Genomic DNA, 72,089 nt, shown 5'->3' on the forward strand with positions numbered 1-72,089 from the left:
ACCAAAACATCGCAACATTTACTACAAAAACAATGACTACTAAAAGGCAGACTGCCTTGGATAATACAGAACCTTGGATAAGTGAAGCTTGGGTAAGTGAGACTCTACTGTACATGGTTTGTTCCAAAACTAATGAGAATTATTTTTTTGAGCAGCGCAGAAAGGACAGGAAGGAAAGGTGGAGACTGAGGCAGGTAGAGGGGAAACCCAGGCACACAGTTTGACATTCCTCAGTTGAATCTTCACCTTTGTAGAAACCAGAGCATTTTCACCTAGTTCTTCTGTGGTTTAACTCTGGACTTTCTCATGAGTAGACTGCAGCCCCCAGGCCCATTACAGCTGAGTGTGATTTGGCAATCTCCAAGGAGGGAGCATTGTAAAACTGAGTCCACAAGGCCTGGGAGGAATTCTTCTACTTTTATTATATATTGTGTATGTGTATGTATATGTATATGTTTGTCCTGTATTGTTTGTTCCACCAGTAGAACATTGTCACCATCTGCATCCAGAGGTGCCTGGGTCAGTTTGATCAGAAAGATGCTAATGGCTAGACTCTCGATTTTGCTGAGTGTTTGTAATGCACCTATTCTTTTGGCCTGGGAACAGAAGAAACATGCAACAGTCAGTTTGATGAAGCCACACATTGGGAACAATGGCAGTGAGTTACAAAACACAGTAATTACGGAATTTCCTACTTTGCAGAAGACTGCAAGTGCTTTTTTGGTGGACTTGACTTCCACTTTTGTGCATCCTGCCACATACACGTTGTGGTTCTGATCTTCACAGAGAATTCTGGATTGCAGAAGCCTGTGTTGGGGAAAAGAAGCCTTGACATTAAGCCTCACACCAGGAACATGCTTATCGGGATGCTGTGATTTTTAGTTTGCATATGTTTTTATAGATTTTAACTGAATTTTTAAAAATACCAATGATATTTAATTCTATTTTAATGTTTGTATGTTTGTAGATTTGTTGTACATGCCTTGAGTTTGATTTGGTCATAGAAAGAAAGAATTGAGAAGTAAAATAACAATAATAATCAGAACATTTTACTTATAAAGTAGATTATATTTATAGCATTGTAATGTTGGACTACAGTTTCCAGTATCCCACAGCTACCATAGCTATTAGGATTCTGGGAGAAGTCCCAAAAAATAATTGCCCTGTACTCTTACTTATATTAGTTTAACATGTTCAATTTACGACTTCCCTGGAGAAGATTCAAAATTGCCACAAGTAATTTGTGAACAGATATTTGAAAGTTTTCTTGTCTCTTTTTAAAATAACAGTCCTTCTGTATAGAAAGCATGGCTCTGGAAAAGCTAAGTAGGTTTAAATGTGGTCAGTCCTAAGATAGGAGGCTCTTTTCCCCTCTTACTTTCTGAGTGAAAGTAATACATTGTAGATGCTCATAAAATAAATGCCTCACAAATGTTGCCTTTGAAATATTTAGCTCACGGTTCTTCATTCAGCAGTCTTATGTTTACTTGCTCCTTTTCCCCCCATTACCCTGGAATGCTCTCACACGTCACACCATTAATGTCAATTCCTCATTTAAAAGTGCTGTAAATATGTCATTGTTTATATATAAAGGGTATTTTAAAGTTGCATTATGCAGTTATTGTGCCGGGTGACCTCTGCCACACTTTATTTGTGGGTGTCGCCTTTTCATTTGTATTGCAGCCGTGCTTTAGAGTAGTTTCATTTTTTCGACAAAGAGCAATGAATGCACAAAACCTTCAAACATGGAGCAGTAATTAGTCTAGGAAAGATCAAAGTGTGCTCTTCTAAATCCAGCCAATTTGCTGTGGTTGTGCAAAACCAATAGTCTTTCTTTTGCCTTGGTCTCTTATTAATTTTCACTCTCGTTTGTTGCAGTGCAGCTGCTTTCCTGTCAATCCACTGTGCCACTTTTTCAAAAATCCATTTTGAAGTCACAAATGCAATTTCAATAGGCCTTAGGAATAATAACCAGCTTTCTAAAGACTCAGTCTTTTTGAAATGGAAACTCAAAATGAAGAAGTTCTTTGCATTATATATTACTTTTTTAACATGAAAAATATCTTACACTTGAAGAAAAGACAATATGCAGATTTTAAAATCAGTTCAGTTCTTTCTCCTCAATGATCTTCCTGACTAACAACTAAGCTTCTCAGATACATACCATTTCTAACATTCCTGTTTTTTTGGTTCGTCCAAAAAAAAAATCTGTTTTTGAATCTGTTTAATTTCTCCACTACCCATTGACCCTAGCTGACCTGATTAAATCCCAAGGCTTTCATATTTACCTTTAGCTTTCATTGACTGCAGGATTTCTGTCATTGTATTTTATCTTGGATTTCTCATCACTTCCCAAATGCTCCTTCCCCGTCTCTAGACAGAAGTGCTCCTCCTATCAATGGGATTTTAAAAAATCCACTGTGTGGTGATTTCAGCTAGGACTGTGGTTAGAGAGGTCCATGCCTGGTGAGTCTTTGCTAAACCAGATCAGCCTGGACAGAGCACAGGAGCTCCAGATTGAAGGCAAGCTACAGAGGTTTATTATGATTCAGTCCAAAAGGATGCAAGTACAAGCAATTCACAGAAAAATACATTACATCTTATACAGACAGATATTCAGACTTCCTGCTCCTTTCTCTGATTGGCTGAAAGGAGAGGCAGGTTAGGATCCATGCCCGGATTGGCTGGGGGTTCCCTTGATGTCACAACCTGCAAGGAGGAAATTTTTGTGGCAGGAAGACAGACAGCTGGAGGTTGAACAGTTTAAAGAGCCAATCTGGTACAGGACTCCTTGGCAAGGTGCAATCCAGGAGGAAATTGTGATATAGATACGCTAATGAATCCCTGATTAACTCAAGTGCCCAGTTCTGTGTGAAACAAAGGTACAAGACTCAAAAGACAAGGTAGTAATTCCAGGCAATAAAGGGCTTGGTTGCCTATATGGAGAGTTAATGAATTCATACTTACTGAGCCATTCTTCTGTGGGAGCGGCAGACTCTTAGCCTCAAGTTGAATGAACTTCCTGAGCTTATTCTGGCAAAAGAGGCTCATCTGTCTGCATACATACACAGAGGTTTTGATAGTTATATGTCTTGGGAAATAGCTGGAGGTATCCTAGCCATAGTCTCCTTTCCAAGGTGTTATGCAAACTGTGGCATGGAAAGGTATCTACTAGGGGGTGTGCAATTCTGATGAAATTAATTAAATTTATACTTACGAGGCAATATCTGATAGGTGGACATGGCTCGCACCAAAAATTTAAGAATCAATATTTACACCATACATTTTTGTTTTTGTTTTGTAAATTTTGGAAAAGTCAGTTTCATATTTAGTGCAAGGAAGCAAATCAAAGCCGAAGGCTGCCTTAGTGCCTTGCCTTCCCTCTGTAAATTAATGTAGTCTCAGCATTAGGAGTGGTGGAAAAGAAGGAGCAATGTTTTCTGGGAACAGCACAGAACTCTGGGAAATGTAGTTTGAGAAGGGAGGAGCCATATGCCAGAGAATTTAAAAGGCTACATTTAGGGCAGTACACTGCAATCCCTCTGATGCAACTGCTTAGCATAAGACAGATAGCCAGCCAGTTACAATAAATTACGATTTTTGTTCCTGGGTAATAAATTTCATTTCCTAATTGGTTCTCTCATAAAAATATGGCAAAAGTTTATTAAACTGCTAAAACTTTGTCTTTGCATGAGGGACATCGTATTATAGCACATTTTGCTATCTAGTTCACCAATGTAACATCATCATCTGCCCATTTAACAAAGTTTTTGGTGCAAAAACAAAGTTCCTGGAGTAGAACCACTACTTTCAAAGTAAGGACTACACAATTAAACAGGAAATAATCCTTTCAAATTAGGAACATATTTTCTTTTTTATTAAAATATTGTTTATAAAAATTTTGAAAATTCCCCCAAAATCCATGGATAAGTGAAACATTCTGAAATTTGATGGACTGAGTGGTAAATGTGTCCTATCAGTGTAGTGAGTTTTACCCCAATAGCTGCAAAAATGAGGGAGAAAGGAACCCCTGAAGTTTCCTCAGTTACAGGAATTATGTGCAATTACTATAATGAAATAGTAATGAAATTTCATTACTCTCATTATAGTAACACTTTTTTTTTTTACGAATTATACTTTAAAAACATTTTAGAAATGAAACACCAAAGCCCCCCAGTTTTGTAATGACTTTTGAACCATTTTTAATGGATTGCAAATTCCTGGTAGCTACCTTCAAGATATATTTTGATACATACATTTGATAGAGTTTATATACTTTATAATTTTAGGAACTGACAAAGTACATAAAAGCTACAAGTTAAATAAAAATAATCAAGTTGATAAATTTAATTAAAGGTTTACATTTTATAGTTTGCTGTATAGCTGCTGCTAGAGCATTTCTAGAGCCTCTAGCGTTTCAATATTTCACAACTTTAGAGCTGCAGAAAATGTTTAAAAAATAACGAAAAAAATCCCATATTTTGCTTGGAGTCTCTGGTGATCTATAATTTATTTAGGAGGGAGGTGCCATGGCTTGACAACAAGTGGGCTTTTTTAGATGGCTGAGTGGGAGTGAATATTGCCTTTGCTGGTTCCCCTCTTCTGCAGTCTCCTATATCCCATCCAAATCTGATCCAGAAGATTGAGAAATCATCCAGAATAGCACTAGGGGTTGTAGGGCAGATGTGGGGAATCCTGGGCACTGGGGTCAAATTTCTCCAGGAAGGGGAGAATTCATTCCCAAAAAAAATTCCCAAGATAGCCACACTTCATGAATTTTAGAATAGTGGGACTTGATGGCCTACTAAGAACAGGCTGAACTCCTCTTGAAATGATTTGGCAAAAATGGACCACCAAGATTCCAATGTAGCTTGTGCCTCCCCAAAGGCAAAATCATTGGTTTTAGCTCTGGATAGAAAATGGAGGAGGGCTGGCTTGTGATTGTTTTAAATAATTGTTTTAATGTGAAGATAGCTGATTTTAGTGTTTACATATATTATTTATAGTTTATTTTATGTTCCAGCACTGAATGTTTGCCATATATACAGTATGTTGTTTCCACCCTGAGTCCCCTTTGAGGTGAGAAGGGCGGAATATAAATGTTTTAAATCAATCAATCAATTTCCATTTTAATCCTGATCTAAATTTGAAGGGGTTTGTGGGATGGCTCATAATAATGCAACATTTTCCCCAATTTGAGTGAATGTTAATTATGCAGCCTTCAGACAGTCTTTGTATTTACATGCAGCATAATTACATGTGATGAGTTACTCTGTTTAATAACAAGGACATGTCAAATACACATTTCAAAAGCAGAACTTACTGCTTTGCCACTGGGAAAAAATTCTTTTTCTTTAGATTTTTATCATTTTTTATTGTGTAAAGGTGATATACAGAATGTAAAAGAAAATAAAGGAAATACATCAAATACACATAATACAAATACATCTGTCTACCACACTCACCCCCTCCCTTATCTGTGAACCACTACCCATGACTTCTGATACTACTCAATGTGAAATGAATACCTCATTAAAATCTACCCTTATCTTTATATTAATAACTTCACCTTGCTCCTATTTTAAAGTCTACCTTTGTTTTCCTTTCTAGATATTTAAATGCAAGCCTCCATTTTCTAACAAAGTCTTCATTATTTACTCTAATGCCAATGGACAGCTTGGCCATTTGGATATAGTCCAATAATTTGTTCTCCAGTCCTTTTTAAATAGCTCTTTTTCCTCTTCCATGATTTTGCTATTATTAATCTTTCTCTGATGGACCCAGCTAAAAATGGGATATAAATAAACGTAATAATAATAATAATAATAATAATAATAATAATAATAATAATAATAATCCAGAAATTACAATTGATAGTAGTTGTGGTGGTAGTAGTAATAACAATAACAATAACAATAATTTCCCCCCACGTTTACCTGTGGATGGAGGTGGGGAGTAGGCATTGCCTTTTAAGCAGTATAAGATGCAATAGGAGTAAGGTTCTTCTAAAAAGAAACTTTCACAAGTTCCACTGGGGAGTGACTAGTTTAACTTCCCAGTTTTGAAATGCCAACTTCTGAATTTTAATTGTTCCCCCCTCCCCTTACTAATCAAGAGAGTGCATCCAACACTCAAGAATATTTTGGTGACTTTCGTTTTGAGAAACCTCATCTTCTTCCATGTTTTTTTTTTTTTTAAAGTAGGATTTTCTGGCTCACTACTAGATGAGCGGTTCCCAACAATCTGTGTGAATAGCAAGAGAAACAAAAAAAAAGTCTTTTGGGACTCGTTTCAAGGAGGTCTGACACAGGAGGGAGGGGGGAAGATTGAGAGAGCGAGAGAGAGAGAGAGAGAGAGAGAGAGAGAGAGAGAGAGAGGTGACATTTGCAGACTGGAATTGGAACGAGGATAGAATTACCAGTAAATGTTGCCCTGTGGTTTCTGCATTGAAGTGGCTGCATCTGGGCCACCTGTTGATGGCATGATTGGAGCATTAGTTCTTGCTCTGCCTTGGGACTATTGATAACTCTGCTTAACGTCGCCACAGGGGAGCCTTTGTTGGCGGCTGCAGTCACTTTGCCTGAGCAATGGTGTACATTGGCTCCTCCATTCAGGCATTTCCCCCCTGACATTAGCGCATTTGAATGGGCCACCAGTGAAGCCATTCAATGAGAACATGCACCAGGGCTTCTGGGTGGCCCAGGGCTGAGCCGAAAACTCTTGTTAATGGACTGTGAGTCTCAGCCTATTGATGTACATGAACTCTGTGACCAAAGAAAAGTGAGACAAAGATGTCCCTCACAGGAACATGTAGGTCACAATTGGACAAAGGCAGACATTGACCAGCCAAGGCTATTGGAGTCCTTGAATGAAAAGTGGGATACCTATAAATAAGGGAGAACTGCTGCGGGAATTCTTTTGCAGGGGATGCACATTTCCTGTGACATTTACCTGGAGATACTCAGAAATAAATCAGACATTCCTCTAATTGGATTTTTAAAAATCCAGTCCGCATTTCTATCACTATTAGGCATTTATGCATCAGTCAACTGCCACCGAAAAAGATACATACTTTCAAAAGTATGGTAAACATGTCATTATACATTTCCTGCAACATGGTTTCAGAAAGTGCTGATTTAACTTTAAAATAAATAAGGCTGCAATTCTACATATACTTACCTAGGAGTAAACTCCATTTAACTTTTATTAGGTTGTATAATAGAAAGCATCAGTTGCTGCATCAGAACAAAGGTCCAGTATTCTTTTTACAACAGTGTTCAGCCACATTGTTGTGAAAATGGACAGGAGGGCATAAAAATAAAGTATTTCCATTGTTATTTGTGTCCAGCATTGGATGTTTAGAGTTATAGTGCCTCAGAATGTGGAGGTTCTACTAGGTGATTATGACTAATAGCTATTGACAATGGAGACCTGGAACAAAACGTTACATTGCAAATTGTTCCTGTACAGACATCTACCAGCCAGTTGTCCTTTATTTATTTATTTATTTACACCATTTATATCCTGCCTTTCTCAACCCCGAAGGAGACTCAAGGCGGCTTTACACATAGGCAACTATTTGATGCCATCAAAACAAAATACAGTTAAAATAAACAATTAAAATAGAATTATAAAATACAATTAAAACATTTAAAACACTATCATCACAATTAATTACGTGATCCACAGATGTAGTCCAAGCCATTCCAGTAGTCATTGCACATCATTTCATATCTATTTATTGCATGAGTTCTCTAAATGCTTTGTCACAAAGCCATGTTTTTACTCTCTTACAAGAGGGAGGAGGCTGATCTAAGGACACCCTATGCCATCCTGTACAGTATCACAGCTTCTGTAGTTATGGTTGTTTCTCATAGGGCTGTTTTGAGTTGCAAAAGCATAGGAATACTTGCTAAAGGATTCTAGGAACTGGAGGCTGGATGATGAGATTTGCAATATCTTCACCTGATTCAGCTCCAACTTCCAATGACCACTGCGACCCCCATGAATGATGGACTTGAATGGAACTTGGCACACAGACTCCTCATGACCAACAGAACATACTGAAGACATTTGGGGGACATTGCATTGATTTATCAGAGTTATAGTTCACCTGCATCCAGAGAAACTATGACCCCCCACTGACATTGGACCGGGACCAAACTTGGCACAGAGAAGCTCCATGACCAACTGAACTTACTGCAGGGGTTTGTGGAAATTGACCTTGATTCTGGGAATCCAGCTGACAACAGATCTGGATCAAACTTGGCACACAGACCCAATATGGCCCACTGCGCAAACAGGCAGGGGTTTGGGGGTGAATGACTCATGATTTTGGGAATTTGTAGTTCACACACATCCTTATGCATTTTGTAATGGGAGCACTCATAAAAAACAAAAGCAAAGACTGAGTTTTTTCTAAGAAATAATGTAACTAATTACCAAACTGATAATGCCTAACACCCCAAAATAAACAATGACTTTTTCAAGTAACTCAGGCATTGCCGGGTCCCCAAATAAGTTGATTATAAATGACAGTCCACTCCTGTTGTCTGAAATCTCAGGGTTCACCCAGAATACCAAGCTCTGAGTGATTCCAATGAAGACACACAGGGTGGAGGGCAGAAACAGAGAACTCTTTTTTGCTCTGGTTGGCAAAGGAAGGATGCCAGGGGATGCTTCCAGGATCAGACATCACCCACAATTGCAGACGTGGACATTTTCTAGACATCGGAAAGAACAGATATTGTTGTGATTGGTACAAATTAAAATTCACAATCTTATTGGCTCACAGTATATTCATTGTTGAAAATAATAATAATCACTCTGATTGGTACACATTGTGATCCACAGTCTTATTTGTTTAACGTGTGTGATGAGAAACTTAATAAAGTCTTCATCTGAAGAATTCTTGAGTCTGCCTTCTGTATCTGCACCACCCCTTTCTGCCCATTAGAGATCATTGACATAGGAAGTTATTTTTTTTCAGGGGAAGCAATGCTTATAAATGGATATCAGAGCTGGGAAGGGAAAGACCCCTTGATTAAATAATAGTCTGATCTCAGTTCTAAGTTTTTTTTCCTGGTAAGGTAGCCCACATCCAGAGCCGGCCCTAGGTATTTTTCAAGTGTAGGCGAAAAGAATTTTGCCCCCCCCCCAAAAACCCCAATCATTGAAAAATAAAAGCGTTGGATAAGCGAAAATGTTGGATAATAAGGAAGGATTAAGAAAAAGCCTATTAAACATCAAATTACATTATGATTTTACAAATTAAGCACCAAAACATCATGTTTTACAACAAATCAATAGAAAAAGCAGTTCAATACATGGTAATGTTATGTAGGAATTACTGTACAGTAGAGTCTCACTTATCCAACATAAACGGGCCGGCAGAATGTTGGATAAGCGAATACGTTGGATAATAAGGAGGCATTAAGGAAAAGCCTATTAAACATCAAATTAGGTTATGATTCTACAAATGAAGCACCAAAACATCATGTTAGACAACAAATTTGGCAGAAAAAGTAGTTCAATACACAGTAATGCTATGTAATAATTAGTGTATTTATGAATTTAGCACCAAAATATCATGATATATTGAAAACATTGACTACAAAAATGCGTTGGATAATCCAGAACGTTGCATAAGCGAGTGTTGGATAAGTGAGATTCTACTGTATTTGCAAATTTAACCCAGATAGCCCTCAGTATTAAAAAAAACCCTCTAAAATCAGGAAAATAAATAAAGAACAACACTCTGAAAACAAGAAATCCAGACAGAAAACAATCAGGGACAGCTAACACCTCCTAAAAAAAAGATTCTCCCAGGCAAGAAGAAGCCAGGCCTTGAAGCCACAGGGCCATTAAATGCTAATCAAGGTGATTAATTACAACATTCACACCTGCTTCAAAGAAGAGTTCTTTCCCACCCTGGACCTTCTACAGATATATAAACCCCACATACCTAGCTTCCAATTTCCCACAGACCTCACAATCTCTGAAGGCCCCAAAGGTGGGCTCACGTGGTGCGAAGGTGGGTTCGCGCTGGCTGGAAGGCCCAGCGCGGGCACCGGGAGGTCCGAAGGAGAAGGAGGTGGAGAGTGGCGCCCTCCTCCTAGGACGATGGTGCCCCCGGGGCGATGGCGCCACAGGCGAGTGCCTAGTTCGCCTTATGGTTGGACTGCCTCTGCCCACATCCTAACTGATTGCCATACTCTCAATATCTCTACTTGAGTGCTACCCAGCATTATCGAGATGTATTGCTTATGCATTAAATCTCTATTACCCACATCAAAGATTGATGGAATTAATAAAGTATCTTGAAACTGTGTGCATTGGCTTATCAATAGACTGATGCAGTAAAGGATTTCATTCCAAAATTGGATGACCATAGGACAACGAATCCACATATGGATACCTTAAATTGTTGATACTCCTTCCTCCAGTTTTCATACTAGCTTTCTGGGAGTATGATCCTGCTTTCCATATATGTTCTGAATATACATTTTAAAAAGTGATAAAATTAAATCTCTGCTTACGAGAAACAATTCTGTTTCTCCATACTGTGTTTCAATAGTGGCCTCTCGACTACAGTATAATCAAATGCTGTGACACACCCATGATTTATAAACTGAACATCTGTCTGTCTGTCTGTCTGTCTGTTTGTCAGAGTCTTCTGTCTGTCTGTTCATCCACACCACAAAGGCTGTAGCTAGGTGAAGTGGCCTTTTATGATGTCATTGGATTGGCTGTTGCTAGCTGAAAGATTGGCTGTTGACAGATGAAGTGCCCCTTTCTGATGTCACTGAGGAAGAGAGATGACATGTGCATGAGGGAAAGGGAGGAAGGAAGGAAGGAAGGAAGGAAGGAAGGAAGGAAGGAAGGAAGGAAGGAAGGAAGGAAGGAAAAAGAAAGAAAAAGGGAAAGAAAGGAAAGTAGAAGGAAGGAGGGGAAAGAAAGATAAAGGAGGGAAGGAAGGAAGAGAAAGAAGGAATGAAAGCAGAGGGCAGTGGCCCTCTGACACTCAGGCAATGCTGAGTATTTACACTAGTTTTTCTCTACACAGTCAAAGGTTTTGCCATAATATATAAAGCATAGGTTGCGTTTCTTCAGAAATACTTTGTTGCATCTTTAGCACCATTGTGTTTGTATGAGATAGCATGCTAAGATTTGATAGTTACTATAATCCCCAGAATTCCCTTTTGGGAGGGGAGCTAAAATGTATAGTATATTGAACATTTCCATTGCTTGTAATAGTAGAGTTGGAAAGATTTTTTTAAAATTAAAACTTGATTGCATTCTGTATCTATATCTTGAAACAGCTCTATTACTATGTCAACTATTCCTAGTGATTTATTTCTCTCCAAGCACATTTTATGTGGATGTTCTTTTACATTAGATACACAAATACAATAAAGATAATGTAACATCTATAACAAAACAAAACAGATACCGTATAAAGTTAAGTAAAACCAGTTGCAGAGGACAGCAGCAGTACAGACGTCAAAAATTAGAAATATGTTATTAAAACAGAAGATATAAAATCTGGGAAGAAAAAAATTTAACAGACACAAAAAAGGTACCAGGCAATCCTTTTTCCAAAGCCATTCCAAAACTGTGATCCTATCACTAACAAGGCCCTGCCCACAATTATGAAATTGTAGCAAGTGGTTATATTTTACTATCACTAGTTGTTTTGCCCACAACTCGTTTTCAGCACTGCTGTTTCCTCTTTTTTCCACTTTGTATATTTGATTTACTGGACGAAATGACTAGATTTTACAAAAGTTAATGCCTTTAAAATTATTGCACTCAAAGAATAACTTATGTACAGGTATATGCCAAGATGTATAACAATTATATTGTTTTATGAAAGGGTAGGACTGAAATCAGTCTTGGCCTCAAAAGATTTTTACATTTGACATTCAAATGATACATCCGTTGGTGTTCTCTTTTTGAAATGACATAAAAGGCTAGCGATTTGAAACAATAACATGAACGCTTTTCTGGTACCTGCTCCCTGAAGTGAATTGATTCATGTCTCTTCATGGTAAGGCCAGAACTGGGTGAAATGGCCAATACTCAGCAGGCATAGCCATGGACGTTCCACTCCAATCAAAAGAAGTACTTGGGGACAAAATTATGAACATCAGATACACTTTATTCTGAGAGCAATGGAAATTACACTTATAAACATACAGTAAACCTACTGCAGTGGGAGCGCAACCATCAAAACAAATATATACTTTGGCAGGCTTCACAATGATGGGAAAGCATGTGTTTCACAATTTTACTTTGGCTGTTAAACGTCAGGACTGATATCGCAAGCCATCAGCATATAGCCTACAGTGAGCTGTATGCCTTCTCCTGCCGTCTCTAATTATAGTAGTTACTTTGAACCATCAGGAAAGTGTTTGATTTCACAGTTCATTCTTGCAACATACTGGATTTTTGAAACACATTATATTAATTTATTTTTGCACACCATCCCCTCTTCTCCATTTGCTTCTATGCACATGCATCAGCCATTATTGCAGCCTACCACTTTCCCTCCTTAATGTATCCAAGATCAGCCTGTTCAAAGATTTGGGATATATGCATTTATTTGGGACAATGTTAATTCCAACTATAGGTTTTGGGTTGGTAGGAGAATTGATTTTTCTCAAAGACCATAAGAAGCAAACTTGCATTAAATTGGGATATTTGTCCAGCTTGTCCAATATTGTCATACCCTCCAACTTTGCCAACCTGGTAGGAATTATGCAGATTAAGGACTTCATCAGATGCAGGGTTCCCCCCATTTCTACACATTTTAAAAGCATTTTAAAGACAGATTCCCAAGGAACCCATCATACGATGCAGAACTACTTCCATCAGCTGCCTTTCGGACTGTCTTTAAAATGTGTTTAAACTGTGTATGAACTGAGGTTTTTGGAGTCGAGAAACAATAATCTTCAGAGCTCCTAAATGGTGCAGAAACTGCTAAAGGTGTTGATTTTAACGTGAGATGGAACTGTCAGATTCCCTTTTTTTAGATCATTGCAGTGAGGGGGCATTCCTGTGGGCGGTCTTGAAATGTGCCTGGATGCTCCTTTTCTTGCCATTCATCCTCTTGCATGAAACATTTATGTTAATTAAAAAAAATCTTCAGAAATTGTGCAATTTTGATATATTATGAGTTCGCTGTAGCTATATTTCTCCCCTTATTTTAGATTTAGATTTCGGACTTCCGCAGTTCCAAGGTTTCCCCTTTTTAATTTTAGAAAAAGAACGAAGGTAGTATGGATGGAGAATACACTTGCCTGCGTGATTGGTGCTCATTTCCATTTCTAAGCCGAAAGCTGCCGGCATGACTGCATGGAGCGCTGTTACCTTCCTGCCGGAGCGGTACCTATTGATCTACTCGCATTTGCATGTTTTTGAACTGCTAGGTTGGCAGGACAGAGTACATCATGTGTAATGGCGGCAAATTGATTATCTGTTTTTTGAAAATACAATAAGAAGACAATTCCCTCTGCTTTATGGTCCTATTGGGATGAAGCCCTAATCCTCCAATACCATTTCAAAACTGATTTTAGAGGGTCCTAGTGTCTCTCTACATTTACTATTTTATTTGGTTTACTTCATTTGCTGCAAATTGTGTTTGAAATGAAAAAAGGGATTTGCACCCAATTAGCTGGGGAGCAGGTGGGGAGAAGACAGGAAGAGGTGGATTCTCATCTTCCTTGCAGACTTGGAGAAAAGCAAATTGCTACAGTCTCTTCCAGTTTGTGTGTTCTCATTAAAAACTTTTGCCACCTTGTATTCTGATTTGCTTGGCCAAACCTTCCTCAGTATTTATCTGTGAAATGTTGGAAGGTATGCTGTCAGTTCTGACTAGCAGCTATTCAGGGTTTCGGACAGAAACCTCTCCGTACTCTAACTGGAAATTGCAGGTATTCCTGAATGGTCTCCAATCAAAGTACTAATGAGACCAACCCCTGCTTAGGTTTCAAAATAGAAAGAGATCAAAATACAAAGAGACCACTTTCAATAGTGTATATGTTGACCTGTATTGAAAATGTCCAAAACTCTGTTCCTTAGATCGATCCACATATATACAAATGCCTAACAAAATGGAACATTGTTATATGTACAAACTATCTTAATGGAATAAAGATGTAAATGATTAATATGCTTAAAGTACATGCTCTCATTTGTGCAGATATCATTCCAAAATGAGAAGAAATTCAGACCTTATCCAATCATGCTTCAAATATGGACAATTTAATGCCCAATTACAATCTAATTGTTCCACTAGCCAGCTAGGTATATGAAAAAATAACACCTGGGCCTTGCTATTATTTACAGGCATAATACACCACCACCTTTGAAATCCCAAATTAAAAAGAAAAATGGCTTAAAATGACATGACATTAGGATTGAAACTGTGGGCATATTCATCAATCCACTGACATGAGAGCCATCAGCTGACACTGAATGCACTGACTTTCCACTAGATCCCTTTTAGAAAACATTTCTATTAGATCACATATTTTATATTTAAATGGATACCACAAAGTCTAGATGGTAATATTATAAATATTTTCTCCATCAAAAGCTCAGTCCAGGCTTGGGTTTCGCAATAAAAATGTATGGTGTCCAACATTCCAGTCAGCAAGTGACCCAGGAACCAGGTGGTTGGAATGCAAATGCAGCCCCAGGATATCCAGCAAGATGCAGGGAGAAGCAATAGAATGGCTGTCAGTCAGTCCAAACGTTGTTCAGCACGTTAGTATTATGGATAAACAAGGTCAGCAAGAAGTAAAACAGAGTCATAAATTGTAGCCAGTCCATGTTCTGGAAAATATGAAAGCCCAAAAAGTACTCCTAGTTGTCAGGAAGGAGGGTTAAAAACTGCTACAAAATGACTAATAGATTTATAGTTAGCTGTCTCCAGGCATAGGTGTTAAGTTAGTTCAGTGTCTCCTATTTAATAGTCAGTATGAATCACATACTCTCGCTTTCATCACGCAATGAAAGATGGCAATGGGTCTTCTATGGGATCCTTTGCCTCTCAAGATTCTTACTTTAGAGGAGACAAGGACTCTTTTAAAAACACTTCTTTTAATGGAACCCACACTAATGTACAGAAGAATCATGGAAGGGCACTCCATAAAATGGAGTGTAATGGAAAAATCCACCACTTTCTATTACACAAACAGATACACATTTTTAGCCATTTCTATATGCATGCAATGGAGTGGAGTCAATTTGTGCCTGGTTTAGAAATCCTCCCCTTTCTACCTGCAGCGGAGACAAAGTCCCACACTGGAGAGATGAGCAACCACAGAAAGCTGTCCTGCATAGTTTGCTGGGCTCCGTGGGAGTCCTTATTTGAACTGTCTTTGAAGTATGTAAAAACAGAGGAGGAAAACCATCTGATGAAGTCCTCTGTGCTCCTTGAATTATCTCTTCTTTTGCATCTTATTGTTTGCTTGCACTTTTTGGACAAAGTTTGAGTTCCTTTTTGTTTTGCTTGTGCTCCTCCTCTGGACAAGGCTTTAATTTCCTGAAGGAAGCTGTCTTGCCTCTGATGTTGGAGTTTAATCATAATATTCTCTTTCATGTAGTGATATCTTTGCCGGATACATTCCAACTGAACATCTATTATTATGATTATGAATAACCACCACGTTTCTTGAAGAGATTTGGCCCTCTTGACTTTCTCTTCTGCTTCTTTTTTTAATCAGTCTTTTCATTTTAAAGAAATTTCTTCGCTTGAAATCAGATGTGATTGTGTTGGCAGTTATCCTTCTACTATATGATGAATTTGACAACACTATAGTCTTTGTACATCATTGATACAAAATCTCATCACAATAGGTCCCAGGCATTTCTCAGGATTAAGAAACAATTCTAGAGCATGGCCATTTAGAATATTCTTGCTATGACTAGTGCACACAGTCTTTCAGATATCAAACATCACGCTGAAACTCTTAAAGTCTTTCCTTTTCAAAAGAACTCAATATGGTTTGTTGGAGTCAGTTCAAGGCCTTGGAGACAGAACCATGACAGTTAAAGTGGTATAAAAGTGCTATATTCATTCATTTTGAGTGGCTGCAGATGACATCAGCTGACAAAAGCACAGAGGTAACCCAAACCTCACATGTATAGTCCCAATTTAAATACACACAGCACGCCAGAATGCATATTTTCCATTTATATCATTTAGAGAATACAAGTGGGATCAGCAATAAAATGATGCAGTGAATTGTCACAATTTCACAAGAATATTTCTGTTTTGGGAGCTAGCCAGTCAATCAGCCAGTCAAGGTTCTTACAAAGTGGGATGAACAACTTTTGGAAATTGGGAGCCACGTTGGACATTCAGTGAACCTTGGAGGGGGTACACTCTTCCACCATGTTTCCTATAGAAACAATATTAAGGATTACATGTGTTTGCTACGAACATACCTAGAACAAATCAAGTCTAAATTCCCCCTGGAATCTATGATAATTAAACTGAAGTTGTTATACTTGGGACATATCATGAGAAGACATGACTCACTAGAAAATACAGTAATACTCAGTAAGTTTGTAGATGATAGAAAAAGAGGAAGACCACTTTCCAGATGGATAGACTCAATTAAGGAAACCACAACCCCTAATCTGCACAATCTGAGTAGGGCTGATGACAAGGTCTGTAGCCAGAAAAAATATTTGGGGCGGGGGGGGGGGGGGGGTTAAACTTATTTTTAGCAAATCATGAAGACTAGTTCCATAACACAAAATAATTTAAATAGTGTGGTTCATCCTATATTTTTATACAGACTTAATTAAATCATTTTTCTATTTTAGTTACAAAGTTTCCAGTCTTAAAATAACTGAAAATGACTGTTAATTAGTAATTGATACTTACAAAAGAATACCACAACATCTGTTAGAAACCCTTGGAAACTGTGTCAATACACTTTGAGCGAAATCAGACTTCATCGATAAACTTCAGTGGACACTCAAGAGTGCAAGTCCAGTCAGTCTTTCTTGCCCCATTGTGCGTATGTATGTTTTCAAACACTTAAGAGTTGAAAACAACCCACACACACACACACACACACACATTTACTTTAAATTGGCATATCTAAAAATCAAGATCAATGACCTGTACATATTATCAATTTTTTAGAACCTACATAAAATACATTTAATCTGGCACCTAATTATTCCAGAATTACTTGATAGTTAGGAGAAATTAAAGTATAAACTTTTAAAGCATGCACAAATTATCACAGTTGTTTTATACCTGGAAACATCATAAAGTGTATTTGAACTTACATTTTTCTCATAGAGTTTTTTGGGATTACAATCCCCCAAATGGATCAGGCTTGGCATAAGACAAAAGCACAGCTCTAAAAGACACTACCAGGATATGACATGACATACAATAGGAAACAGTATCCTTTATAGAGAAGGAATGGGGTAGAAAGGTTTAATCCCCCCCCCGCCTCCCTACGCCCACTCTACGCTGATTGGTCCCTGGGAGAGTGGCGCGAAACCCCGTCCAATCAGAGGGCTCCCTCTGCTTCAGCTCCTCCGCCAATCAGGGGCGAGGGAGCGGGCTGAGCCGCAAACAATGAATGGCTAAAGGATTATGAATGAGCAATTGAGTCAGTATGCAGAAGGGGAATGCTGAGAGCCCCAATAAACCCTCAAGGCGATTTTCAGATTACTTCTGGGGGTGCAAATATACATATTTGTCTGACAGGCTTGCCAGATTCCCGTGAGTCAAAGGCTGAACAGTTGAGCAAGCTTTGCTTCTGAATGAGTCCAGTTCTTTGAAAAGGAATGTGACAGCTGGAACGATCTTGGGCTTTTGATTGTCCCCATTGTAAGTGAACCAAATGCCAAATAGTCACATCCTCTATCAAATGGGCTAGCTCTGAGATTTGATGAGGAAAGACCAATTCTATTGTCCATGCAAGATTGGTATCTGGTGATCTCCTGGGGTGAGGAAAATCTCTTCTTCCCTTGCTGGTGTTGTAACTATTTGTCCATTTTATTTCCAGGTCAGATTTTGGTCATTCTTTAATATTTCATAATATAGCACATATTTCATAGAAAAAAAGGGAAAGGGGGTCATGCAGGATACATAGGACACACATAGGACCATAGCTCATTTTGTCCCTGCCCACCCCAGAATCCAAGATTTAATACATGAAAAGAAATAAAAAGTCCAGGGAGAGGGGGAGAATCTGTGGCAATGTCTATGAAATGGCCGTGTTTGATCAAAGGTCAGCGGGAGGGGTCTTCGATGGTGAGGACAGTTCACGGAGGGCACACAGAGAGTCCGAGGTGACCCTCTCCATGTCCAGCACGCAGTCCGAAACTCCGATGACCCGATTCTGTAGGGAAATCCGTGCCACGGTGCGAGAGGCTCCACTTTGACAATCAGCTGATTTGCTTCTTTAAACTTTATTATTTTAAGAACGAAAGGTCTTCCCATGGCGGGGAGGTCTTGAAAGTTATTAGTTAGAAAAACAGTCATGCTCAGAGTTGGAATGAGGGAGATATGACCAAAAATGGAGGCCAGGTGTTTAATCCGTGTTTTAAAGGGAAAGAACCTCTCTCCGGTGGCCAGCTTTTCCAGCCGGCTGGAGCGGGGGGGGGGGGGGGGGGAAGCAGAGGAGCTTTTGTGGTTTAAAAAAGGAGAGTGTTTCATGCAGTAGTCAGGAAAGGGATACATAATAATCACCAAGAGAAGAAAAGTTAGAACGAAAAGATACTTTTTATTAAGGGTTTGTTACATTGTTAGGGATAGGAGGGGAAGTAGAGAGGAGGCGAGAGACATATCCTAAGCTGCTGCTGGAACACGTACACATTTCATGGCCAGATTGGTTCCAGCATGGTTCCTTCTGATCTGTGGAACTCTCTGCTGCAGGTCAGATTAGATTAAATGCAGATGGCTGGCCTGGTTCGACCACAAACATGAGGCCTAAAACAAGTTGGACTTCTCCCAATATAATGGCAACATTTAAAGCCTGAGGTCTGAAACAAGCGAGCCCTCAAAAAATAATAATTGCAAGAACTTAAAGTCTAACATGAGGCCAGAACTTAACTCCTAGCATGAGGCATGCAATAGAATGTAAGCCTCAGTATGTGATGACACAGTTAATGAGTAGAATTGCCTGTGCCTTCCTGGGGCTGAGAGAATGTGACTCCCTCCAGACAACAATTCATTAAGAATTATTTTAATTATTTTAATTATTGCCTCTGTGGCCTAGCAATCATGACTTGAGGCTTAAGGAAAGAGTGTGACTCACTCAGGCAACAACTTATTAAGAGTTAATTCTCAAGGGGTGGGTGGGAGAGAGGGCAAACCTCCTCTGCTACAGTATGTGCCTTCCTTGAGGCAACCCAGGAGGGGAACTGCTTACTGCAGCCACCCAAACCTCCAGCCCAGCCCTTATGCTCTGCTGATGGGAAATCCCTAGCAATAAATGTCAAGGGCAGAAACTTCCCAAATTGTGAGGTGTCTCCCTGGGGCAAAGGCATAGCAATGGGAACCCTACTATCTGGAGAAGGGGAGGGAGCAAGGAGGGAAGCGTCTAATCCCCCATTAGGAACCTGCCTCCTACCTCACGCTGAATAATAATAACAATAATAATAATAATAATAATAATAATAATAATAATAATAATAATAATAGTAATAATAATAACTTTATTTTTATACCCCGCCCCATCTCCTCAAAGGGCCTGAAGCAAAATATGATCATTATGGGGCCTGAAGCAAAATATGATCATTATTTATTCATTTTTATCTTGCTTTTTCCCATGGGTGGGATTCAAAGTGGTCTACAAAGATTTAAAAACACACACACACACACACACACATATATACATCAATACATAAAATACATAATCAACTAAAACAGCATAAGCCAATTTAAGGAAATAACCCAATTTAAATACAACAGGGGGGTGGAGCAGCCTTAAATAGCCTGCAGCTCCACCCCTGTCAATCACTTCCACCAAGTTTGGTCTCCTTCATGAGAGCCTTCAAATCCGCCCCATGCCTTAGGCTTTGCTTACCTATTATGGGTGGACCAACTTGGTTGCTTCCACTATATCGGTTATTGCTTCAAGTAATGACAGTGTGAATAAATTGTCAAAATTTGCTTGTTCTGGAAGGAATCGTTTAATTTTTGCTTCTCATAGACTTAGCATGGGGATTTGGTTAACCAGTTAAAATTCATGGGTAAACCAGGTTTTTTTTAACCTGAAACTTTTCGGGGGGGGGGGGGGGTTGAACCCCTAACTCTCCCCCCACCCCACTACAGCCCTGCTGGTGACTTAAGAGATCTTTCATTCATTGGGTAAACTTGACAGCAGTTAACATCAAAGAATGAGATGTTTACATAATACAATCACCCTTCCTAAGAGAAGTACAGAATGTATAGCCGATTAGTTCAGTCAGTAATTATCAATTTTTAGAGCCACTTGCTTATTCTCCCATTATAAAATATCCTGACATTCCAGAATTTTAGGGTGAGCCCAAATTTACTGAAAAAGATCAGAGACTTTGTTCCTGTTCTTGCCAAATGTATTTGTTGTTGTTAAGTGCCTTCAATTTTTTTCTTATTTAATTTATGGCTACCCTAGGGTGAGCTACGATTTTCTAGGGCTTTGCCTTCGGTTTCCTCTTAAGCAATGGTTCTCAGCCTGTGGGTCCCCAGGTTCTTTCACCTACAACTCCCAGAAATCCCAATCAGTTTAACAGCTGTTATGATTTCTGGAAATTGAAGGCCAAAACATCTGGGGACCCACAGGTTGAGAACCACTGCTCTTGAGTCTGAAAATGTGTGGCCATGGAAACCAGTAGGTTTCCATGGTTGAATAGGCATTTGAACCCTGGCCTACAGAGTCCTAGAGCCCTTCCACACAGCCATATAATCCAGAATATCAAGGCAGATAATCTACATTATCTGCTTTGAACTGGATCATCTGAGTCCACACAGCCATATAATTCCGTTCAAAGCAGATAATGTGGATTTTATACAGCTGTGTGGAAGGTTCTGCCATACCCTCCTCCTCCTCCTCCCTCCTACTAAATTTAGTGAATCCAAACTACTCAATTTGGTGCAATTGAAGTACTGGTAAGTTGAGGACAAAGGAGAAAGTGTTAGGAGGAGAAAGAAACTGGGACATTTTAAAGGCAGCAGAGGAGGTAGGAAAGTAGAGGATTAATTTTCATACTGGGACAGTTGTGGGAGTATGCTACAGACACTAGCTGTGACAACTATTCTGCTACTGCCTCCTCTAAATAGGTTTTCCCCTCTGATTCAACAAGGTTCTTTTCATCTTCTCAAGTTTTATGTACTGCTTATAGTTAACAGAGTGAGGGGGAAAGGAGGGAAGAAGTAGGCAGGCAAGGAGACAGGCAATTTGTAAAAGAGCATTTCACAGCTTTAGAGTGCTACACAGGGATCAAGGAGGGAAAAAGCATCTTGCTAAAATACTAGTTTGCACATTCCCTTTCTTATTGTAACAGGCAAAGTGTATACATCTAGGGAAAAAGTTGCACTTTGCATTTACCTGGTATTTGCATGACAAAGTTGTTTTCCCTCTTTTCCTGGTTCTCATCCTCCTTCATTTTCTCAGTTGTGAACTGGTGTGCTTCATCTTCTCTCGTCACTTCTCTGATTGTTAGCCAGTTTGGGGTGCATTTGGTGTCAGTTTCACAAAAAAATGAAGGGAGAAAAATCAATTAGGATGACAAAAATGTTTCAGAGACCCAGGGCCTAAGTAGACCCACTCCAGACATACTTAATATTACTTCTGGGTGGCTTGAGATTTCTTAAGAGACTGCTTTAGGACTTGAGTATGTTTCTCCTTAGATCCTACTTGGATACTGAGATAACATTTTATTATCTGACATGATGAAAATAATATAGGGTTATTTTAACACTGATCTCTTTTTATAAAAAAAAAGTTTCAGCATTTCTACATTCCGAGCGACAGAAATATATCTCAGTAAAATCATAAAAACCAAGGTTGCATTTCATTCTGAATAATGTTGCGAAACCAAACTATTCATCATCCTTTACAAAGAGGTCATACCCTTACCTGTTTCTTTGAATTTGCAGGACACATCCACAGAGCAACTCTATAAAAGAGAAATATTTCCATTTTAACATTCAACTTCTGTAACCTTTGGCAACATGTGTTATCAATGGCTCTTTGTTGTTAAAAAAGTGGAACTGTAAGCTATCCACAAGGATATGCAGGGCATTGCTATAGCAACACTGTCTGCCTTCCAGCACCACAAGAGACGCTATGAATAAAAGATGGGGGTCTTAAGACAACCAAACAGGAATGGATGTTTCAACTCTTCTAATAGCTGACATTTGCAGTTACTTTGTTAAATGAAAAATGCAAAAATTTGGAACAAGACACAGCATGATTAGGAATAAGCATTCTGGATCTGGAAATGTTACCCGTGAAAGAATTTTGTGTAACTAGTGTATACCAAGCTTATTATTGTGCAGTTAGTGTACACCAACGTTTATTTTTTTACTAATAAGGGTATAATCCTATATCTTCTTAGCTGCCAATCAGCTCAACAAACCCAGTAGGGCTTACTTCTGAGTAAGTATTTTAAAGGACTGCAAATGAATCCTTAACTAGAGTAGTCACTATGTGTCTAGCGATGAGTGAGATATATTTGTTTAGAATGGGTCTGAAAAAGTTTGGAAGGTACCTTGAATGTAGCTTTTTATTATATGTGAAATAAGCACTACACAAAGTTACCGGTAATGCAGATAATTCTCAACATCATGTGGCTTGCAGTAGCTGACCCTTTTGTTTACAAGACACCATATTGAAAAGGTTAATGGTTACTGGGGTGTTTCAGGTAATTGCATATTGATGTTAAGTGACTATCTGATTTACTCCTCTGGCTGCTAAATTTTATTACTTTAACTGATCAAAAATGCCCCTGAGGTCTTCCTTTGAAATTTACTAAAGTATTGTAAAATCCTGGTAAAATGTAGTGCTATTTCAATATCAAGAATGTACCCTGATACCAACTGTGTTGCAATCCATTTAATATAGACAGCAAGGCACATTCATGACATCATTCAACTTGTCTGGAAGCAATGTATTTTTCATTGCTAGAATTATGTTACAACTGATGAATTAGAGCAAACATCAGTCCAGATAATAGACAGCTATTGCTGTCCCTTTGAATTCTTGTTTTTTGTATTACTTTAGATATAATTATACCTATTTTAATGTCGCCGATATGTTTATACTTCATGATTTCTCCCATGTGCTAAAACCAGAAATTAATTAAAGCTGTATTGAGACATTTTTACAATCAATTCATAAATAGTGTTCTTTTCGGTTCAGAAGACACCATTGTTAGAAAAATGGTTATTTATCTTATTGTAAAGAAAGAATCAAAGAAAAGGCAAGACAATAACTGGAAGCACACAGGATGTGTAGTGCTCTATACAATGCAATGGAGGTGACCTTAGTTTAAAAAGGGAAACCATTTACTGGAAAGACACAAGTGTTGCTAAGTGTGATGCAGATGGAAGTTGGCATTGAAGTGTTAAATGCTTGAACTGCCACAGTGATGTGGGGTGAAGGAAAATTTGAAATGAATTAGGGAAAAAGGGTTCTCTCGGATTAAACATCTATGTGCAACACATTGAGAACTTTGGTTAGATCAGAGATTCTTAAACCTTTTCTATTTGCAACCCCTTTCCACTTGCCCAATAAGTTTTCATGTGACACTGGATATATAGGTATATCAAATAGATATAAAAACCAATTATTTGCTGATAATAAATCAGCATTTGCAGGGCTTGCTAAATAGGTTGATTTTTCTTTTTATGAAATACAACTGAAGCATTTTCTGCAGAGTCCACTGTAAACATTGCATGTTATTGGAAAGAATGAGATTTTATAAAGAACGAAGTTTTAGGAAATTTAGAAAGGGAAATATTGAGACAAAAGTGAGGAGGAATTGGAGGATTTGAAAAAGGATTTAAAGTCCACTCTGCCAGTCTGCTAGAGAAAACAGAGCACAGCAGGAGTCTTGGATAGGCAATTGAGAAACATGAGGGTAGGTGAAAGAGGAGTTCAAAAGGACTTTATGACCTGAAGGGAAGGGAGAGGGAGTTCAGGAGGAGGGAAAGAGTGGGAGAAATCGTTGTGAAAAAGAGGTGTAGATGAAAGAGAAAAAATCAAGTGTGAATAGGAAAAAGGTTTGTTCACGCATGTTTTTGTGAATATTTTTGCTCCGGACTATAAAAAGTACTGAGTTGCAATTCAGATCTTGTGGCACAATTTGCTGGTCACCCTCAGTTTGTTCTGATCAAAAATAAAACTGTAGTTTGGATCTCCTGTCTCTAGTATCTAATTGGAAGGAAAAGAGTCTCAGGACTCGCCAAGCCCCAACATTCTTGCTAACTGATTTGTGTAAATGCTGCCCTGTCTCCTTCACCTACTGTTAAGAGCTTGGGTGTCGTTTTGGATTCGCAGCTGACAATGGAAGCTCAGGTCGCTGCTGCCAGCAAACAGGCCTTTTTCCACCTACGACAAGCGAGGCAATTGGCACTCTATCTACCTGATGAGGCTCTAGCAACTGTCATCCATGCCACGGTCACATCTAGGCTGGACTATTGCAACGCCCTGTATGTTGGCCTTCCGATGTCTACGACGCGAAAGCTCCATATTGTTCAGAATGAGGCAGCCTACTCACAAGAATATCCATGAAATGCCATATAACACCAGTGCTGCAGCATTTGCATTGGCTTCCAACTGATTACCGTGGTCTATATAAGATGCTAGTTCTGACCTTTAAAATTCTTTACGGTCAGGGCCGATCGTACCTTAGGGACCATCTCTCCTTCTCCCATCATCGGAGGTCGCAACGACCATCCCAACAAGACTTACTTTATGTACCGGGTCCTAGAGAAGTGCACTTGGAAAGGACCAGGCACAGAACTTTTTCTATTTCTGCCCCTGCCTTATGGAATGCCTTGCCGCCCTATATGAGAGCCATGTGTGAGTTAGGGCCTTTTACCCCAGCACTTAAGACCTGGCTTTTTACTAGAGCTTTTGATCTATGTTAATTTTATCAATATTTGTATGTATGTATTTTTATCCTTTACAATTTAGCTTGTAAATCGCCTAGAGCATCTTGGATGGAGGGCGATTAATAAGTAATTAAATGATGATGATGATGATGATGATGATGATGATGATGATGATGATGATAAATGTCTACAACGGCCACTAGGGAGTGTTTGGAAACCTTTTGCTGTCGCCAATTTTTTATGAGTCCTTTTTTCTCTTACAGGACCCCATTTGGGATTGGGATCCACAGATTAAGAAGCAGTGGGTTAGGTGGCAATTCTCACTAAACAAATAAACAAATGTTGGATTCTAACAACATGAGCTGTTCAGAGTGGTGAGAGGCTTAACCCAGGTGCCCTCCTCTCTGAACCCATTATTAGAACCTTCAGTGGCTCACGGTGGTGCTTTTAACAACTACTTCATGGATAAAATCTCTTGCATAAGAGCTGACTATCATTGGAGCAGAGGCCAACTTAAAGAGTCCAGTGACTCTGTGAGTGGAATTACATTGAATCTGTTTCAACTGGTGAGTACTGTTGATGTGAACAAGCTGTTGGGGCAAGTAAGGAAGACAGCCTGTTTTTTTATTCCTGTCCATCTTGGCTGGTCATCCAGGGAGGAGATACAATTCGATCTCAAATACAGAAAATTATTAACACATCTCTCACATCAAATTGCAGGAAAAGAGATTCTACTTAAACATTAGGAAGAACTTATTGATGGTAAGAGCTGTTTGGCAGTGGAATATGCTTCCTCCTAGGGGTGTGCGAAATTCAGAACGTCATTTTGGATTTTGAAAATTTTTAGTGATTCGGATATAAGAACCTCCTAAATAAAACACAGGAAAGACCCCTCCAAAGCATTAATGAATCGAAACATAAGGCCCTGAAACTTTTATAGTAATCCATAAAAGATTTGTTGATTCGGACTTTTTTTCAAAGTAACATACTCCGTCGCCCCGAGGTGGTGGTGGTGGGAGCGGAGGGGCTGACTTGTTTGACAAGTGCAACTGTACACTGTTTTTTCCATGTCAGTTAATCAGAAGAAAAAAGGTATTCATAATTATAAGTCATTTAAAAAAAAACCTTCTCAATTTAATGGTGAATAAAGGCATGAAGACCTGGATGTTGCCTTTCCATACACTTCCTCTCAGCTTGCCTGTCCACACTGTTCGTCCTTCCTTCAAACAGTGAGGCAATAAGAAGTGCATCACCATGCAATTGTAAACAGTGTCCCCACTCATGCAAAGAAGTTTTATTATATTAGGTGGCAAAATTGGTGTCAATGGACAAAACCAATCAAAACCAAACGGTCATCTGCACTGTAGAATGAATGCAGTTTGACTCCACTTTAACTGCTATGGCTCAATGCTATGGAATCATGAGAGTTGTAGTTTGGTGAGGCACAAACATTCTTTATCAGAGAAGGCTAAGGTTCAAGGCCTTGTACAACTACAACTCTCATGCTTCCATAGGTAGTGTCAAAGGTAATAATAATAGTAGTAGCTAGCAGTTAATATTTCCTAAAAATAAGTGGATAATTAGATCATTCTGAAACTTGTCAGGCTTACAGTAGTAAACATGGACTACAAGTGTGGCAAGTTTCATCCTGATAGCCAGAAAAAAAAATCTCTGAGTCTGAGAGAGTTTGACTTGCCCAAGGTGCTTAAATTGGAAAAAAATTCTAAAAATCAGTGAGTGACCAGATATTTCTGAAACTTGGCAGGAATGATGCTCTACTCACATTCTGTCACTGTGGAGAAATTCAAGGAGTCACCTCTTTTGTTTTTTAAAATGACATTCCATTTGTAAAAACTTTAAAGAATCCCTAAAAATAGTAGATGAATCGATCTTTCTGAAAGTTGGCAGGAATGATGCCCTACTCATGTTATGTTGCTGTGCAGAAATTCAAGGAAATACCTTTTTTGATTTTTTTAAAATTCTAAATATTTATTTTTTCCCTAAAAATCGGCAGATAACTGAAATATTCTGAAACTTGGCAGGCTAACAGTTGTAAATGGCCTACAAGTGTGATAGGTTTCATCCTCATAGCCGTAGAAATGATCCTCACAACTTTTCCCATTGGCCCCAATGGACTGACTTTTACTGGAACAGTAACGTAACTCCAGATTTCGAATTACGAATCGAAATGCGCCCCCCTCCGAATATTTATGAAATGAAATTGGGGGCATCTAAAATTCGAAACAAAACAAAACCGATTCCTGCCATTTCACACACCTTTACTGCCTCCTCAGAATGTGCTGTAGTCTCCTTCTCTGGAGGTTTTTAAACAGAAGCTGAATGGCCATCTGTCTAGGGTGCTTTGTGTGTTCTTGCATGGCAGGAGCTTGGAGTGGATGATGTCTTTTGGTCTCCTCCAATTCTATGATTTTATGAAAAATAGAATGGCCAGAGACTTTACATCTTTGTTCACCAGATTCTGGACACAAACTATATCCAGTCAGGTTATATGTCCTTGTACTACCTCACCAGTTACTCTAGTATCTCATTAGGTGCTAGGCAGAGGTCTTTCCCATCAGCTGCCCCCTGAATATTTTGAGACCTACAATTCTGGCATCCAGGGTTTTGAACCTACACTTGGCCATGAAACCCACTGGATGACCTTTGGTGAATCACACTCTCACAGCCTCAGGAAAGGGAAATGGCAAACCTCTTTGGAACAATCTTGCCAAGAAAACTCTGTGATAAGGCTGCCTTAGGATTTCCATTGATTTGAAGGCACACAACAACAACCTTATTCTGGGGGAAGTATGCTGGACTATATGGGAATTTGATTCGTCACAGAGCAGCTTTTACCTGTTTATAAACTCAATGCCTCTTCCTATTAGATTTCCTATATCTGATGGTTTCTTGTCTCTGATGAACTGCCTTCTCCATCAAGAACTCTCTTTTGTCTTCCCCTTGTACCAATGTTCTATTTAAATGTGACCTTAAGCTGTTCCTTTTTCTTTTATCCTATGGGTAACACTCTCTTTGAAGTGTTTTGGGAAGGTCTATAAAAAAGGCTACTTCAAAAATTAAATGAGATATGTAACATGACATGAGCACTAATGGTTTGTCTGAGAAGTGAATTCAATTGGGCCTATAAGAGATGAGGGAGGAATTAAAAAAGCCAAATGTATATTTATATCCCCAAAGTCATCTAATAGTCCTAAGGCATGATCCAAAGTCAAGTGATTAATTTTGCTCCTGCAGAGCTGAGGGCTGTCCTTATAAATTGCTCCGTTGACCTTGATCATTGTCACCAACACCTTTGCTAATTTAGGATGAGATATAAAATGTTACTCAATATGCACATAAAATTGAAGTTTATTAAACTTTTGACCTCCTTACATCATTTAATGAAATAGCAAGGGTTATGGATTGAAACATATGCTGCCAAAATGTAGCGTTTTGAATTGTGTTACATCTGTAGGTCTTTGTGCTCCCGCAAATCCATCTAAATTGACTTTTGTCATGCTCATGCATGGCTCAGTATTTTCAAATGACTTGCAATCAGCTACAGTTGTTGGTTGAAAAACTAGCAGAAGGAGATTGATATTGTGCTGCAGTTTGTGTATATATAAGAAATCCCTATGATCAACAGAGAAAAGACTGTCATTCAATCTAATTGTGGCCGGTACAATGTGACAATTACTGGAATGTGCAGGGGGATAAATTAGTATAGTAATTTCTTTTAGGTTATTTTGTCTTCTGCAGAGCTTTAGAAAAGAGAATGCAAAGATAAGTTTTTTCTGACAAAAATGCACTAGATTTTTCCATAGAATGCACAATGAACGAACACAAATGGCTGATAGATTAAAATCATTCCCGCAGGGTCACTAATGTCAGTAGTAACTTTCCAAATTGCTGTGTTGGGAACTGGAACATTTTGTCAAGACATATTTGCATATATGAATACTAATGTTGTCTTCTTCTTTTCTAACCCAACCACTTTTCTCTTTTCGAAACAATTTAGGTAACTGTTATTCGCTACTCATATGTTTGTCATTCATGAACCAGAATAGTCCCATGTACTTTCTCCAAAACACAGCTATGTTGCAATAAGATTCCATGGTGTGCATATGTATATGTTGGACGGGGGCTTGTGTCCTGGATTTTACTCTGTTTGGATTCAATTCTTTCCAATTAAGAAGGATGAAATTAAATGACCACAAATCCTGGCAAGCATGTGTCATTCGAACCCTCAACTGGATAGAATATTTACTGTATTTCAAAGAAAAACAGTAAACTAGCTTTGTAAGTCAAAAAGTAAGTAATAAAAAGCAATATGGTATCAACAATCACATAATAATAATAATAATAATAATAATAATAATAATAATAATAATAATAATAATACTTCATTTGTATTCTGCCCTATCTCCCCATGGGGACTCAGGCTGGCATCCAACATAGTAACAGGCAAATATTAAATGCCTATATAAATAATGCAGAGCTAGATGTAGATCTATAATTATATATACTAATTTCACATTTTCCTTCCCCCCTGAAACATTTGCAAATCCTTTCTCTATACATGTGCATTTCCCTCCTGCAATATTTACAAGCCCTATATATCTATCTAGATATTTCTCTCTCTCTCTCTCGTGTGTGTGTGTGTACATTTCCGCTGCAATATTTGCAAGCTCTATATATCTATATTTATATATATTTAGACATGTCTATATAAGGAGTCCCGGTGGCGAAGTGCGTTAAAGCGCTGAGCTGGAAACCGAAAGGTCCCAAGTTCACACCCCGGGAGCGGCTTGAGCGGCCGCTGTTAGCTCCAGCTCCTGCCAACCTAGCAGTTCGAAAACATGGCAATGTGAGTAGATCAATAGGTACCGCTCTGGCGGGAAGGTAACGGCGCTCCATGCAGTCAGGCCGGCCACATGACCTTGGAGGTGTCTATGGACAACGCTGGCTCTTCAGCTTAGAAATGGAGATGAGCACCAACCCCCAGAGTCGGTCACAACTGGACTTAATGTCGGGGAAACCTTTACCTTTACCTTTACTATATATATGCTGCTGCTGCTCTGCTGCTGCTCAGTCGTTTAGTCATCTCCGACTCTTCGTGACCTCATGGACCAGTCCACGCCAGAGCTCCCTGTCGGCCGTCACCACCTCCAGTTCCTTCAAGGTCAACCCAGTCACTTCAAGGATACCGTCCATCTTGCCCTTGGTCAGCCTCTCTTCCTTTTCCTTCCATTTTCCCCAGCATCATGATCTTTTCCAAGCTTTCCTGTCTCCTCATGATGTGGCCAAAATACTTCAGCTTTGCCTCTAATATCCTTCCCTCCAGTGAGCAGCCGGGCATTATTTTCTGGAGGATGGACTGGTTGGATCTTCTTGCGGTCCAAGGCACTCTCAGGATTTTCCTCCAGCACCAGAGTTGAAAAGCGTCTATCTTCCTTTGCTCAGCCTTCCTTATGGTCCAGCTCTCGCATCCATAGGTTACTATGGGGAATACAATTGCTTTGACTAAGCAGACCTTCGTTGCCAGTGTGATGTCTCTGCTCTTCACTATTTTGTCAAGGTTGGCCATTGCTCTCCTCCCTAGAAGTAAACGTCTTCTGATTTCCTGGCTGCAGTCTGCATCTGCAGTGATCTTCGTGCCTAGAAATATAAAGTCTGTCACTGCCTCCACATTTTCTCCCTCTATTTGCCAGTTATCAATAGGTGTAGTTGCCATGATCTTGGTTTTCTTGACGTTTAACTGCAACCCAGCTTTTGCACTTTCTTCTTTCACCTTGGTGATAAGACTCCTCAGCTCCTCCTCGCTTTCGGCCATCAGAGTGGTATCATCTGCATACCTAAGGTTGTTAATGTTTCTTCCAGCAATTTTAACTCCGGCCTTGGATTCCTCATAATAATATCTTTATAATGATATCTTTATAGAATTTGCAAAAACTTGCAAAAATGTGAGGGGAAAATTCATATATAAAAATAATGTATACACTTAGATACAGACATACAGGTACATAGAAATCTCTAGATTATATGTATTTAGGATTTTCAAAGACCGGCAAACATATGAGGGGAAATTCATATATAAAATTAATGTATATAGATAGATAGACACAGATATATAAGTACATGGGGTTTGCAAAGGCCTGCAGGGGGAAATGCCTATATATCTGTAGCAGAGATTAACAAATATTTCAGGGGAAAATGCCTTGATAGTATTAATGTTTATCTATATTATGGTTTGCAAAGACTTCAGGAGAAACATGCACACGTAGAAACATATTTATAGATCTATAGGGCTTTCGAAGGCCAGTGAACACTTCCAAGAAAATGTTTTGTTGTTCTAGGCACAGATAGACAACATTTTCACAATATTCTGTCTTTCCAGGTGTTTGTATCTCTTCCCATTGCATTCACTTGGCTGGTACCCACTATTCTCTTTCTGCAAAATGGAATATAGCCCCCCAGGAAGAAACTGGATTTTTTTCTAAAATTACCTTTCAAACTCAGGCTGCACTCCGGAGTCACATGATATTCTAGAACCACTACTTGAATTATGAGAATGTTGGTTTCTGTCTAAAATGTGGAGCAAATGAGTTGATTACCCTTATAGGGCCAACTAATGTTTACAATGCTAGAAGAGCTATTCGAAATTACTCTTTGGATTTTACCTTCCACTCTGGAGAATCACTTTGGAGTCAGAAAGTCAAGCAACCTGTATCTGTTCTCAATTATGCTTATTCTGTTAACCATGAACCTTGACCCCACTGAGGTATCATCTAGAGGTGAAAGAAAAGGTGTGATTGAAGCACGTACTTCCAAGGTCAGCCAGACATGATTTACAATTCTGCTAACAATGTGCAGCCTGTAAACAGAGATTCTTTTGCTTCTGTTCCGTTTAGCTACTGCTCTGAAATTAGTGAAAAGTTAATGAAAAACAATAGAGATAGTTACCTGGTGGTAAAATAGTAAAGGTTACATCTGAAGATCTGAAAGAATAAGGCAAAACATATGAAAAATAGTATTTCTGTTACTCAGGACCGAGTTTATTTAACTGGTCCTGTTATGGGCATTGAATGTTTGCCCTATATGTACATAATTTGATCCGCCCTGAGTCCCCTTCGGGGTAAGAAGGGGCGGAATATAAATACTGTAAATAAATAAATAAATAAATAAATAAATTTATTGCCGGCTTCTCCACATGGTTCGTGGCAAGTTACAGCATAATGAAAGCACATAAACATTGTAAAAATACCATAAATACTCATATTAAAATGTATTTCTATAAAAGATACATATTAAAGCATATTTCTATAAAATACATATTAAAATACACAAAACAGAGATTAAACAAAGGACACGAGTTTAAAATTCGTGCTCAAAAACTGTCTGGGTAGGCCTACCAGAAGAGTTAGGTCTTTAGATGATTTTAAAACTCTGTCATTGCCATATCTCTATCTTGCACAACTTGTATTGCTCCCCCAGTTTCTGTATACATTGAATTAAAAACAATAACACAGGGACAAATGGAACATGGCCATGGGGGTGCTTTGAATGCGATTTCTTGCTTCTTGGTGGGGGTTGGGCTGGATGGCCCATGTGGTCTCTTCCAACTATATTATTCTGTGATTCTATGATTCTATAATAAACAACCAAAAGCAAAAAAGAGAAGGAAACGATACAAGACCAATTAAAAGACAGTAATACAACAACACTTTATTTATTTATTTATTTACATCATTTTTACCCCGCCTTTCTCCCTGGGGGGACTCAAGGCAGCTTACAATAAATAGGCAAAAATTCAATGCCTAAAAAAAGTGTACAAAACAATAATTCATACAAAAACAGATACCATTACAAAATAAAATAACATTATATAAAATTTTAAACATAACCAAGATTAAAATCCATTCATCCAGAATCCTCAACGTAAGTCTTGGTACAGGTCATGTAAAGTCCATGATCTCATTCATTAAAAGCTTGTCTGTACAACCATGTCTTTAAGGCTTTCCTGAAGCCTAGGAGAGTGGGTATCTGCCGTATGTTGCTGGGGAGGGTGTTTCACAGCCAAGGAGCCACCACCGAGAAGGCACTGTCCCTCGTTCCCACCAGCCGTACCTGGGAGGCTGGTGGGACTGAGAGCAGGGCCTCCCCCGATGATCTAAGAGTTCTAGAAGGCTCATAGGGGGAGATACATTCGGACAGGTAAGATGGGCCAGAACCATTTAGGGCTTTGTAGGTCAAGACCAGCACTTTGAATTGGGTTTAGTAGCATATCGGCAGCCAGTGAAGCTGGCTTAACAAGGGAGTAGTGCGCTCCCTGTAAGCCACTTAACACACAGTCAATGGGTGTATTCTCAATCAATCAGGCTGATTAGCTGCCTAGTCCAGCCGTACCCTACTCCCACGAGAGGACTGCCTTCTTAATGGTTCTGAGTAGGCCTTTCATTACTACCCAGTCCTTCAGCTGGCTCTTTCACCACCAGCTGATCTAACAATCCCAGAATGACTAGTATCTACCCAGTGAGCTGACAAATACAACACATAACACATTAAAATGGAAGTCCTATCAATCCTTGTGAACTCAGCTCTACAGTTGCTTCCTCTTTGGAGATGGCTGAGTCACACCCAGCTGAAATGGGCCTTGCTATCTACTCACAAGTCCAGAGAACAGCAAAGCTGGATGGTGATGCTTCAGGCCTCTTGTAGAGCAGCAGCAGTCTCCTAAGCTGGGAAACTGATAGCAAACATGCACAGAGGAATAACAGATGGGCTGATGTGCTCCCATACCATTCCGAAGACATGAGTGTTGGAATTCTGCTTTCTTTTTGGCTTTCATTCCATGGTGAGATTTCCACAACTGGCTTATGTGTATACACTTGATTAGGATAAAGATTTGATTTTCATCATATTCATCTAACTCTACTTAAGCAAAGACTGGGAAAGGTTACTGTAATTCCTGAATTATAGAATCACATGAAGCATTTTACCCATTAATCAGTTTGGATAGGAGCCCCCAGTGGCGCAATGGGTTAAACCCTTGTGTCAGCAGGACTGCTGATTTGAAGGTTGGGTTGATGACCTGAAGGTTGCTGGTTCGAATCCGGGGAGAGCGCAGATAAGCTCCCTCTGTCAGCGCCAGCTCCCCATGACATGACAGAAGCTTCCCACAAGGATGGTAAAACATCAAATATCTGAGCGTCCCCGGGGCAATGTCCTTACAAACGGCCAATTCTCTCACACCAGAAGTGACTTGCAGTTTCTCAGGTCGCTCCTGACATGAAAAAAACCCAGTTCGGATGCATCCCAGATGATGAAATTAACTTGGTAGGTTCAGGTTGCTTTCTATACTGGATCAAATCAGATCAGCCCATTTTAGAGAAACACAGCTTGAAGCACTTGTTAATAAGTTAAACTGCTTTGTTTGTATTTTTATGAATGTAGAGTTATGCATGGGGAGCAGTTGGACATCATCACGTGTTTTGTATTGTGCATCATTGTGCATTCATTGCATGGTTGCACAAAATTGCACATTGTGTAACAATGTATGATGTGAATTTGATTGTGCAACATCATAATCTGTAATAAGCTAGTATAGGAAAACCAAGCTGTAACTCCACAAGCATAAAGTTATGCTGCACATCAGCCACTGAATGCTATTCTGTGTAGACGGCATCTACTGAGTTAGGAGCGAAATCACTACAATAGCCCTTATCCACAGTTGTTCTAGTTAGGTCTTGTGCTGCTCTATTATTTTTCAGACTGAGGCGCAGCCTGAATATGTAGTGCTAATGGTAGCATAAGATGCTAAATATAAACGTAGTATATGAAAACCATTTGAGTATTCATGAACTTCAGTTCTGACTTTTTTTACAATTACCACACTGAATGATTTAATTTACTCTAATTATGCCAAATTAGTATGAGCAAGTTTTCATTAGTATCTGTCACACTGAGAAACCTGTTCATTTATTTTCCTTTCTCAGCTGGCAATAAACATTCATTTTAATGTGACAATAATGTCTCCCTCCCCCCATGAACACTGTACAGCTCCCTTTAGGCAATTTTTGTTTACTTTGTGATATTTTAATACAAGTTTTTTTTAGAGATGGCAAAAAATATCTCAGTGTTTGATTCTTGATTTATGTCAAATGCATATGTTGCTATTTATTAAAATGGCTGGGAAGATTGAAAAATAACATCCTCAAAAAAAAGAAGAAAAGAAATGTTTCAATCAAATTGGCATCATATGTTATTCTAAAAAATAAAACAAGATTGAATGAAACAACATTGACAACAATAAGTACTGTACGACAACAACAACAAAAACAATGATAACAATAAAAACAGTAGCAGCCTCCTGGAGTGGAAAGAAAAGTGGCAGTGACCTCTTCTATTCCTTCAAAATCTTCCATGGTTTTCAGATGGCTCTTTCCCCTTCCATTATGTATCTCTGAATGTTATCATCTTCATTATTATTGATAAATGCCTGCTTATACAATAGGTATAAAATAATCTTTAGCTTTGTTCATGTTTTTATTTATCTAGTAAGTGGTTTGAGAGATTCTTTTATGGGAATTTCTAAACAGGTATGTAGAGGTCTTAGGGAATTTACAATGTGATTATGGTTTTATCAAATGTGCTATTATGGATTTACATGTCCTTTTATGATTAATGTTCAGTTATGGTTATTTACATTTTGTCCTTTTATAATACCTGATTAGAAGCAAAGATGAAGTACTTTGGCCACATAATGAGAAGACAGGAAAGCTTGGAGAAGAGAATGATGCTGGGGAAAATGGAAGGAAAAAGGAAGAGAGGCCAACCAAGGGCAAGATGGATGGATGGTATCCTTGAAGTGACTGGCCTGACATTGAAGGAACTGGGGGTGGTGAAGGCTGACATGGAGCTCTGGCGTGGGCTGGTCCATGAGGTCACGAAGAGTTGGAAGCAACTAAATGAATAAACAACAACTGTGGAAAACTTTGGTAATATACAGAGAGGGGTTCCTTTTTTTTTTTTACTACTAAAGATGCTTTTGAGCATCGTAACATCCCTTTGCAGTCCCCCCCCCCTGTGAATTGCATTGTTTCATCTGTTCAGAACTGGGCCAGTAAAAGCCCTAGGACAGTGGTTCTCAACCTGTGAGTCCCCAGATGTTTTGGCCTTCAACTCCCAGAAATCCTAACAGCTGATAAACTGGCTGGGGTTTCTGGGAGTTGTTGGCTAAAACACCTGGGGACCCATCAGTGCCCTAGGGCAAGTCCAATGGACTTATGAAAGGTCAATGGAAAAAAGAAATAGCCCATGGTGATACACGAACCTGCATTCTGGTTTTGGGGGAAATGCAGAGTACAAAGACCTTGTCACATGAGCTATGGAAAGCAGGGGGAATCATCTTCCTCGCACAGCAAATCATAGTGTTTCATTCCAAAATGGATCGTTTCATTTTAAGACATCACACATATATGTTCCCCAGCCTTTCCCCTTCTGTGTCTTGCGTTTGGAACCATCACACGGGCCAGTTCTGTCCCTGCCCATTGCATATTCCTTTTTTCAAAATGGGGAAATCTTTGAAACCTCAAAACTCCAAAATTTCTAATACATGAAAAAATGTAATTATGTATTTTCAAATAATAGTTTAAAGCATCTAGGCAAAAATAGCACTTCTAAGTTCTATGATTAAATGTAGGGAAGAAATATAAGGTTGTGAGTAGTGATTGCTAAACTTTGAAGTGACAGCAGTCAGTAAAATAGTTTAAAATAGTGGTATTGTGAAAATACAGCATATTGCAGAGGGAGAAAATACAGCTAGCAATATCTTTCCATTGCACCATTTCTATCAGTGACATTAAAAAATTAAAAAGGAACAAGGCTCAAATATAAGGACTTTGGACAATAATTGGTGCACCAGTGCTCACCAGAAGACCACCCATTGGAACACCCATTGCTCCACATCACTGAAATGAAATGACATTGGCAAATCTGACAGATCCCATTTCACGTGCTTTCTCAAGTGCTTTCTCCCATTTTCAAGTGCATCAGGGGATTGAAAGATGATTTCTCCTTGTCTCCTCTTCTCACAATACTTTAAATCCATTTCGAGGATGAAACGCTATGGATGACACTCAGAAATCAAGAAACATCATGTAATGGGCTACATGGCACTTCATCCTCAAAATAGATTAGAAGTGTGTAGAAATTTGGAGGGAAATTTCTCTGATGAGGTCCCAAATATGTTTGCCAGGTGCCCCTTATGAAGGATGTTCTTTGCTTCAGCACCAGAAAGCTTGTCCCTCATAAGGTTGGCAGTATTTGTCATTATAAGGGATATTCCTGATCTGAAGCCTAGGTCCCATCTACACAGGCAGTAATTTTTTTTATGGTTTTATTGGTTTTAATTATGTATTTAAGTAGACCTATAGTTAATTCAAGTTTAATGTTTATATGCTTTAGACTTTAATTTATCTATTGTTGTGATGCTTAGTGTTACCTGCTTTGAGTTTCCTTTGGGAGAGAAAAAGTGTGATTTAAATAAATAAATATAAATACATTTGAAGCTGCTTTGAGGTTAAGTCACCCAGAAAACATTTCTCTTCAATGCAAACTTGCATGATAAGAAAACTCAATAAGAATCCCAGTTCCAGACATAAAACCCACGGAATTCACATAAGGCACAGGAAGGAGGTGAATGTCAGATATGGAACACTCATGTAAACAACAGTGGTAAAGCAGTCATAATAATGTTGAGTGATTTCAGCTAACAAAGAAGTGCAAGTTTGGGGGCTCAGTGTACCTAGCTTTCCAGCTGGCCAAATCAGAAACACACTGGTAGAAGGCAAAAGCAGAGGTTTATTCTCAGTGGCCAAAGAGGATGTAAGTGGAGAAAGCACTCCAAAGTACTGAGATAGCACAGTTGTGAACACAGAGCATTTTTATTTAATTTATTTAATTTAATTTAACAGACCCACACACATTCCTGACTGGCCAAAAAACTGTCAAGCTAGGATTCACATCCTGAGTAGTGGCGAAAAATTCAATAAACTGTCATTGGAGCATTTGAGGTGATCCCTTTAAGAGGGATCCAAAGTACACAATGAGAGATAGGAGAAGATAATTGTTTTAATGAGTGAGACTAGCTTGTTACATGAGAGATGGATCAATCCCACCAATTGTCCAGATTATATCAGGAGGGAAATGGAAGGAATGTCTTGCGTTCTCCCCTCATGTCTTCCAATTCATTGTGAGGGGATTATGGAGATTTGTTTCCCGGAGTCCAGGTATGTTGAGAAACATTCCAAAGGTAATTAATACAAAAGTTAAGGCAATGGCGTGTTTGCTGTAAGTCTCTGGGCAGCAGTGTGTCCGAATTAATATAATACATTCCATAATTTGGAGCTCTGATTTCTCGATACCAAGAAAGTAGCTTCACACTGCAGTAGGAAGGTAAATGAAATCTCCCCCGAAAGCTCCACATACTCATGGGAATGCTTGAATTTATTGCCTTATTTTGCAGAGCTATGAAGCAAGAATGTGGATTAAGAGATCTGGTGGAGCTTCATGGACTGTCTTTATCATTCAGCTAGTTCATGAGGTGCCTGTGTAGGTACTGTATTCCAGAGCAAACCAGATATCTGAAATCCACATTCTGCTCTGAATTAAATGACTGTGTGGAGGGAGCCTTAAAAAGGTTTTCTTTTTATCTAGACCAGAGGTCCTCAAAGTACAGCCCATGGGCTGTTTCTGTCCCACCAAGGTGATTAATCTGACCCCCACAGGCAGTCATCCTCCTGCCACTTGCTTGTCCAAACCTTTCTTCCTCACCACCTAAATCTGTTCCTGCTCACATCATCACCCAAATTCTTTTTGCCATGTGTTCCATGCAGCTCAAATCCTTTTTATCTCACCTTCCTCACTTCCAAAATCCTTTTTCTATCCCACTACTCAGGGGGTGCTTTGATTGTGCTTTTCCAGCATGATAGAGAGGGGTAGAGAGAGGTAGACTTGATGGTTCCTGGGGTCTTCCACTGAAATACTGTTAAGACTATGTTGGTTAAAATTGTTCTTCCTTTTAAATATTGTATTAAATATTGTAAACTGGGAGTTAATCAAGAATTATCTAAAGAGTGTGAATGTTAAGATTGTGATTTAAAACACGCATACAAAAATATATATAACAAAGAGAGGGAGATGAAGAGGCTGGATCAACAGAATAAGATAATTAACCAATGTAGACAGAAAACTGTAATGACATCGGGCATTAGATGGAAGTTAGTATCTATGTGCACAATTGGGGGCAGAGGCAGAGGGTGTGACATACATATATATATATATATATATCTTCACACATTGTCGTTATATTGTTATGTGTTATTTATTGTCATTTTATTATTATTTTTCTTCTTTCTTGTCTGTCCCACTGGGGTTATCAAGAGGATTGTATTACATTGCTGTTTTTTTGTATAGTCCTGCCTGTTTTTATATCATTATATTTGTGTATCACTATCTTTGGAAAGCACCAATAAAAATATTGTATTGCTCATTAATTTGTTTTGCACTACAAATAAGATATGTGCGGTGTGGATAGGAATTTGTTCATTTTTTTTTCAAACTACGGTATAGTTTGGGCCCCCAACAGTCTGAGGGACTGAGAACTGAACCTTCCCCCAGAGAGATCCAACACATTGAATAGCCTCTTTAATGTTTGGACTACAACATAATGAAGCATTTGATTACATTCAGTATGTTTGTGGTATGCAACTATATGAAAGGATCTCTAGGAACTTGTGAGGATAGCTGTACTAATAATCACGGCGGCACATTTGGCAATATTGCTAAGCCGATCCATGACTGGTTGAATCCAAAGAAAGCTACCTTCATCATGGGTATGACTGCCTGCATGAGAACAAATATCCTCCTTCTATGAAGAAAAAAAACTCAATAGAAAAAGATGGCCGTCACTACTAAGTAGTGTAGGGTGCTATTTGTTATGGGCTGGGACAACCTTTATTTCCCCTTGAAAAAATATCATGTTTGGATGAAGAGCTCAATGTAGGCTGAAAGTGTGCTAGCTTGGAATTCTATCACCAGGAACAGCAGTAGATTACATAATATATTATAGAAAGAGCACGTGCACCAATATCCTGGGATGCATCTATACTGTAGAATTAATGCAGCTTGACCCCACTTTAATGGCTATGGAACCTTGGGATGTGTAGTTTGGTGAAGCACCAGCACTCTTTGGCAGAGAAGGCTAAAGACGTCATAAAGGTACAACTCCTATTATTCCGTAGCACTGAACCATGGTAGCTAAAGTGGGGCAAACAACATTCATTCTACAGTGTAGATGCACCCTTGTGTTTAAGTTAGCACTTTTCAATACACAAAATCTTAAAGAATTGTTCTTATTCTACAAAACAATACTGGCCATTTTTTACTCATTTAGTATCTTAACTTTATTTCTTTGTTAATAAGCAAAATGAAATGAAATGAAATATTTAGTTCATTACTAGTGTTTTCTCTAAACAGCGAACAAGAATTATCCTTTTGAAAAGCATGTCTCCCATTCCTTCCTTCTTTCAGACACATATGCACATGAGTGTATGTGAACACACGCACAGAGCAAGGAGCACTCTATTATATCCATTGTGAGATCAGGCTACTTGCTCTGATCGGGGCAAGAATAAATAATAAAATCCTAGTATTTCATGATTTGGAAAATCCATCAGTTGGTTTCAAATTGTGAATGTTTTTGGTTGGGAAACAAAGAATTGGTTTAACAAGTGTTTCCTGGCTGAATGGATTTGTAAAGAATGCCAGGCATGCAATGACTGCAAATATAATTGCTTTACAAATTATATTAATTTTCCTTTATTTATCTGGAAAGTACAGGGAGTTCACTGTAGTTCAAGGAAAGCACCGTTGTAAACAGACAGTTTAAATGTGAGCAGTGTAAAGAGCAGCGCTTAGAGAAATATAGCTATAGATACTGAGACTGTGTCTTGCCTTACTACGGATCATGCATAATTGAATCATGTTCAATAGAAGGCCATTACAAAACAGAGATGATTTGCAATGCTAATGTGGCAAAGACAGCTGTCACTGGGAATTAAATATGTTTATTGAAAGCCTGAATAAATGAGGCATCTATTATCTTCTGGCTCTGCTGCTGCCCGCTTAAGAACACAAATACATGTTACTGTCTCAATAACCAGCTCCATTTTGCCTTTTAGCTGTAGGAATATGAAGATTGAAAGGAGAGGGGAGGGCACAGGACAATAAGCAAAGCCGAGTGTTTGGTGGGTGCATAAAAGGAAACAGACAAACTAGTCCTGTAGAAATCTCTTATCAGACATTTAATAATCAGTAAATGTTGTTTTTTCTTAAAGCTGTATGGCTACAATTACAGCTTATTATATATAAACTGGAAAATCATACACAAAATGTAGACAGTATCAGTTGAGCTTTATAGACAGGGAGTTCTAGCACAGCTTGGAGGGAAATATTTGATCTGGGGATTGAATCGACCCCACAGAAGGTCCTGATCTGGTTTCTGAAGGGCCCAAAGGGTGGCTGCTTATCATCTTTCCCTAAGCTCCAATCAGGAGGGCATGTAAGATGAATTAGGGAGGGATCTGCAAGATAATACAAAGGCTGGCAGTGGCAACCTGTTACTGACATATGCTAGCATATGTCCATTTTGTGCCTTTCTCTATTTTTTTGTCATTACAGAATTTGTATTCTGTGTCCCTCTCCAAAACCACCAAGGTCCCTGTCCTTAGGACTCATAGTTTAACTGCAGTAGCCTTCCTGCATGGCAGTTTTGTGGCTAATGGAGAGCACATAGGATTGTAGGTGTCAAAACAGATGTACACTAATATCATCAGCCAAGGTCTTGGTGGATCTCAGTGTGAGATGTTATTGGTCTGCACCTGGTTTTGCAGCATAGCCAGATGCTTTTCCAGCACCCCTTCCAGACCCAATTAAACGTCTGTCATCCACACCTTCTCTTGTCCTACATTGTTTAACACTGAAACCATTTGTTGTTTCTTCCACCTCTCATGATCACACAACAGGTTTGATTATGATTGTGTTATTTGCAAGTAAAGCTAGTTGTACACGTTTTACAATGAAGACTAAGTCCATATCTTTTCTGTTCTAGAACCTGTGTGTGTCCCTTCGCTCATCAGGGGAAGCTTTCCTGTCCCCACTCCCGATATCCCAGACCCGCCTTGTGGGAACAAGGGAGAGGGCCTTTTCTGCTGTGGCCCCCCGATTGTGGAATTCTCTGCCGGCGGAGATTAGGCAAGCCCCCACACTAGCAGCCTTCAAGAAAGAATTGAAAACATGGCTCTTTTGCTGCGCTTTTGGAGAGTAACCATTTTATATTTCTTTTCCGTTGCTCCCCCTAATATCTATCCTCCAGAATACCCCACTCCCTTATGACCCTGTTCGATGTGGTTTTTATTTTTATGTCTTTCTCACCTCGAGTTTTAACTTAATGTTCATGTGGTCTGCCCTTGTTTTTATTGTCTCCTTGTTTTATTTTGTAATGGATATTATTTACTGTATTGTTTATTGTTTTGTGTTGTGCTGTTCTTTTATATACTGTTTACATTATATTGTTTTGGGCGTGGCCCCATGTAAGCCGCCCCGAGTCCCCATTGGGGAGATGGTGGCGGGGTATAAATAAAGTATTATTATTATTATTATTATTATTATTATTATTATTATTATTATTATGTGTGTGTATGTTGGGTGGACTGGTTGCTATTCAACTTCTTGCCAGTTTCATTACACTGCTTGAGAAATATCCACTACTATTACCCATATTTACCAATATGCTCACCACAAAACTTCCTCCAACCGCTTTGCTTTTCTATGGCTCCACAAAACTCCCTCAGGAACTTCATATTTCTTTGCTTGTTTACTCCTATTTCCATTTCTCAGTTCCTCTTTCCTTCATTTCCAATCTAGCAGCCGACAATGAAAATGTATCAACAGTAATTCAGCAGCCAAAAAGAAAAGGGTGGGTGAAGGTGTGGGTTCTGGGCAGCATCAACAAAAGAATACTATTTAAATGAAGGAAAGTATTTCTCTCTCTCTCTCTGTTTCTCTGTCTCTGTCTCTCTCTTTATATATACTATATATATATATATATATATATATATATATATATATATATATATGATGAGGATAATAATTAGGAAATATATGATTATGTTAATGGTAATAATGCTAATAATAATCATTATTGGTGATCACTTGTGTCTAGGTATGGTTGTCTTCTAGAGGTAGAGTCTTGGCGGTGGATCCATAAATGACTGTGAAGACCTATTATGGATCTGCATGGGCTTTCACATTGAGGACATAAATTTCCAGATGGAAGGGGGCCATGACAAGGATTTGTTTGACATGTCTTCCTTTTGGCACATTTTGTCCTTTTGCCCTTTATTCATGCCTATTCAAAATCCATAGTACCAGTGATTACAACTGACTTCCAGTTCCAATGCTTGAGTGCCAGGGCTTCCCAGTCCTTGGTGTTTATACCACATTTTCTAAAGGTTAGTCTTAAGCCCATCTTTAAATATCTCTTGTGCTTTTGGAATCTTTCAAGAGTGCTTTGGTTGTGTATTCTTGCATGGCAGTGGGCTGGGTTAGTTTGTGCACATGGTCTCCTTCCATGATTCTAGATTTCTAAGCATCCGATTTAGTCTTGTTGTCAAAACCCTGGGACCCAAAACCCTCGGCCAAGGAAGATGCCGTGAAGGGTCTCAAAGGCTGATATCTGAGAACAATCTTTCCCCCAAAAGCACAATCTGGCTAACATCCAAGGGTGACTTTTGTTCCAGATCCATAGTTACACAAGCACACACTGGGGGGAAACATAGAGTTAATCCCATTACTCCTTCAGGCAGCTGGCATAATCACTTGGTGACCATCCCAGCTGCAATAAAACCTTATACCCAACAATGAACTAATCCCTAGCCAGCCGGAAAGGTTATGGAGTTGCCTTTGTTTCTCTCTGGGAACCCATCCAGGTGTATCAATACCCATTGTTTCCCTAGTCTGGACCCATAGTTAAACTTGGGCTAACAGGATTAAAGTAATCAACTCCCATCAACCCAGACCCTTCCCACATTCTTTTCCCCATGTACCCAACAAAAGTGGACCGAGAAAACAATCTCCAAATGGAGCAGTGACAATTCATTAAAATGTCCACCAGACCAGGAAACCAATCAGCTTCCCCCTACTCCTCTAATTACTGAGTAAAGTGAAAGGGTGTATACCCTCCAACTTTCCCAGATGAAACTGGGACACTTACAACATTTCAGGGTCCTTCCAGACAGGCCCAAAATGTGGGACTTGTCTTCCTCTTTACCTGAGGCATCCAAACGATGCCTCAGGTAAAAGCTAATTAAAACTGGGTTTTCCTAGTTTACACCACATTAATTAAAAACTTGGAAAGATTTGGACCTTAGGGTAAGGTTCAGATCTTTCCAGGTGTGGTCCCTGTGGGGATTGAATCCCGGAACGCTTCCGCAGTCCTGTGGGCAATCCCTGCAGCCATCCTGGTTCTTCAGGCACCCACCCCCTTCCTTCCTGCTCCCCATTTCCCCACCCCAAAACTTACTGGGGGGTCCTGTGGCCAGCGCAGGCGTCTTTGTCCAGTTCTCCTGATATGAGAAAATGGCGCATCAGGAGGTGAGGGTAGAGAAGGAGGGATTTCCCCATCTCCTGATGTTATTTTCTTCTGTAATTGCAAGTCTTGTGATACCACACCTCTGAGACTTCTCACTAGCAGTGTCACAATGAATTGGGAGGAGCAAAGCTTTCATGGTGTGATTGAGTCAAACTGGATTAAATAGTAAGAAATTCATATGATGGGGGAGTATGCATCCTATCAGGATCCTGTATCCATCCTGTTGTAAAAAAATGCAGGATGCATACTGATTTAGTGTTTAAAACTTTAAATGTGATGAGGTCCTGAGAAGATCCCAGAATATGTTACGGACATTATTATCATCATCCCTTTCAAAAAGGGAGAAATAACAGACTGTGGAAACTATTGCAGTATCTTCTTTAATTTCCACTGGGAAAATCTTCATGATAATCCTTGCAAACAGCCTTCTGTTTTTGATTTTCATTGCATGATAGCTCCAAGAAAAATGCAACAATCAATCCCTGTACATGATATTCATCAACTTTGCAAAGGCCTTTGACACTATGAATCAAAATGCTCTCTGGATCATCCTCCTGAAAATCATATGTCCTGATAAACTTGAAAACATCCTATGGCTTCCAGAATGACCCATTTATGGTGGGATCAGGTGTCAAACAGAGATGTGTTATTGCCCCAACCTTATTTTCCATCTTCATAGCTATGATTCTACACCTTATTGACTGAAAGCTTTCTACCAGTGTGGAAATCACCTATTGAATAGATGACAAGCTCTTTAACCTCAGCAGGCTGAAAGTCAAAAGTAAGGTCACAACAACTTCTGTTATAGAATTCCAATATGCTGATGATAATGTTGTTTGTGCTTATTCAGAGGAAGACCTATAAGCCACTTTAAGCACCTTCGCAGAAGCATATGAAAAGCTTGGCCTCTCACTGAACATCAAGAAAACCAGAGTGCTCTACCAGCAGGCACCAACCAATCCTTCTGCAATGCCAGACATAAAGTTTAATGGTGTAAAGCTAGAAAATGTTGATCATTTTTGCTACCTAGGCAGCCACCTCTCCACAAAAGCTGACATCAACACTGAAATACAACACCCCCTGAGCTCTGCAAGTGCAGCATTTTTCTGAATAAAGCAGAGAGTATTTGAGGATCAGGACATTTGTAAGGATATCAAGATGCTTGTTTATAAAGCTATTGTCCTTCCTGCCTGCGAAACATGAACGATCTACAAATGCCACTTTCAATTTCTGGAAAGATTTCATTAGAGTTCCATTCAAAAAATCCTGCAAATCTCTTGGGAAGACAGGCAGACAAATGTCAGTGTTATGGAAGAAGCAAAGACCACCAGCATTGAAGAGATGATCCTCTGCCATCAACTTGACTGGACTGACCACATTGTTTGAATGCCAGATTACCATCTCTCAAAGCAGATCAAGAATGGGAAACGGCATGTTGGTGGACAGCAAAAGAAATTTAAAGATAGACTTAAAGCTAACCTTAAAAATTGTGGCATAAACATTGAGAACTGGGAATCTCTAGCCCTCGAGCGTTCTGACTGGAGGTTAGTTGTTACCAAGTGTACAATGGATTTTGAAGAGGCATGAATAGAGAATGGAAGAAAGAAATGTGCCAGGAGGAAGGTGCATCAAGCAAACCCTTGTTGGGACTGCCTTCCATCTGCAAATTGATGTCTTCATTGTGATAGACCATGCAGATCCAGAATCTACAGTCACTTATGGACCCACCACCAAGACTCTACTTCTGGAAGGCAATCATACTCTGCCATGAAGGATCACTTATGATGATGATGATGGATTTTCATCAAATTATCCCTCCCACTTGGTTTTTTTCTCTTTGTTTTGTCATGGCATGCTATATGTTCCTTCTTTAGATCCTACCAAAAGGTATCATTTTATTTTGAGCCTTTAAAAGGTTGTGTATTATTTAGCAATCATGGTTCTTCATTTCTTGACAATTCTTTGCCAGCGGACGCCTTCATTCTTGATACTAGCCAAATTTCTACTCATCTCTACTTCAAATCCTATGTGAAATCTGTATAAAATTAGGTTTCTGTTATTTTATTCTCACAGACATTTTGAGATAAACTTGTGAAATAAAATAAACTTCAACAAGGTCAATATTTTAAGTTTTCTGATATGTAATTTGGCAGCTATGTGATTTGAAAGCTATTTAGCTAGGAACAGCTAAATAGAAGGCATGCTGTGAATTTCTACTAGAATGCTTTTAATGGATTTTGTATTTCCTCAGCTCCGTTTATGGATTGACAGAGGGTTTTTTTTCTCTTCATTTTTTAAGTATAGAAAAGAAAGCATTCATTCTATGCTTTTAGGATTGTGTGGGTGCCATGGTTGCCACCTATATAGTTATTCTGTTCAACAATAATTATGTAAAGCTGACTTAGGTGCAATGTTTAAGCCCATTGCTTCAGAGTAGCCTTATTGTTTTTAATGATCCGACTCCCAAGTTATAGGTTTCAAAAGTATAACTGTGCTCTACTTCCTCAGGTGCCAGCGTTCTCTATAGATTGTTTTTTTAATGGAAAAAGATTGTGAAGTAATTTTACTCTCTTTGCATGTTGTTTTCACATTTTATTGTACTAAAAGGAATTCAAATGACTTTGAAAATTATATAGTTTGCTTACACAACTCTAGAAATGCATACTGTACTGATTCTGAGAAATGCATATTGTACCGATTCTGAAAACAATTGGCATCATAGAAAGAAGTCTCACTGATAACCCTCTGTTTTTTCCCAGAACAGAAAAGTTCATGTGTGAACCCAGACTACTAATTTCTAATGGAACTTCATGTATTCATTTTCTATTTCCTTCTATTTTGTGTAATGCTCTGATCATATCAGAGAGCTAGGTACAGCAGATGTTCAGTTTGTACCTTAGAACTATTGCTTCAGAGTTATTATTATTATTGCTGTTATTTTTAAAAGTAGGAATGATGAGTTGACCAGACTTTAAAACAGGCATGGGCAAACTTTGGCCTTCCAGGTGTTGTTTGTCTCTATTCCCCTTTGTCTTTTGGTGATCTCTAATATGCTTGTAGGAGCATTGTTTCAGTGTTAGTGGTCTTTGCTTCTTCTAGTATGCTGACATTTGTCCGCCTTTCTTCCCAAGAGATTTGCAGGATTTTTTGGTGGCAACACTGGTTGAATCATTCCAGAGTTGAGTGCGACGTCTGTAGATGGTCCATGTTTTGTAAGTGTATAAGAGGGTTGGGGAGACAATAGCTTTATAAACACGCATCTTGGTATCCTTATGGATGTCCCGATCTTCAAACACTCTCCGCTTCAAGCGATTCTCCTATGCCATCAACTCTGCTGGACTGGCCACATTGTCTGAATACCTGATCACCATCTCCCAAAGCAGTTACTCTACTCCCAACTCAAGAACTGAAAACAGAATGTTGGTGGACAGAAAAAGAGATTTAAAGATGGGCTGAAAGCTAATCTTAAATACTGTGGCCTAGACACTGAGAAATGAGAAGCCCTGGACCTTGAGTGCTCTAACTGGAGGTCAGCTGTGACCAGTAGTGCTCTGGAATTTGAAGAAGCATGAATGGAGGGTGAAATGGAGAAATGTGCCAAGAGGAAGGCACGTCAAGCCAACCCTTACTGGGATCGCCTTCCTACCAGAAACCAATGTCATCAGTGTGGAAGAACATGCGGGTCAAGAAGAGGGCTCCACAGTCACCTACGTATTCACTGCCAGGACACTGCACCTGGAAGACAATCATACTCAGACTGGTTGGATAAGAGGATGTGGTTATTTTAAAAATGAAAGCAGATGCTTCGGATCTCCTCCTGTGATGTGTGAAACAGAGTGAATAGGAGGGTATACCATCTTTTTCTTGCCAAAGCTAATTCAGGTAGCAGGAAATCATGGCTCTTTGTTATTTCTGAACACATTCATTATCATGCCTGTGAGCTGGCTCTCACATATATGTCTACCAGATGCTAAATATAATATATTGATTGAAATATGTATGACCTGTCCTATAACAAAGTATTTCAGGGGGGCATGCATTACAATCAATTTAAGAATAGGCCCGGGCTGTGGCGCAGGCGGGAGAGCAAGCCAGCTGCAATTAACTGCAATGAATCACTCTGACCAGGAGGTCATGAGTTCGAGCCCCGCTCGGAGCCTATGTTTGTTTGTCTTTGTTCTGTTAAAAGGCATTGAATGTTTGCCTATATGTGTAATGTGATCCGCCCTGAGTCCCCTTCGGGGTGAGAAGGGTGGAATATAAATGCTGTAAATAAATAAATAAATAAATACAGTAATTTTAAAAGACTGAAAATATATAAAATAATTTTTCATTTAAAACCAGGCAATTTAAGATCAGCTAAAACAATTTAAAATAATTTTGACTGTAGCACATGTGAAACTGAAATAGGTTTCAAATCATGCTTCTGAATTTGATTGTTGTACGAGTATATCCCGTACAGAGTTGGAATTGAGACAAGAAAAGTGGAGCAATAGTTAGTACAAGGATAACTCTAACACATTTTTAAAATCCCCTTTGAACATGCTGCTGCCCATCAGCACTGGACATTGTGATTGATGCTCATCAGCACATCCTGCTGGATGAGGTACAAAAATATGCATGGATTCAGATTGATTTGCTCTTAGCACTGTGGTTCTCAACCTGTGGGTCCCCAGATGTTTTGGCCTTCAAATCCCAGAAATCATAACAGCTGGTAAACTGGCTGGGATCCCTGGGAGTTGTAGGCCAAAAACACCTGGGGACCCACAAATTGAGAACCACTGACTTAGCAGATCTCTGTGGCCACCATCTCAGCCTCCTGAGGTTCCTGTGTAGGCACTCCACAGCTAACTGGCTTCCTTCAATTCACATTCTGATTCAGGTTAAATGGCTGTGTAGAATTGCCCTGAGACATTGTTTGGGGCAACCTGGAAAGACCTCTCATGTCTTCCCTATGGGAATCTGGCATCGGGTCAGATTGGGTTCATCGATCAGCAGGTGGGTTGATTGATTCCTGGATTTAGATTTATGTGCAAGCCAACCTTTATCTACAGTGGTAGCCAAATAAAGTTATGGCCTTTTTAGCCAAAGAAATTATAATTAGTTGGTCTGGTTATTGTTTGCATGCAGAGAAGATCTCTTACCTGAGCACACAACTTTATATCTGAGGGAAAAAATATACTAAAGCAATTAATATAATTTAAATGTATTTAATTTCATATGACCCAACCAATCCTCAAAGCTTTTGTGAACAACTTTTTTTTTACTTAGTGCTGAAATGACAGCAGTGTTGGAGGGTGTTCCATAACTGAGGTGCCACAACAGCAAAGGCTCTCTTTTATTCCATCAGTGTATCCTAAACCTTCTTTGAAAAGAATGGTCTTTTGTAAGCTTCCAATGTATACCTTAGGAACTTCTGTTATTATTTAGTAGGATCAAGGAAAACGATGTTACAATACTCATTGTTTCTAAAGTGTTTCTAAAATATTGTTAGGGTTCTGTATTGTAACTATAATGAAGTAACAATGTACACATTTAGCTTATAATATTCCATTTGTGTGGGTAAAGTTGCTTGCATGTTACTTTGACAAGTCTGCCTTGAACAGATGCGAGGAATCCTAACTTCTCCACCCATAGACTCCACCACTAGTCTTGCTGTGTCAAAGACTTCCTGAAATTCTTTCACAGATTCGCTGGCCATTTCTCTGGCTTTTTCTAAGAGATTGTTGACATGTTGCAGACTACCAAAAATGTCCATATCTACTCTTTGTAATGTTTTGCTAAGCTAAAGGGATGATGACAGAAGCTTTCTTAGGATGTGTATGCTTACTACAAATTCAGCATTCAAAACGGCTAAAAGAAAGTGTCCAGCTTGGGAAGAAGTCTCGTTGTATAGAGAACTTTCTTCTAGTTCTTCAAGTATTCTCACTACCATACTGTACAGTTCAACAAAACATAAAACTTCATCATGTCGCTCAACCCAATGGTTTCATAGAGTAGCAACAGACTGTTTGCTCTTGATTCAGAGGAATAGTATTTTATATTTTTCTTCAACAGTTTCAGCTTGTTGGATGATGCTCTGAAGAAATTGCTCACAGGTGATATTGTTCCTTGGGAGTTTCTGACAGGTGGAATGCTGCAAGTCTTTGCTAAGGCTAGATTTAGTGAGTGAACACTGATTGCAATGGATGTAGACAGCCATTGAATACTTCTGCAATATAATGGCCTGTTCACCACTGTAATGAAGTGTGAATTTTTGGTTTACAGATGTTATGTGTAAATATGTGTTTGTGTTTTAAAAGGGTCAGTATTTTAGTTATTGCATTGGTTGGTTGCCATGGAGAAGTGGGCGGAGCCAACTGCCGTTTTGTTGGAGTAGTGCAGGTTTAAAAAAAAACAGTTAGTCTGTGCTCTAATGAGGCACAGGGAAGACTGATCCTGGGTTGAAGGGATCAGGGAGGCTCAATTGCTTATTTTTGAGTCAGTTTAAAATAAGTTTGGTGACTTATTTAATGCAGTCTGTGTCCTGATAAGGAACGGTGTATTTGTGATTGTACCCTGTTTCCCCTAAAATAAGACATCCCCAAAAAATAAGACCTAGTAGAGGTTTTGCTGAATTGCTAAATATAAGGCCTCCCCTGAAAGTAAGACCTAGCAAAGTTTTTGTTTGGAAGCATGCCCGGCGCCCACCTAACAAAACACCATAACATGCAGGATTAGTATATGTACATACTAGTTGTTTATGGAAATAATGGTAGTAACAAGAAATTCTTGACAGGATTCACAGTTTGTCTGGTTATGTTGGTTTGTGATGGCAACTACTGTGCAGTATAGAATAAATGTTCATTTTTTTGTTCAACAATAAATGTGAATTCTTCTTCATGGAAAAATAAGACATCCCCTGAAAATAAGACCTAGTGCATCTTTGGGAGCAAAAATTAATATAAGACACTGTCTTATTTTCGGGGAAACACGGTATATCACAGGGTGACTGCGGTTTAAAAGCAGTAGAGAAAGAAGTGACATTTTAGGAAGTTTGAATCACCTCATTCTAATATTGCAACTATTAACCATTAAGCTCTGTGCCTGAATAAACTTGTTATTGTTCCTCAAACATCTAAGCTTCTGTCACATATATTATGAACTGAGTTGTGTTACCATCTAAGTGAATAATAATAAGAAAAAAACAAAAAACAAAATTTAAGAGGTCTCCTCTCTGAGTCATTTGGTGGTTGCATCTTCCCAAAGTGGTGTCAAGCGTTCATAATCCCCTTTACATTTGGTGGCAGCATTATAAAGATTTTATAATTTGGTGGCAGTGTGAATAAACATCTTTACATTGGTGGCAGCATTTAATAAAGTAAACCCTAAGTGGTGGGAAAAATGAACAACTATCATTTGTGGGTTTGAAGCCGGAGCCATTTGGAAAACAAGGTGGACACGTGGAATGTTTTGAGGCAATATGCAAAGCAGTCTGTGATGGGATTAATTATCAAGTCCAGGGGGTACATAAAGCTTCAGAGAACACAAATGGGTTTCTTGATAAACATAAACAAATTAATAAAAAAGTATACAAAGTTAATCGGTGTGCTGGCAGCAAGTCATCTCCAGCCCCCCTTGGGAAGTGGGAGAACGTTACATGATGGAATTAACTTCTCAGGCTGGCATTGTCTTCTCCTGATGGTTTAACCTCTTAGCAGGTGAGGATCCGGAAAGCCCCTCAGAGATATGCACACAAGCATATTATAATATTTTAGTTTTCCTAAGCATTAGATTTCATGAGCACAGATATGCTCCTACGCTCCAGCACATTTAGTTGTTTTTATTATAAGACAGGTATGTGAAGATCCCAAAACGTTATGAAGTATGTGTGTTTTATTAATGATTTTTAAAGGGGACATATGTGTGGTTCTGAGACAGTGAGTGAAACTCCTTTTGTTAAAAGGATTTACAGATAGACTTTTAGTCTGTACATTTCCTCTTCAGTTTCCTTGAGGCGGTTTGCTGGTGAAAAGCTAATTAATCTCTTTTGGAATATGTAGTTTTCTAGCCAGGCTAGGAAATGAGGCCAAGTGCGGGACCAGGGGAGGGGGAGGGGTACCACTCTTTTGATATTGTGAAATCTTATAAAATGTAAAAATAGATTTCAGAATTCATGTTGAGTCTATCCTTTGTGAAGGGTGTGTGTGTGCCAATTTTCCAATAACATTTGGGCCAACTGAAGTTTTTAACCACTTTTCAAAGGTAGCCTTGCTGCCTAGGAATGATGGTGTTTGTAGTCCAAAGTGTCTGGAGAGCACCTGATTGGTAAGGGTTAATGCATATCAAGCAAACCCTGTGCTACATTAGCTAATTGATGAAAAGGTTTACCAATGGGTCACCACTTGCACATAGTCGGCCTCCTGTATCCATGGATTCTCCATACACATATTCAACTATCTATGGCTTGAATATTTTCTTTTTTCGTATATGTACCATAGAAGCCATATTGTGGGCACACCCATTCACTGAATGATGCAATGATGACTGCTATTGTTGGTTGTAGCATGCCCTTATCTCCTGGCTCCATGCTTCTAGTTTAAGCATGATGCAAAAGGGACCACATTTGTAAGAGCCAGGGGAAAAAATTGTGGCCCATAACTTGAGATGCCATTTGGCAACATTAGATATGTATATAAACTATAGACCCAGAATAAAATGCATTCCGTTAAAACTTCACTTGGCTTTCTCCATATGTGTACGTGTGTGTAAATGGAGTACACTCCTCTCCCTACTTCACAAACAACCAGCCGTCCTCAGTGTGTGTATAGAAACATACTAATATAAATTAATGCCTTTTAAAACTCTGTTTTCGGTAATTATAATAAGCCCTAGAGTTTTAACCATGCAATAGTAATTTTTTTAGTCTGTTTGCCATTATTGTCCTTTTGATTTTTTTCTTAAAAACTACATCTAACTTGAGCAAACAATGTTAAGTGGGGAAACAGATGTGATTAAATAGCCTGTAATTATGTCTTTAGTCATCTGTTAGCATCACAAGGCTTCTTCTGCTAGTATGACCAGAAAAAGTGACCTAACTGATTTCCCCAGCAGCTTTGCCAGAGACTGATGTAGAATAGATGGCCTTATTAAGCAATCAAAAAAAAATCAGCCTTTACAGTGGAATAGTAATCAGCACTGTTTATACTGTTCACACACTTGCCCCACAATACACAATCAGGCCCATGAATTCTGCTAATTGGGTACCTTCTGCATCCAGAGGTGCCTACTGTAGGAGACAAAAGGAACTTGAAAATTAGTGTTTGCAGCAATTAGTTTCTGTCGAAAGCCTTAGCCCAGTTGACGAAAGCCCCGATTCAGACACAGATTATTTTAGCAACTGTGGCATTCAAACGTCCTGTCATTTATTCGGGGTGGAATCACAAACCTAATTTGTCCTTGCTCTCTCTCTCTCTCTCTCTCTCTCTCTCTCTCTCTCTCTCTCTCTCTCGCTCTATAAAAAAAGAAGTCCTTATTTTGAAACTGTGTGTTTAAACCTCCAACAGAAAGCTATTTATTTTGTGCTTTCTTATTTTCCAGGGCTAAATATTTCCTTTTTGTAGCTTTGCATGAAACCAGCTGTGAAGGTTGCAATAAATAAGTTTGCCACTGTGGAATGAATTGTTCAAGAATAATATGGCTCAGGATGTACTTTGCCATTATTACAGTCAGAATAGTCTCTGGTATGGTCAGAGGACTTCATATCTCCACTCTTTCTTATGCAAACACATACACACAAACACACACGTAGAGGTAAGGGTTGAAAGCATCTTTCTGAGGCCCATAGCCACCTCTGCCTCCAATGACAGAGAATACTGATGGGAATTGTAAACAGAGAATACATATTATCTGAGTAAACTTACACTGTATTTACAAATGGGTGTCCTTGAATGCTCAGTGGATTATTTTAAATTGGTTACAAAAGCTATTTGCCCTTTCTTTCTTTTGAATCTTTAGCATTTGTGACATAATAATCTGATAGGCAAATCTCCATGCTCTGCTTCTTGCCATTATAGACTCCCTGCTGGAGCTGCTTAAAGGGCAAATTAACAGTAGCACAATTCGAGTAACCTCTTCACCCCTAGTACAAAGCGTCAGCTGCACGTTCTTGCTCAGCTAAGGCTCTCCATATGGTTGCCGCAGGACCTTAACAAAAGGGTGGGGGTAGCGGGAGTGCTCCGAACCCAGAAAGAAAACTGATGAAAGAGGAGGAGGGAGGCAAAAAGTCAGTAAGCCAAAGCCCAGCTCCCATTCCTGTCATTTGAAGGTTACATTGGAAAATATAGAGGGACCGTTGGCAATTTATCAATGTGTTGTAATCCACACAAGCTCTTTTTTTTTTTTGCTCAGTGAACTGTGATTAAGGATGTGACCTTCAGATGATGATTATTAATACCAAATATTGCATTAGGAAACTATTAAGTTGTAGGCAAATATTGGGGCTTTGCAGACAATCAGAATGATAAGTGTGATAGTTTTAGCGATACTGTACCAACATTTCCCTCAGACTTGATTGCATTGCATATTGATATTAGCAAGTAACAGTAATGTGGTGCAATCAGTCAGAAGAAAATGAGTGAAATGTAAACTAATGAGAGCTAATTGTCTCTTATAATAGCAAGGACATAGACTTTTATCAATTAAATTACTCTAAGTTGAAACAGTGATCAATGTAATAATGTTGTGCTGTCAACCAAATTAGATGCAGCAATGAAATGAAGGATGTGTGTATGTTAGAGGAACACAATGGGTAAAATACTACTTTTGACTGGATTTTACTTTTTGGCTTAATTGTGTTTTAACAAATGCATCATTCCTTTTAGATTTAGATATGAATTTAAATAGGAAACTGCTTTATAGTAACACAGATGACTGATCCAGATTAGTTTAGTGCTGTTTTGTACAACTGCCCATAGTGACTCTTCAGCATTTTCCAGTGTCACCTGGAGATGTCTGAGATTTATTTATTTATTTATTTATTTACAGTATTTATATTCCGCCCTTCTCACCCCGAAAGGGACTCAGGGCGGATCACATTATAACACACATAGGGCAAACATTCTGTTATGGTTGAGCCTTCGGGCTCCGGTAATGAAAGAAGGGCTCGTAAGACTCCTTGAGAGTCAGACACTCTCGAGGAGCGTGAAAGGAAACGGCTCTGGGATTTGTTTGCAGAGCCGACAGATGAGGACTCATTTGAGGGTTTTTCTCAGGGTTTGGAGGAAGAGGTGGCCAGCTCGGAGGAGGATGATATGGAGTGGACTCGTGTGAGGGAGGATTTGGGTGTTGGGGAGGCAGGCAGTGAAAGCATGGGAGATGATTGGCGGGTTGCAGGATCAGACCCATGGACTGGTTGGAGGGATGGAGCGGGATCCACAGCTGGGGATGCTGTGGGGCGTAGTCGAAGGTGCTTAAGCTCTGATGAGGATGATGATGTTGGGGCGTCTGGAATTGGGATGGCAACTGACAGCGATGATGAGCTTGAACTGTGATAAAATGGGGTTTGGGACCAATGTCTAATTGCGTTGGGCAAGGTAATCTGGACGGACGCTTGGGCTCTTGCTGGGGAATTTCCTGAAGACGGGTGTGTTTCATTACTGGATACGTAAGTTTACCAAGGACGGGGCATTGACGGCGGGAGGAACTGTGTGGGGTTTTTCTCTGTGCAACTTGTGTTTAATCTTGATAGCTTGGACCTCCGTCGTCTTTTTGACGGGCAATATCTACTTTCACTGGATTGACGCTGGACTGACTGACTACGATTCCGGATTAACCCTTCTGCTGACTATCGGTGTGACCTTTGGATTCCTTGACGACTACGCTTGGCTTTTGACCTTCTGGACCGGATTGGGACCCTGCTGACTGCCGTTACCCTAAACCTGAATCTTGACTACAACCACGCTCTCGTTCGCTGCAGGAAGGAGTAAACAAGCCTGGTTTACTCCCCTGCTGTTCCTGAGTAGCAGAGAGGAATCTGCCGCCAGTCTTCTGTTTACATTCCAACTCCTGTTGATTCTCTTTTGTTTGCATTGTTTGCCAAGCTGAAGTAAGCTCTTTGATTTAATCCGGATTATACTCCTGTTTAACCCGGTTTTTCCCTTTGAACTGTTTAAGCTCAAACTGAGCTGCTTTTTGGTTATTTAGCACACTGAAGTCAAGTGTTTGCCCTGTTCTTTGTTCCTTACGGGCGTTTTTAGTTCTGTAACCTCAATAAACTGAGTTTTGTTTTACGTGCTGGCGTTCTGTCTTTGACACATTCAATGCCCATAAACACATGAAACAGAGACTGAGAGACACACGCAGAGGCAAGTTAACCTTCTCCTGAGGGGATGTTCGATTCTGGCCACAGGGGGGAGCAGCTGCTTCATCATCCACACTGATGGCACTTCCTCATTCCAGGTCGTAAATTAGTTAATCTTGCCTCCCCACTTTATAAGTGGTACCTTATCTCCTACTTGATAGATGCAACTATCTTTCGGGTTGCTAGGTCAGCAACGAGCAGGGGCTATTTTTTATTTTTAATTGACGGGTGCTCACCCCGCCACGGGCTGGCCTCGAACTCATGACCTCATGGTCAGAGTGATTTAAGGCAGCTGCTCAACAGCTGCGCCACAGCCCAGCCCCCAATCAGATCCAATCTGGTAGCTTTTGTATACCAAAAAATATTTATTTATTTACAGTATTTATCCACCCTTCTCACCTTGAAGGGGATTCAGGGCGGATCACAATGCAAATATACATAGCAAACATTCAATGCCATTAGACATACGACATATAGAAAGACACAGAGGCAATTTAACATTTTCCAGCTTCCGGCTTCATGAGGGTATGCTTGATTCTGGCCACAGCGGGAGCTGCCACTTCATTGACCACTTGTGACACCGAGTCCTTGATGGAGTGCTTCCTCATTCTTTCCGCACACTTCTGGAGGTTTTTATGATGTCATAAATTAGTTACATAAAGCGGTACTTAAATTTTCTACATGACAGATGCAACTGTCTTTTGAGCTGCATAGGTCAATAGTGAGCTGGCTATTAATGGTTGGGAGCGCAATCTGACCCGGACTGGCTTCAATAATAATAATAATAATTATTATTATTATTATTATTATTTATATACCACTCTATCTCCCCGAAGGGACTCAGGGCAGTTTCCAACATAAATACAAAACAACATACAATAAAATACAGAAAATAATACATCATAAACAAAATACAACAATTTCAGTTAAAATAGCAGTTGTGGTCAAAGGCCATTAATCATTAATCAGGGCGAGCATGGCCTTAATCCATTTTTAAGGGTAGATAGGAGCTTGTACGCGTATCTTAGGGGCAGGCGATGGATAGTATCCTAGAATCTGATATGAGACATAAAACTAATCTTGGTCAAAAACCTGCTGAAACTGCCAGGTTTTTAGTTCTTTACGAAAAGTGTGTAAAGTGGAGGTCTGTCTGATCTCTTTAGAGAGAGCATTCCAGAGCCGGGGAGCCACTGCCAAGAAGGCCCGCTCCCTCGTCCCCACCAATCACACTTGAGATGATGGTGGGAGCGAAAGAAGAACCTCCCCAGCTGACCTCAAAGCCCACACCGGTTCATAAGGGGAGATGCGATCACAGAGATAGGCAGGGCCCGAGCAGTGTAGGGCTTTATAGGTAAGTACCTGTACCTTGAATTGGGCCCGGCAGTTTACCAGCAGCCAGTGGAGCTGCCTCAATAGGGGCATTGTGTGCTCCCTATAACCAGCTCCCGTCAGAAGCCTGGCTTCTGAACCAGCTGGAAATTCCAGACCATCTTCATGGGCAGCCTCATGTGGAGAGCATTGCAGTAGTCCAATCTGGATGTAACCAAGGCGTGGACCACTGTGGCCAAGTCAGACTTCTCGAGGTAAGGTCGCAGCTGGCTCACAAGTTTTAATTGTGCAAAGGCCCTGCCGGCCACTGCCGACACCTGGGCCTCAAGCGTCAGCGCTGAGTCCAGGAGGACCCCCAAGCTGTGGACCTGTTCCTCAGGGGAAGTGTAACCCCGTTGAGAACAGGTTGCCACCCAATGACCCAGTCCCGTGACTGACCAGGAGGACCTCTGCCTTGTCTGGATTAAGCCTCAACTCATGACCTCTCGGTGATTTATTGCAGCTGGCCACTAACCAGCTGCGCCACAGCCCGGCCATCTTCTTTACCACTGAGCTACAGAATCATTGAATAACAGAGTTGGAAGAGACCACGTGGGCTATCAAGTCCAACTGTGTGCCATGCAGAAAAAGCACAATCAAAGTACCCCTAAGAGATAGCCATCAAGCCTCTGTTTAAAAGAAGGAACTTCTAGCACACTCCGAAGTAGTGAGTCCCACTGTTCAACAGCTATTACAGTCAGAAAGTTCTTCCTAATGTTCAATTGGTATCTCCTTTCCAGTAATTTGAACCCATTGTTCTGAGTCCTAGTCCTTCCCAAATGAAGCATGCACAATTTGTTTTTAGGAACTGAATGTGTTGAGAACTCATGAGTTTTGTGGGATGATAGAGTCTCCGTAGTAAATGTCAAGAGAACAAATGATTGGGGAATAACAAATCAAGGAGGTAGCTGGAGGCATTCCATTTTGGTTTTCCTGCTTTTTCCTGCAAGTTGATCATTTTGTGAGGATGGGTCAACATTTAAGACAATCTTGATGTGTGCTATATGCATGGAATCACTCATGACAGGACACGTTGAAATGAATATGTAATGGATATAACAATGGTGCAGATAGAAGAATATTAGGAAACTATGGTAGACTCAAGCTGCATAGATGTACTAATGTTTCCGCTTGCATTTTGCTCACCTGGTTTTGACTCAAGATAACAGAGTAGTGATGTAACATATTGTCCTAGAGATGTGTTGAAAATCACCATGGTGTAGTTCTTTTGAGCATTGGACTATGACTCTGGACATCAGGGTTTGAATCACCTCATGGCCATGAAACAAATCTTGCCAAGAAAACGCTATAATAGAGTCACCATAAGTTGAAACAAAGAGATGAATCACTATATATTCTATCAGCTATGTTGCATAACATTTTTAAAAGTATGGAAAACATTAACCCTTGTGGTTATCCAGGTAGAAATGGCATTATAATTCACAAGCATGTGGATAATTTCAACAGAAAGGAGGAAACCATGAAAAGGAACAAAATCTGGCTACCACTATTAAAAAACTCTAAAATCAGGACAGTAAATAAAGAACAACACTCAGAAGACAGGGGAATTCCAGACATGAATAAATCAGGGCCAGCGAACACCTCCGAACAAAGGATTCCCCCTACAGGAAGAAGCCAGGCATTGACGCTGGCAAAGCCATTAATGCTATTCAAGGTGATTAATTACAACATTCATACTGGCCTCCAATAGACAAGAGTTCGTTCTCCCACTCTGGACCTTCCACAAATATATAAACCTACATTTTAGCTGCTTAATTTCCAATATACCTCACAACCTCTGAGGATGCCTGCCATAGATGTGGGTGAAACGTCAGGAGAGAATGCTTCTGGAACATGGCCATATAGCCCAGAAAACTCCCAACAACCCAGTGATTCCAGCCATGAAAGTCTTTGACAGTATATTTCAGCTGTTGATTGTCTAGTTCCATAGTGAATCCATCAGTCTTAGATATATTGTATACAGGCCTGTAGCGAGGGGGGGAGTTTAGGGGTTCAACCCCCCCCCCCCGAAAATTTTCAGGTTAAAAAAACCCTGGTTCACTCATGAATTTTAACTGGTTGACCAAATCTCCATGCTAAGTCTATGAGACGCAAAACATTAAGAGTCCCTCCAGGCACTATCTCAAGCAGATATTGACAGGTTTGTAGCGGGGGGGGGGGGGGGGGGGGCTAGGGGTTCAACCCCCCCCCCCAAATTTTCAAAACCCCTCCCAATTTTTTTTCTGGCTACAGCCCTGATTGTATACCATCTATTATCATCATGCATGTTGTGATTCTGTTTTTGAAGGTAGCTGTGCAATTTGTTTAAAAGATAATGATGTGCTTCAAGTTAATATTACATGTGTAAAAGGTTATGGATTAAACTCAGTTGGATTCTGTCACAGATTTGGGATGTATGATTAGAAGAACCAAAACAAACACATGTTGAAAATGTCACTAACCTTTATTGAGTCCTGAAGATCTCTATGTCTGCATAACAGGAGTCTTTCTGGTTTTAAGCAAGATGAAGAAAAATGAAACTACAGTACAGGTTTTGGTTATTTTTATATTTAAACAAGCACTCCTAGCTGTTGTGTCCTCTTGTCAATCTTCTCATTTTCAGAGGTTCAGCTATGAAAGATATGGATAGTAGTACATGAACCATGGAACTGACATTTCTCTAAAATTCTTGTTCTTTTTAACTCCAAATTATGCCTACAGCAAGGGATGACATTTTAAACTTGATTGTGACTGTGCATGTCTAGTGTAGTCAATTATCAGCTCAGAATACCCAGAGAGAGAAGAAAGGCTTAAGAAAGCTCACTCTATGTAATGTGCCAGTTTTTATTATTCTTTGAAACAGAAATTAAAGTAAGTGTTTAATATTTTGTAAGTTCTATGATATTACAGTTCAGTCATAGAAAATAGAGAAAAGAAAAAATGGGGACGGAAATATTCAGTAAAAAATTGTTCAGTGACTTATGAATCTTCTGCAATCAAAACATCTTTGGTCCAGATATATTATCATTATAATCATCATCATACACCTCAGCAAGTGAGAGTCCAAAAGTGGCAGGCTAAAACCCGGAACCTCAATCAGTGGCTGACACTGGATGAGAGACTCCCTCCTGGGCACACAGAAGACTGGGTGACTTGGAAGGTGCTTAACAGACTGCACTCTGGCACCACAAAATGCAGAGCCAACCTTAGGAAATGGGACTACAAAGTGTCCACGACATGTGAGTATGGAGAAAAGCAAACCACAGACCACCTATTACAATGCAGTCTGAGCCCTGTCACATGCACAATGGAGGACCTTCTTACAGCATCACCATAGGCACTCCAGATGGCCAGCTACTGGTCAAAGGACATTTAATACAATGCCAAGTTTTTAAAACTTTGTTTGTGATTTCAAATACATTATAACTTGTACCCTTGGCTTGCTTCTGACATGATAAATAAATAAATAATCATATTTATTTCTATCTTGCTTTTACCTTGCAGCTGAGATACATATGAGGAATATACAGGATTGTTGTGGTTTCAATTTAAGGTGACCATATCAACAAGAAGCCTCCAAGTGTCCCAAGATGTGTCTATACTAATCAAAATATCTGGGGTTACTACAGAGCAGAAATGCACTAGAGTGCCATGGAGGTAGCCATATGCCCCTCCCACATCCACAGTAACAGGGTCTACACGGTCTAACTGGTCTGTCACCTTACCATCCATGTTGCGTTGATGCTCCCAAATGGCTGTAGAGCTCTGTGTGAGCTCCTGATCATTGCAGGTTCCCTATGCTGACATCAGTAGAGGTCCTTACATGACCAAGAAGGAGGAGAGACGTGATCCTTTGTTGATGTCAGCATTGGGTGCCTGCTATGATCAGGAACTCACATGGAGCTCTGCAGTCAGCTGGAAGCAGTGACAGTGACGACTCCGTCGTGACCTGTCCCCCTTTCCCTGTGTAGATGAATGCAGGGAAAAGGGGATGGTAGCAGTGTTCTATGTGGACAGCGGACTGGGTCTGAATTGAACTTGCTGTCCACATTGCCCTGAAACTGTAGATATATTCCAAACAAACTCTGCTTTTTTTTGGTTTCTAGTGAAAGTTCAGTTTGGCTTGCTCTTAATTCATGATATCCATACATTTCTCCTCCTGTACTACATTTGAAATGTGTTGATTTTCGTCTTGTCAACTTTCTTCATTGTTCAGCTTTCATAGTCATACATTGAGACCAGAAACATTATGGCATGGATCTTTCTGGTCTGGTATTCTTTGACATATCTTTATACTTTGGCAGGCCCGGCCCAACACGGCACGCTGGCCACGCCCCCGCGTTGGGCGCCACCTTCCCATGGGCGCTATTGAGTTTGGAAAGGACTGCCCAGCTGAGCTGAAGTCCAGGCTGCTGGGGCTTGCCTCCTGGAGATGCTTTGGAGGGCGCTGGGGCAAAGGAGCCTCGCTGAAGCTCTGGGCGGGCGCCCTTTGGGACAAAGCAGTGCCTCTCTTCCCCCGTTTGGCAGCAGATGAGAGCCAGGTTGGCCTCCTTGGACCTGCTTCGGCTTCCCTCCCCTTTGCCTTTACAGCCGGAGAGCCAGGGCTGCCTGCACATGCAAAATGGAAAGGACACACGAAGTGGGAAAGGCCGGGTGGATCTCTCCTACTTGTTCAGGATGGGCTCCCATTGGCTATTTGGCGCTGTTTCAGCCGATACTGGCCTCCCTCCCTCTCCCGTGCCTGGAAGCCACGCCCCCTCCTGTTGCTTTCCTCCATTAGCAGCAGCCAGGCCAGCAACGCGCGCCCTGTGAGGTAGGCTAGAAATTTAGAGCAGGATTTAAAACTGCTTTTTATTTGTGGGTTGTTGTGAGTTTTCCAGGCTGTGTGGCCATGTCGGGAGGCATTGTTTTCTGGCATTTCGCCCATGGGGCAGGCATCCTCGGGGATTGTGAGGTCTGTTGGAAACTAGGCAAGTGGGGTTTATATACCTATGGAAGGTCCAGGGTGAGAGACAGAACTCTTGTCTGCTTGAGGCAAGTGTGAATGTTGGAATTGGCCAGCTTGAATAGCATTGCAGCTTCAAAGCCTGGCAGCTTCCTGCTTTTTATTAATTTATTTATATCCCTCTCCTGACATTTCACCCACATTTATGACAGGAAGAGCCAGCTAATACCTCCCAACAAAGGATTCCCCTAGGCATGAAGCAGCCAGCCTTTGAAGCTGCAAGGCTGCAAAGCTATTCATTGCTAATCAATTTGGCCAATGGCAACATTCCCACTTGCCTCCAACAGTTCTTTCTTCTACCCTGGACATCATTCCATAGGTATATATTCGCTCCACTTGCCCCCACCCTCCCTGATTGATTTTGCAGCTGCAAGGCCATTCAGTGCTAATCAATTTGGCCAATGGCAACATTCCCACTTGCCTCCAACAGTTCTTTCTTCTACCCTGGACATCATTCCACAGGTATATATACGCTCCACTTGTCCCCACCCTCCCTGATTGACTTTGCAGCTGCAAGGCCATTCAATGCTAATCAAGGTGGCCAGTTGCAACATTCACACATGCCTCCAACAGACAAGAGTTCTTTCTCCCACACTGGACATTATTCCATACTTATATAAACCATTGAAAATTGGCAAAACCTGGCAACCACCATTAAAACACTTTAAAACCAGGACAGTGAATAAAGAGCAACACAGAGAAAACAGAGGAATTGCAGACAGGCAACAATCAGGGCCAGCTAACACCACCCAACAAAGTATTCCCCCAGGGAGGAATAAGCCAGGCTTTCAGGCTCCAAGGCCATTAAGTGCTTATCAGGGTGACCAACTGACTATGCCACAGCAACTGGCTGGTAGAATCATAAAATGTTAAAATTAGAAGGGACCTTAATGGCCATCACATTCAACCGCATTCTGTCATACAGCAATACACACTTAAAGCATTCCTGAAAGATGACCATCTTTCCCCAAAGATGGAAAGTCCACAACAGTCCCATACAATCAATTCCACTATCACACAGAATACAAACATTATTCCTAATATTTAGGTGCTTCATTTTCTAGTTTTAGGTGAGATTAGGTCATTGTGCCTTCAAGCCATTCCTAACTTATGGCAATCCAATAACAGGGGTTGCTTGGCAAGACTTGTTCAAAGAGAGGATGCTGCTGCTTTCCTCAGAGGCTGAGAGAGTGTGACTTACCAAAGGTCACCTAATGGGCTTCCATAGCACAGCAAAGAATTTGAACCCAGGTCTCAAGAGCCATCGTTCAATGCTCAAACCACTACACTGCTGTTTTAGGCTTGATAATGGCCCCTTCTGCACTGCCATATAAAATCTAGATCATCAGCTTTGAACTGGATTATATGGCAGTGTGGACTCAGATAATCCAGTTCAAAACGGGTAATGTGGATTATCTGCTTTGATAATCTTATATGGGAGTGTAGAAGGCCCCTTCTACACTGCCATATAAAATCCAGATCGTCTGCTTTGAACTGGATTATATGGCAGTGTGGACTCAGATAATCCAGTTCAAAACGGGTAATGTGGATTATCTGCTTTGATAATCTTATATGGGAGTGTAGAAGGCCCCTTCTACACTGCCATATAAAATCCAGATCATCTGCTTTGAACTGGATTATATGGCAGTGTGGACTCAGATAATCCAGTTCAAAGCAGATAATGTGGATTATCTGCTTTAATAATCTTATATGGGAATGTAGAAGGTTCCCTTCTACACTGCCATATAAAATCCAGATCATCTGCTTTGAACTGGATTATATGGCAGTGTGGACTCAGATAATCCAGTTCAAAGCAGATAATGTGGATTATCTGCTTTGATAATCTTATATGGGAGCAATTGGTGTGTGTGTGTGTGTGGGGGGGCAAAATTCTGTTCGCCTACTCTTGAAAATTATGTAGAGCCGGCTCTGTACTTTGGAATCTTATCTAGGTCCTTCATAGCTGCCCTTTCAGCTTCCAGTTCCTAGACTTCTGATTAGCTGACTCCAGTTTTGATCTATAGAGACATATTTCAGTGTCTTCATCGTTCACTTTTAAGTATACTAAATTATCTGTGTTAATTATTTGTAAGATCATTTTAAATATTCAATCACAACCCTGCTTTCTTTATTTGTTGGGAGAAGTTCTTCCTAACATTAATCAGTAATCATTTCATGTATTTGATATTTTCTGGTAATAATATGCATCATCTGAATATTATAAATGATTTCTTCTCCCAAATTTCATGCGTCTTTCCTCTGAATTTAATCCTGTTTTCCTTACAATATGATCAGCATATAAATTAAACTGGTAGGGTGATAGGCTGCGGTGTTTTCTTCCCTCTTGCCAATTGGAAACTATTCTGTTTCTTCATATTCTTTCCTCATAGTGGCCTCTTGTGAAACATCAAGACAACTAAATCTTGTAGCACACAGATATCTCTTAGAGCAATCCATAGTTTATCATGAAACACAATCTATGGCTTTGAAATAATTTATAAACCTCAGGTTATCTTTTGAAATTCTTCCGAGAGTCTTCATAAAGAAGCAATATAGGATTAACTCTTTTGCCAGAGCTGGCGTCATTGTTAATCAGTTGCTAATACCTTAGGAGTAGAAAAGGACTTCCTAGGAAATGACACAAAGGGATGGAGGTTAATGTTTCATAAGCTAGTGATTCCTGTCACAGGGATGTTCACATCTATAAAGACCTTGACCTAAATTCTAGTGCTAGTCCTATCTAAACTACACCTGTTTGATCAGTTGGGTTTATTTATATGTTGAACACCATCATTTCATTCAATGAGTCTATTCTAATTGGGAATAATGGGTATGATTCCAGCTAAATCTGTAAACTTCCTCCTTTCCTTTCCTGTTTTGTGTACCTCCTCATAAGTGAATGTGTTTTGTGTGCACTTTTCAAGTTGTACAGCAGGGAGGGGAGGATGCATCCTATGGACTGTACATGATTTCAGTAGCTTCCCCTACTCTTGTCCCCCAGTGTGCCAAATATTTTGGCAAAATGATGACAGATGATGATGTTTTGATGCTTCTGAAAAGCTTATAGAAGTAGTAGTTCGAGGCTTGCTCGTCCCATCTAGGGGTGATTGTTTGCTTACTGATATTTTTTACAACTCTTCCCACCCCAGTTTTTAGGACTGATGCCGGTGCACAATGCTTAAATTACTACTCAAGGTATGTTGTACATTGTATGCTTGTGTATGTCATTAACTGAGTTTGTAAACTATTAAAAAGTTGCTGATAACAGGAAACTCTGAGGTTTCTCATTCATAGCATCACCATAGGCCGGTCAACTTAACAACAACATTATCACTAACAAGATGTCAGCTTGTATGTTAAAAGAGCGACGGAACTAGAGATGGAGTGGGGCAAGACCCATATAATCCTTTCTTCACTTGCTGATTTAATGGCAGCTGAATAAGGTTAAATTCAGATTCAACCTGGAAATATTTTTCTCTGAACAGATCTCTTCAAGTGTACTGGTACTATTTTTGGTAAGTGGGCTTTGAGTTATGACTTGTTTGTGGTTTCCATTGCTCCTCCCCCCACCTCCAACTTACTTTCCCATTCACGATCCTATGCACCTGTGTGGGCTGACTTTGCTGATATTTTCTGTTAAACACTTTCTGCTTCATTGTTCATCTTTATCATGTAAGAACTTCACTAACATTTGGTGATGAAAGGGCAATAAACTAGTCCAGGAACTAAATTAGTTTTGAGTGTGCTCACAATGGGTTCAGTTCAAGCACAATTGCTTCTCCTGCAGGATCTTCACAAAAATAGCACAATCAAGATGCAAAGCAAAATTTGTTTGCAGATATTATTCTGCAAATCATTGTAAAGGGATGAATAAATTTCAGAGAACTGTAATCTGCTGATGGACAAATTTAAATATGGAAGCAAGAGATAAAAAGTGACCAATAAACAATTTCTTATTAATCTGCTCGTTGCACATAATATCACAGACTCACTGCAGATGTAGAGTGCCCTTTTTAGTCCCCTCCCTTCTCTAAATAGTTTTGTATTTTAGCATTCAACATACCTTTGTTTTTTGGCTTTTAGATTTTAATGTACAATGTTTCTATGAGACTGTACCCCACTTATGCTGGTCTATGACCATAATAAAGATTTTAATTTGATTTGGTAGAGTGCTCTGGTTTCTTTTAAATTAAAATTTGCTTCATTGTAACTGTTGTTATTTGTGATATGATTGCTATTATTGTGTGCCTACAGGTCATTTCTTACTTATGACGACCCTGCCATGCGGTTTCCTTGGTGAGATTGGTTTATTTTGCCTCCCTCTAAGCCTAAGAGAATATGACTTGCCCAAAGTCACGCATTGAGTTTCCCTGGCTGAGCAAGGATTCGAATCCTGGTCTCCAGAGTTGCAGTCCAATGCTCAAACCACTACATATGCTGGCTTTTCTTTCTTTGACTCTTTCACAGACATGCCTCCTTTTTCCTGCACAGCATTCCTTGAAAAGGTGTTACGAAGTTTCTCACTTCACCCCATTTTTTAAACACCAGAATGCCTTTCTTGTCATATTAAAGCATTAAAACTGGTGCATTTCCAAAATCTTGAGCTGTTTATAATGATATACTGTTAGGATGGTATAACACAAGAAGAAGGGCTATAGAGATGTTTAAATTAGCCAGAAAAGTAGTCTTCCCCACCCAAGCTTTGGAAGTAGTCTGGGGCCTTCCAATGCTTGACTGAGGAAGACAACTTTTCTGATATCATTATAACAGCAAATACTGTGAGAAAAATTAGAATTATACATGAAAGTGATGTTTAACATCCAGAAGATTAAAGTACAGGATGTATTAGACAGCTAGTGGTATGACTGAAAGCATAGGATATGGCGTGTGAGAGAGAGGTAAGCTTTTCCCTCACTTTCTGACATCTCACTCTTTCAATAATTACAAATTACAGAGAAGCTGGGTTGTTGTATGTCTTTCGGGTTGTGTGGCCATGTTCCAGAAGTATTCTCTCCTGACTTTCTGGAACATGGCCACACAACCTGAAAGACATACAACAACCCTGTGATCCCGACCATGAAAGCCTTCGACAACACAGAGAAACTTCTATTAAAATGATGTGAGAACCACTCGTTGACCTACGAACCTTGCTTGGGACTGCTTGCATGCATATGTAAGACTTGCCTATGGACAGAGTGGACCCATCTTTGATTTAATTTGAATGCATGGAAAAGCTCTTTTAACTTTATCAAACTTTCAGAAGTCATATAGTATGCTGCTTACGTTTTTTCAGTGGTCAAAATGTATTTTGCAAACTAAAAAACCCGCAGGGGTTCCACTTTTTAACCAATTCCACAGTTTGACAGTGCTCTGACCCCTAACCGGTCAAATAAGTGGGGGGGTTTCCCATACTGAGTAAAGTCCTAACAATTGCTAGTATAAGGCCTGCTAAGATAGCAGTTGCTTATTTTCAAAGTGAAATCTAAGCAATTGGTCCCACAAACTGTTGTGCAAGCTGGCTGCCAAGACCTTACCTGGTAGTGTAATCCAGGACAATTATTCTAGCACGGACTTTCATTCTGCTAGTTACATTGGATTTTACTGAATGATCCCTGTTTTAAAGGATTAACACTTTTGGAGGAGGAAGGCATACAAAGTGAACATATAACCATGTAATTAAATTATTAAAATAGCACTTGATACAGTAATTTCAAATTGTTTATCTATTTGGTGTGCAGACAATATTTCTATTGTACAGACAAAAGGAATAAAAGCTAATAAAAATAAAATCCTATATATTTAGGATATAGTTTTAGCAGGTGAATAATAAATATATTCTTGTAAGTGTTTTGCATATGTATCCGGCAGGCATCTAGAGGTTAGGAAGGGTTAAATCACTAGGGGCTTTTTTTGGAAACAGATCACTGAAGGGACTGGCAGCTGTATTTCACCACTGCTCAGTAAGAGACAGCTGCAACATTTCATTATCATTTACTCTTAAAAGTAACTTCCAAGTTCTGTTTAGTGGCAACATCACCATGATCTATTGAGCTTTAAGATCTTGGACCTTCCAAATATTTCTGAAGGTGAATATGTGAGGAATGGAGGAAGTCTAGTCAACTGTTTTCATATGCTCAAAGTAGGAGGGCACTTGGGCTTTAAATACATAATTTTTAGTGATAGTCTTGGATAATTTACAGATATTTTAAGGCAGCCTACACAAGAGTGGGAATCCTTGCTGAGGTTTTTATATGCAGGTCCATTTCTGCCTTGCTTGCCTCCGCATAAACCCAGTTAAGCATTTGGATTAAAGCCTGTTTGGTGATGAAACCACTGGCATGAAACTGGTTTGAAGCACAGTACTTCAGATAAATTGCTTTGCAGATTGCAACCTTCATTTCAGGCTGCAAGTGATATCTGGAAGTGATAACAAATATGCCTGCTTTCACTTTTCTTAATGATGAAGGGCTCTATTTTAATAAATACAGAACAGATTCTAATATATTCTGAACTGGTTTTGCTGATCTCTTTAAGTACAGCTATAACATATTGCACACAAACTCCATAGGAAATGTGCTTCTTTGTAATGAAGTATCTATATAAGTCAGGGTTGCTACGTGTCAGGTGACTGGTACATTGGAGAGTTAAAATTGGAGTCATACTACTCCTGGTTTACTCTTTGAGCGCATAAGAGTAAGAAATAATAAAGGATGGACTCTTATTGGCAGCACTTCAAACTGGGCTTGGCAAACAAATGTTTACAATGACAACAACAATGTCAACAAAAAGGTCTCTGTGCCATATAGTCTGCAAAATGCTGAGATGACTTTGTTGGGGATCTTTATTTCTTGTATATTTAACAAAGAAGTAATACAAAGCTTTCCAAACATTTCATGTTGGTGATACACTTTTCAGACATGAATTATTTTGTGACACAGTAATTGTTTCACAAACAACCCATAGGTTAAACCAACCCTTTATAAGAGATATGGACACACACATAAAGTGTAATAATGAAATGTCTTGGGACACAACATATCTCATGAAAGCCTTTCATTTATATTTTTAAAAATATATGATTTCTTACTTATTTCATATAGACACACTGCAGCTGACACACTAATGTGTTGTGACACACAGTTTGGAAAGCTCTGAATTAATGAGTCAGCTGTTCTCTGGGAATCTGCCATACTGCATGTGAAACTGTGTATGGTGCATGTGATTTTCTAAGCCACTCATCCCAGAATATTTCTATTCTGAGGTCTGATCAAAGGCATTGAACAACCAAGTAGTTCTTGACAAAACTACCCTCGACCAGGAAATGTGTGATGATGGTCTCTTTCTTCTCTTCCTTCACATCCTCCTCCAACAGTGTGCAAAAGCAGTGGGTCCATGGGGCAACCTGCCATAGTTTGTTCCCATTGGCTTTTCTGCCACTATTTCTGCTCCTGCAGAAGGGTCTTGGATATGTCTTTCTTTGGATGTTAAGACTGTAATGGAGCCCCCGATGATGCAGTGGGTTAAACCCTTGTGTCGGCTGGACTGATGACTTGAAGGTTGGGTTGCTGGCCTGAAGGTTGCTGGTTCGAATCCAACCGGGGAGATCGTGGATAAGCTCCCTCTATCAGCTTCAGCTCCATGTGGGGACATAAGAGAAGCCTCCCACAAGGATGGTAAAAACATAAAAAAAACATCTGGGTATCCTCTGGGCAACATTCTTGTAGATGGCCAATTTTCTCACACCACGAGCAACCTGCAGTTTCTCAAGTCACTTCTGACACGAAAAAAGGCTGTAAGACTGATGGGTTGGTCCATATTATAAATGGTTTTACCCTACCGGATCACTGCAAAAATTGCCCTCCACTGGGGCCATGATATCGGCATGGGATTTTTCTTTTCAGAGGTCACTGATCATTGTATTCCAGTTGTTGAGGACAGACAGCAGTAGAGGGTTGTTGCCACTAAAGTCTGTTGGCAAGCATCCTAAGTGCATCTACACAATAGAATGAATGCAGTTAGACTAATTGCCATGGGTCAATGCTATGGAATCATGGGAGTTATAATCTGGTGAGGCACAAGCACTCTTTAATAAAGAAGGCTAAAGACCTTCCAGAACCGCAATTTTCATGATTCCTTAACATTGACCCATGACAGTAAAAAGTGGTGTTAAACTGCATTAATTGTACAGTATAGCGGCACTTTAACAGATTTCTAACTGGGTATGATCGTAAACAGAAGGTTTTCCTTAGATAAACCTTTGTTCTGAATGGAAGGCAGTAGCTCATTATTTCCAAGTTTTTTCTGTTCCTGTGTATCTTCTGCTTTTCTGCTTAGAATGATATTTGTATGGGCCCGGGCTGTGGCGCAGGCTGGAGAGCAAGCCAGCTGCAACGAATCACTCTGACCAGAAGGTCATGAGTTCGAGGCCCGCTCGGAGCCTATGTTTGTCTTGTCTTTGTTCTATGTTAAAAGGCATTGAATGTTTGTCTATATGTGTAATGTGATCCTCCCTGAGTCCCCTTCGGGGTGAGAAGGGCGGAATACAAATGCTGTAAATAATAAGAAATAATATTATTGATTT

At 39.7% G+C, this 72,089-nt stretch overlaps 2 long non-coding RNA genes across 4 annotated transcripts; one reads left to right on the plus strand and one right to left on the minus strand.

Moving 5' to 3' along the window:
* Nucleotides 1-626: 626 nt before the first annotated feature.
* On the minus strand, nt 627-22,243 carry LOC134295506 (uncharacterized). 3 transcript variants are annotated; one of them, XR_010002107.1, is made up of 4 exons: nt 22,104-22,243; nt 21,573-21,676; nt 12,013-12,126; nt 627-8,723 (listed from the first exon to the last, which is right to left on the minus strand). It is a non-coding gene; the product is annotated as an uncharacterized LOC134295506 (long non-coding RNA). The 3 variants fall into 3 exon arrangements; XR_010002106.1 differs by lacking the exons at nt 627-8,723; nt 12,013-12,126 and adding an exon at nt 12,140-16,409; XR_010002105.1 differs by lacking the exons at nt 627-8,723; nt 12,013-12,126 and having other exon boundaries at nt 12,140-21,676.
* A 199-nt stretch (nt 22,244-22,442) lies between these two features.
* On the plus strand, nt 22,443-42,801 carry LOC134295507 (uncharacterized). The gene is made up of 4 exons (XR_010002108.1): nt 22,443-22,625; nt 25,348-25,650; nt 35,818-36,081; nt 42,255-42,801. It is a non-coding gene; the product is annotated as an uncharacterized LOC134295507 (long non-coding RNA).
* The last annotated feature ends 29,288 nt before the right edge of the window (nt 42,802-72,089 follow it).

Source organism: Anolis carolinensis, chromosome 1, assembly GCF_035594765.1.
Source record: "Anolis carolinensis isolate JA03-04 chromosome 1, rAnoCar3.1.pri, whole genome shotgun sequence".
Lineage (NCBI taxonomy): Eukaryota > Metazoa > Chordata > Lepidosauria > Squamata > Dactyloidae > Anolis > Anolis carolinensis.